Genomic DNA, 72,089 nt, shown 5'->3' with positions numbered 1-72,089 from the left:
CATTGCCTTCTTCTGGGCAGTGTTTTTCCAAAACAGGACACCCCCTCAGCCATTATTAATACTTTTCAGAGATTGCCTGCCTGGCATCAGTGGTCAGAGATCACCAGAGCAGGCGGTGGATAGTCATATGAGCTGCTGGTGCATATCACAAGTCCTGGTTATGTGACCACTGACATCGGAGAGACAATGTCTAAAGAGTATTGATAACGTTTGGGGTTACTAGTCTTAAAAGACACTGCCCAGAAGAAGGAAATAACAAACCACTTCTGTAGAAAAATCTGCCAGGAACAACCATGGTCATGGAAAGTCAATGATCGTCCACGTTATACATCAGGGCATATAGTGAATGAATGAATGAACTTCTGATCCAAGCAGCATCCTAGTAAACCTCTGCAAAGTATCCAAATCCTTCCTGAAATGAGATAACCGGAACCACATACAGAGCTAAGATGAAAGAGAAAATTAGAAAAGCAACTGATAATTGAAAATATAAATTGACACAAAAAAATGAAGAAACACTCTAGGTTAGGTAGCATCTGTGGAAGGAGAAACAGATCAAAGACCCTTTGTCATAACTGGGAAAGGGAGAAAGTAAGCTTGCTTTAAGATGCAAAGATCAGGAAGGGATGGCAGGATAAATGAAATATCTCTGTTAGATGGGTGCCAGGCTTTCAGTGGAGATTAGCTGTTTAGGAAGTTAATTTGATAGGTTAATGATGAGGGGTCTTGGACCAAACAACAACACTTTATTGCTTTCCACGGCTGCTGCCAGACCTGCCAAATTCCTCCAGCATTTTGTGTGTGTGTTACTCTAATAGGTTAAAGAGGCTGGCTAGTGAGGGTGCATAGGCAAATGAACATTATTTTGGAAGACCTGTCCTGAGCCCAGCTCGTAAGGGCAATTGCAAAGAAAGCACAGCAGCGCCTCTACTTCCTTAGGAGTTCGTGGAGATTTTACATGGCATCTAAAACTTTGACAAACTTCTATAGACGTGTAGTGGAGAGTATACTGACTGGTTGCATCGCAACTTGGTATGGAAACACCTATGCCCTTAAATGTAAAGTCCTACAAAAGGTAATGGATGTGGCTCAGTCTATCACAGGTAAAGCCCTCCCAACCATTAAGTACATCTACAGGAAACACTGTTGCAGGAAAGCAGCATCCATCATTAGGGACCCCCAGCACCCAGGACATGCTCTCTTCTCACTCCTGCCATCAGGAAGAAGGTACAGGGGCCTCCGGACCTGCACCACCAGGTTCAGGAACAGTTGTCACCCCCTCAACCATCAGGCTGTTGAACCAAAGGGGATAACTACGCTCAACTTCACTTGCTTTATCATTGAAATTTTCCCAGAACAAAGGGACTCGCTTTCAAGGACTCTTCATTTCAGATTCTTGATATTTATTGCTTACTTATTTATCAATATTATTTTTTCTTTTGTATATGCTCAGTGTTGATGTCTGCATTCCTGGCTGAATGTCCTAGTTAGGCGGTCTTTCATTGATTCGATTATAGATATTATTATATACATTTGTTGAGTATGCACACAAGAAAATTAATCTCAGGGTTGTATATAGGGAAATATATGTACTTTGATTGTAAATTTATTTTGATCTTTGATAAAACTGTGAAATGAGAGCAGTGACAGTGAGTGAGAGAGAGAGACAGACAGACAGCCAGGCAGAGACAGATATAGAGAGAAAGAGAGAGGGGGAGGAAGAGATGAATGTAATTTTTTTAACCCAACAGATGATGCGTTTAGAACCCATTGAAAAGGCGGTGAATGGAAAAATCCTCATCATAATGACAAAGTAGCATTATGAGCCCCTGTGCTGGATGAGCTCCACCAGAGCAGGAGAGAAAGGGCTTCCATCTAAAGTGACTGATAGATGGATCAGATAGAAAATTGACAAGAGAGTAGTGAGGACTGCAATATCACTCGCTGAAAGGGTAGTAAGATTCGAGATTCAAGATGCAAGTTTATTCATCATGTGTGCACAGAAACATACAGTGAATTGTGTCGTTTGCAATAACAACCAACCCACCTGAGGCTGTGCTGGCAAACTGCAAGCGTCACCACACCTTCCAGTGCCAACATAGCATGCCCACAAAGCTTGGCAGAACAACACAGAGCAGAGCAGAGCAGAACACAACACAGCAAGCAACAAAACAACAGCAGCAAAACAAGCCCCATCCTTCCCTCCCACCCATGTACATAGCCAGTTCTCTCAGCCCAGGACAGGCCATCTTCTTTGGCTTCCGGCCTCCAGCGGCTCAGACCAGACTCAGACATGCAGGAATCTTGCCTTCGACTACCCCAGTGGACTGGACAGAAATTCACAGACTTGGGCCTCCTGTCAATTGGCCTCGACTCCAGACTTCTGATTTGACCCTCGGGCCTCAGTCTTCAGCATCGACCATAGGACCAGCTGATAGCTTAACACCAGCCTTGATCTCCGGACTCTCTAAGGACAGGACCCCAAAAACTAAGCCTCGGGCCAATTCGCAGAATCAATCACAAGTCAGAAATAGTCTCCAGTTTCGTTATTGCATCTTAAAAGTATTAAAATATTGTGTGTCACACTGCGTTGATTTCAGCGCATGCTACTTGTTCTACTGAGAAGCCCCTCAGCAGCGTTCACGCCACCTCATTGCTGCCAGCACAGTCACCAACCATTTAAAGGAACTATACACATTATAGTCAGCACCCTCCCACTTACTGGGGAGTGATGGAGAATAAAGAATGGTTCAATAAAGAGAAAGAGTTTCCAGGGTTTCTGAGCGACGCAAAGAGGCAAGAGCCTGCAGGAAGCAAGTATTCTGCAGAGTACAGGCAGTCGTCCTTGCAGGAGGTTGCTATGAGTGTGGAGAATGGAATGCCTACACTTCAGGGAAAGTGCAATGGCAGCAAATCCCTACACCCATGCCTCTGTTCCTGCGAGATTAATAACAAGTAAATTAAGTCTTCCCTCCTTAAACATGGAGCTTGGAGGCAAAATGTGGGATAAGGTACTTAAGACCAGAAACAACCTGGACTGATGCCGAGGCTGGGAAGCTGAGAGCAAATAAGATCTTACAGACTAAATACTTAGAAAGATCTACTGTATGTTCAAGGTTGCAGGAGGTCAGAGATCCCAGAGGTGAGAAACAGGGTTAGGAAACCTTGGTTGTTCTGTGAGTACATAAAAAGGTATTATTTTTATTAGTCAATTGCCATTAGTAAAATTGAAAAAGCATGCTTAAGACCATTTTACTCTATTGTTTCTGCTTGCTAGGGTGGCACGGTACTTTACTTATTTCCCATTATGCTGGTGGCACTTAGGGCAGCAATGAAGGTCCACCATCTCTGGTGGTGTTCAAGACTTCCTTCATCATGTCAGTAGCTTCCTCTCGGTTTTTACGGCTGCCAGTCATGTAAGTCCCAGATGGAGTCTCAGGAATACCATCACACTCAGATGTAGAAGGACTTCACATTGCTGTTTCTCAAACAATTCTGTTTTACTAGTCAGAGCTGTTAGCCCTGAGCTGAACCCCTCAACCTGGAGCACTGGAGGACCACTCTGGCCTCTACCCTCTGACCTATTTGGTGTGGGTGACCCTGCCAAGAGCCAAAGCATGAAGCCTTGACTCCAGCCAGCATAGCTCTCTGGGTCACTGAGGCACGCAAGCCTACAAAACCTATGGCAAGGTTGTGGCAACATACACAAGATGCTGGAGGAACTCTCAGCAGGCCAGGCAGCACCTGGGAAAAAGTACAGTTGACGTTTTGGGCCGAGACTCTTCAACAGGATTCTTTTCCACAGATGTTGCCTGGCCTGCTAAGCTCCTCCAGCAATCTGTGATTTCCAGCATCTGCAGACGGCCTCTTGTTTGTGACAAGATTGCGATCTTCTTGGAGGCAGGATGGCACGGTAGTGCCGCGGTTAGCGCGTTCGCTTTACGGTGCCGACGATCTACAATTGAGTCTGAATCCTGCCACCGTCTGTAAGGAGTTTGTATGTTCCCTTCGCGGCCGTGTGGATTTCCTCCAGGCGCTCCTGCTTCCTCCCACATTCCAGAAGTGTGCGGGTTAAGTTAGTGAGCTGTGGGCAATGCCATGCTGGAGCCGGAAGCATTGAGACACTTGCCGGCTGCACCCAGCAAAATCCTTGGACTGTGTTAGTCATTGATATATCACAAAGCATTTCACTGCATGTTTCGATGTATACATGCCAAATAAAAATAATCTTTGCTGTTGATGTGATCTGAGGGAATATTACACAAGAAAAACAAATTGCTGCCGAAAGGCTGCACTGAAAATTCAAAAGCAGCTTTAATATCGCTGGCATATGTCACAGTCATTATTTCAAAGGAAGAACACATTGGGTTCAGTCTGTCCTTTAAACACTACTTTAGTCTGAGCTCTTTGTTGGCAAGTATTGACATTAGAGGCCAAATGGTTTCAGTTCAGTCAATGGATGTGATTCCTACCAGGCAGACAGATGTTTGATACTGATTTGCAATTGCCCTTATTAATATAATAAAGAGCTAGTTCTTCAAATAACTCTCTGAATGGTAAAGGTAGTATTTGAAGTGTGCTTGTATATTCCTATTTATTCTTGTGTCATAAATTTCAAGTGTTATATCATATTTTTGTAAAAATATGCCCTGCTTAAATGTCAAGAGCTTAACAGTTCTTCAGCACTGAGACAAAGTTCATTGTGCTGTGACAGGCCCAGGATTGGGAAAAAGGAATGATATGAAAGTTACAAGTTCGGAGCGTGACCAGGAACGTTTTCTGAAACTAGACAGTGGCTGGCATTATGCTGGGGGTTTAAGAAGGTGAGTAGATGTGAGAGTACAGAACATCTTGAACTAAATTTTCAGATCATGCAAAGGGCAGGATTGTGTCAATGGAAGTTAACCAGGGGTGACACCAACAGATTGCTTGCATGTTTTAGTATGGAAACAGAGGAGATTTCAGGTGAAGCAGACTGTATGGTGTCACAATGGGCTCTGGCAATGTCGGAAAACAAGTACAGAGAAAAGAGAGACTCCAGTGTTGAGGTGGTGACCAGACTTTATTCATAAGAATTCCAAAAGAGCATCGATGGCTCGGCCAAGCAGTAGTATGAGAAGTAACATTCTGAAAGGTAGGACCCATCGATTAGGGCTAATCAGGCGTCTGCTTAAACAATACATGAAACACAGAATCTTTAAGTCTATCAAAATATAATGAACAAGTTTGAACAGATAGCACTAGGAGACCGCATCACAAAATATTAGTCACTCAAGAAAAAAAGCAGAAGGAACACTCTTGTTAAAAAAAAACAATTAACCAATTCAGGTGCTCTAAAAACCAATACCCTCCACCTCCCCGAACATGCCCGAAGAGCTCATTACAGTATGGGATTAGGGAACGATCTGGTTAGAGGAGATGGACAGGAGGCTTCCCCGAGTATGGAGTCTGTGACAGTGTGGGAGTCAGAGACCTAATGCTCATCCAGGTGAGGGGGTCTCAACCCGAAACACCAACAATCCATTTTCCTCCACAGATTTTGCCCAACCTGAAAACCTCCAGCGTTTTGCTTGTTGCATATGTCTATAGCTGGCCACACGGAATCAGGACTTCAATACCGAGCAAAATGACTTAAGATAACCTCCACGGTACACTGGAAACTGCCTGAAAGCAGGAATATAATAGTCCAGCCTGTTTTAAATTGTTTAAAAGATTACCACCTACTTATGTCAGCAGCTGAATCCTCACGGGTACTCAAGGGTTAAGTCTCACAAGCTCAGCAATAATCGCCTTAAAAACTGCAGGATGCAATTTCATGCATCAATAATATGGGATAAGAAGATGACAAAATTCCAAACACAATGCAAATATGTCGAATCTCATGCAACACCCCTGATAGACCACAGTCTCTCTCATTATCCTTGATCATTTCATCCTGAGAGGCTGATGTTCTGAGCATGACTCAAGGTATTAGTGTGTACTAACACATGGGGTATAAGTGATTATTTTCCAAGCAGTCGTGTAGGCTAAATTGTTTTCAGCAACTTATGACAGTTTGAAAGTAGAGAGCACAAAAAAAGTACTCTCTTGACACAGGATAACACTCAACAAATAAAGTTCATTCATCACTTATGGGTCCTTAATCAACCAACATCTGGTGTGTTCTTCATGCACTCGAGATACCAGTCTTTTACTTAAGTAGATTTTAAACAGTAACAGCAATTAAGCTTCAGTGAAAATTACAGTGCAATTAAAGAAGCAGTCTTGATTGAAGTCCCAAAGCAATGAAGTGTGCTATGTATAGAAACAATGCAATAAAAGCTAGTGTCCCATCCAATCACCAGCATCCTGGAACAGTGGAAGATTTCACTTGTGTGGCTGTTCAAAATTATGAGGTTCAAAAATACATGGTTGCATCACTGTCTGGTATGGCTGGGGTCTATTGCACAGGTCAGCTGATGAGAGTTGTAAAATTAGTCAGCTCCATCATGGGCACTAGCCTACGTAGTATCCAGGACATCTTCAAGGAGTGGTGCCTCAAAATATTATTAAGGTCCATTATTAAGGTCCCCCGCCACCCAGGACATGTCCTCTTCTCATCGCTACCATCAGGAAGGAGGTATAGAAGCCTAAAGACACACACTCAGTGATTCAAGATCATCTTTCCCTCTGCCATCTGATTTCTGAATGGACATTGAACCCATGAACACTATATTCCTTTTTGCATTACTTATTTAATTTATCTATTTACTATATATACTTACTGTAATTCACAGTTTTTTCCCTATATTATCATGTATTGTACTGCTGCCACAAAGTTAACAAAGTCCACGACATATGCCGGTGATATTAAACCTGATTCTGATTCTGAAATCCAATAAGAAATTCAGAGAAATGCATATAAAATGCTGGAGGAACTCAGCAGGTCAGGCAGCATCTATAGAGGGGAATAAACTGTCAGCTTTTCAGGCCTGGAAAGTAAGTGTTGAGAGGGTGGGGGGAGGACAAAGTCAGTATAAGAGGATGGAGGGAGGGAAGAAGTACAAGCTGCAGGTGATAGGTGTTCAGGTGAGGGGGAAGGTGGGTGGATGAAGGCAGGAGGTGAAGTGAGAGGCTGGGAGGTGATAGGAGGGAAAGGTAAATGTCTGAAGAAGGAATCTGATAGGAGAGGTAAATAGACCATGAGAGAAAGGGATGAAATATAGGATGCACTCAAACCTGAACAGTTCATTCCCACACAGCAGGATCCCAGGATAATTTGGTAATGTTAATTGAAAGATAGACTTCAGGCTTCTGACACAAATAGCTCCTCTTCTCCTGTTTTCTATTGTCCTATGAGAGAACACATTCAATGCCTCGTCTAGGAGCCAGAACTTCTAGGGGTATAGCAATCATTAAAAGTCTAATTAACAAGGTATTTTCTCCCACAGAACTGCTGCTCCCTGGATGGCTTTTGTCTCTCCTACCATTCTCTGCTAACACTAGAAACTGATGAGCATGAAAATCCCAGGAGATCAGCAGTTTCTGAGATACTCAAACCACCCCATCTGGCACCAACAATCTGAACCTCTTGACCATGCCTGCATACTCTTATGCATTCTGTTCTTGCCACGTGATTGGCTGATTAAATATTTGCATGAGCGAGCAGGTTTACAGCTGCATCTAGTACAGTGGCCAGATTGTAGATAGTGTAAGTAACCCATTTATATAAAAAATTGTTAACAAGTTCATGCAATTTTTACCATGCTGTCTTCATTTCCACTGGTCATTTGATTTAAAAAAAAACTGCACCTCAATCTAAACAGAGATGGCAGCTATGAACAGGTACACTTTTCAAATATGTTTCAACTCATTTACAATGAGTAAGGCATGTTTAGTCTCTTTTGCACAGAAGCTTGGAAATTTTCTGTAGAAGCTGAACTACAATTAAAGAAATTAGTAACAAAGACCAATGTTCCCTCTAAGGTGTGCACATGTGCACGCACACATCTTTTGTTGCTAATGCATGAAGGAACTTAAACTGCACATGTTTTTATTGACAAAATTATTGTTTCACTATGTTGGATTCCAAAGAAGCAAAGGGTGCAAATTATTGTTTTTATTGACAAAATTATTGATTCACTATGTTGGATTCCAAAGAAGCAAAGGGTGCGAAGCACAAAAGAACTGCTGGTTCAGAATGGCTTAATGAAGAAGTAGAAACTCCTACACTGAAAGCTCTTGAGATCAGGAACGTGCAGCCATGAGAAATATTTATGTACAATTCAGAAACTGGTGTTGCCTGTGTGTATTGCCGCGATAGAAAAGTTGCCGGAGAATTTAAAAGTGCAAAGAAGTGGAGTGATATTTGGAAACTTGGATTTTTAAAGAGTCGTTTAGCAAGTAAATCGCATATAAACAGTGTGCAAATGTTCTGGCGGAAAAATCCTTCATTACCCATCACAGGCCTGCTGTGTATGTTTTGTGAGAGTGCAGATGAAAGAGAGTGAAAATGATCAGCCCAGGGGAGATCGAAGTTCTTATTGACAGTGCTTTGTGAGCTGTTAAAATGAATGCCTCTGTATATAACATTCAGTGCCCACAAGTTGTTGACACTGGGCAAAAAAATTACACAGCACAAGATTGTTGCATACACTGGTCAGTATGAATTAGAGGGAATATTGACAAGGACTATAACTTAGATAAAATGTTACACTTGTGGTACTTAAAATACAAATAATGACATCCAGTAACTAAAGACTAAAGTGTCCTTCGTTATTCATATTTACCATTAATTTTCTTTACAGGAAATAAAGGGGAGTAATTGAAAACTAGGAAGATTTCTTTCAGTGAAATATTTTTAATTTTTTTATGCATGCAGAAATGAAAGGCAAGAGAAAAGGGAGAAGGAACTAAAAAAACAGAAAAAGAAAATGGGAAAGGTGGACTTCATTCCTTCTTCAACAAAATGTAACCAACTAGTGATTTCTTTCCATTATTTGCACTTGGAAGATATATTTTCAGAAACTCTTAGCTATATCCACTTTGTATTTACGCACTACTCAACAGCATAGAAGAACACGCATGTTTCTTGCAGTTGTAAAAGTATTATCAGATTTTTGCCCACCTGGCATGAGATTTCTGTAATATTACTCCCTCTATGTGCTAAAAGATAAAATTTTCAGTTGTGTGTACTATCTTCCAGAAGAAAAATAGTTAATATTAAATTGAAATGATTGTAATTAAATACAATTTTTATATACATCAAATGAAGACACACTGCATTAAGAGAAAATTTAGAACAGTAATGTAAGTGAAAAAATATCCTTCCTTTCATGAGCCATTCTGGGTTTTTTTCTGTCCATCGCTATGTATTATTAATATATACCGTGCACTCTTTACAGGTTCAGGGATAGAAACAGAAGGTATGTGAAAGCATCTAATTGGGGAGGGGAGAATTATTTTATATTTTATCCATTTAGTAATTTAGTTAGATACAGCATGGAGTAGGCCCTCCAGCCCTTCAAGCCGTGCCCCCGATTTAACCCTAGCCTAGTCGTGGGAGAATTTACAATGACCAATTAATCTACCAACCAGCCTCTCAGGCTTGTAAGGCATGACCTACCCTTGACAAAGCCATGCTGACTATCCCTAATCAAATTATGTCACTCCAAATGCTCATAAATCCTGCCTCTCAGGATCTTCTCCAACAACTTGCCCATCACTGAAGTCAGATTCACAGGTCTATAATTTCCTGGGTTATCTCTATCACTTTCTTGAGTAAGGGAACAACATTTGTCACCCTCCAATCCTCCTTTACTTCTCCTGTCCCTATTGATGACGTGAAGATCATCGTAAGAGACTCAGCAATCTCCTCCCTCACTTCCTACAGTAGCCTGGGGTATATCTCATCTGGTCCTGGTGACTTATCTAACTTAATGCTTTTCAAAAGTTCCAGCACATCCTCTTTCTTAACATCTATGCAGTCAAGCATTTCAGTCTACTGTAAGTCATCCCTACAATTGTCAAGGTCTTCTTCCCTGGTGAATACTGAAGCAAAGTATTCATTAAGTACCTCCGCTACCTTCTCTGGCTCCATGCACATGTTTCCATTATCACACCTGATTGCTCCTATTCTTACACGGTTGATCCTCTTGCTCTTCACATACTTGTAGAATGCCTTGGGGTTTTCCTTACTCCTGCTCTCCAAGGCCCTCTCATGGCCCCTTCTGGCTCTCCTAATTTCATTCTTAAGCTCCTTCCTAGCAACCTTGCAATTTTCTAGAGCTCTAACAGAACCCAGTTACTTGAACCTTTTGTAAGCTTTTCTTTTCTTCTTAACTAGATTTTCTACATACTTTATACACCATGGTTATTTATGCAAATGTTCCCTGAACATTTACCACATTTCTGCTATGCATTTCCCTGAGAACATCTGCTCTCAATTTATGCTCCCAAGTTTCTGCCTAATAGCATCATATTTTCCCTTACCCTAATTAAAGGTTTTCCCAAATTATCTGTTCGTATTCCTCTCCAGTGCTATGGGGAAGGAGATAGAGTTGTGGTTACTACCTCCAAAATGCTCTCCAATTGAGAGATCTGACACCTGAAAAGGTTCATTTCCCAATACCAGATCAAGTACAGTCTCTCCTCTAGTTGGCTTATCTACATATTGTGTCAGGAAACCTTCCCGAACACTCCTAACAAACTCCACCCCATCTAAACCTCTTGCACTAAGGAGATGCCAATCAATATTATAAAAGTTAAAATCTCCCATCTCAACCACCTCATTCTTATTGCTCCATTCCAGAATCTGCCTCCCTATATGCTCCTCAATAACCCTGTTACTATTGGGGGTGGGGTGTCTATAAAATCACCCAGTAGAGTTATTGCCTCTTTCCTGTTTCTTTCTTCCACCCACACTGACTTAGTTGACCATCCCTCATGACTTCCTCCTTTTCTGCAGCTGTGACACTATCCCTAATTAGTAATGACACACCCCACTTCTTTTGCTTTCCTCTCTGCTCTTTTTGGAACATCTAAAACCTGACACACTCACCAGCCATTCCTGCTCCTGAGACATCCAAGTCTCTGTAATGGCCACAACGTCATAGTTCTATGTATTGATCCACACTCTGAGTTTATCCGCCTTGTTTATGATACTCCTTGCATTAACATAGACACATCTCAGGCTCATCAGGCTGAGTGATCTTTGCTCTGACATCTCCCTATCTTTCCTCACAAACTCCCCACAAGCTGTCTCTACTTTTGTTCCAACCTCCCCATCCTCTGCCTCTTCTCTTCGGTTTGCACCCCCCCCCCCAGCAAATCTAGTTTAAATCCTCCCCAATAGCATTACAAAACCTCCCCGCCAGGTTATTGGTCCCCCTCAGATTCAAGTGCAACTCGTCCCTTTTGTACAGGTCACTCATACCCCAGAAGAGATCCAAATGATCCAAAAATCTGAATCCCTGCCCCCTGCTCGAATCCTTCAGCCATGCATTTATCCTCCAACTCATTCTATTCCTCTACTCACTGTCGCATGGCACAGGCCGCAATCCTGAAATTACTATGTATGAGGCCCTGCTTCTCAGCTTCTTCCCTTACTCGCGGTATTCTGTTTTCAGGACCTCCACCCTTTTTCTACCTGTGTTGTTGGTACCGATATGTACCACGACCTCTGGCTGCTCACCCTCCCATTTTAGGATATTGTGGACGCGCTTAGAAACATCATGAACCCTGGCACCTGGGAAGCAAACTACCATCCTTGTTTCTCTTTCGCGCCCGCAGAATCATCTACCTGTCCCCTAACTATAGAGTCCCCTATTACCGCTGTCATCCTCTTCCGTTTCCTACCCTTCTGAGCCACAGGGTCAGACTCAGTGCAAGAGGCACGGCCACTTGCTTCCTCAAGGTAGGTCGTCACCCCCCACTCCCCCCAACATCACTCAAAATGGTTTACTTGTTGTTAACGGGGATAGCTAAAGTGGTGCTCTCCATTTTCTGATGGCCTCCCTTCCCTCTCCTGACGGTCACCCGCTTATCTGTCTCCTGTGGCCCTGGGGTGACTACCTCCCTGTAGCTCCTGTCTATCATCTCCTCACTCTTCCTAACAAGCTGAAGTTCATCCAGCTGCAGCTCTATTCCCCTAACTCAGTCTCTGAGGAACTGCAACTCCATGCACCTGGCACAGATGTGGCCATCAGAGAGGCTGAAAGTCTCCCAGACATCCTATATCTACCACCCAGAACAGAAAACCGGCCTCGCAGTCATACCCACTATTCTAATGCACTGAGCCCCACGAGGCGCTCCTTTTTTAAACTTATCTCCCCGACCTGTGCAAAACTCTCTCTCTCTTTGAATCAATTGGTCCACCACTAATGTGCCAAGCGCTGCAAAATGCTCCTTTTTTAAACTTATCTCCCCGACCCGTGTGAAGTTCTCGCTCTCTTCGAATTGATTGGTACACCGCTAAACTTATATTAAAATAAGTTATGCAACAAAATAAAATAAAATAAACATGATCACACACAGGAGAAACTGGAGATGCTGGAGATCCAGACCCACACACACACGTTGGAGAAACTCAGCAGGCCAGGCAGCATCTATGGAAAAGAATAAATGGTCGACATTTCAGGTTGAGATCCTTCCTCAGGACTGGAAAGGAAGGGGAGAAGTCAGAGTAAGAAGCTGGAGGGGAGGGGAGGAAGACATACAAGGTGGTAGGTGATAGGTGAAACTAGGAGAGGAGTAGGAGGTGGTGAAGTAAGGAGCTGGAAAGTTGATTGGTGATAGAGATAAAGGGATGGAGAAGAGGGAATCTGATGGAAGATTTCAATTTGACATTTTGTAAAGATGGCACCAGTGTACATTAGCAACTCTGTCCGGGCTGCAGGAATTTACAGCAGTTTTCCTTTTAAAAGTGCCCCTTTTGAACTACTATCACTGCAATCTGCAGCAGGTAAATTTCCTCTTGAAAACAGACTATGAAATCACATCAATGACCTTTAGATCTCATGTTCAACAGTTAAATGCAGAGTAGCTAAGCGCAGTGCCTTTAGGGGTCAGCACCAAGGCCAAAAATGCAGTAGGAAAGGCAGGATTCAAACCAGGTTGAAACACAGAGAAATGAGGCCTTGCCTCCCTACCACCTTGTTCATGAATGTACGGTCACTTGAAAATAAGATTCACGATTTCAGGGCAAGCCTGCTGTATCAGAGGCAGATGAGGCAGGTCTCAATAGTCTGTTGCATTGTGACTTGGTTAACAGCAAATGCGCCGGACGCAGCTACCTGACCAGAAGGTTTAATGATGCTCAGAATGGACTGAAACTCGAACTGTGGTAAGGAAAGAGGTGGCAATTATCATTGGTGCACAGACATTAGGGTTGTGTTGACTTCTTGTTCCCCGACTTAGAAAAACTAATGATTAAATGGAAACCATTCTATTTGCCTCGGGAGTTCTCATCCGTGATCCTGACTGCCGTTTACATATCATCAGTGGCCGATTATGAGCAAGCACTTGCGAAACTACATAATGCTGTCTGTCAACAAGAAACAGCTCATCCCAACACATCTCAAATTATAGTTGATGGCTTTAACCAGGCCTGTTTGAAAAAAAAAACCCTGCTCAATTATCACCAGCAGGTAACCTGTTGCACCAGAGGTCCCAACACACTAGACCACTGCTACACTACGATAAGGAATGCCTATCGTTCCTTCCCAAGACCACATTTTGGCAAGTCAGATCATTTGGCTGTACTCCTGTTACCTGCATACAGACAGAGCCTAAAGAGCAAGGCTCCAAAGATCAAGACAACTAGGAGTTGGTCACAGGAGGCTGAGGAACGGTTACAAGATTGCCTTGAGTCAGTGGACTGGGTCATGTTCAAGAACTCATCTGAGGACCTGAATGACAACACCAGGGTTGTTACAGACTTTATTAAAACAACTGTGGATGAGTGTGTGCCCCCGAAATTGTTCAGGGCTTTCCCCAATCAGAAGCCCTGGATGAACAATGAAATCCGGAATCTACTGAGAGTCAGATTAGAGACATTCAAGTCTGGAGATCAAGAATGCTTCAAGAGGTTCAGGTATGATCTCCAGAAAGCCATCTCTCAGGCAAAGAGGAGATTCGGAGGATCAGAGGTGGAGAGGGTCAGTAGCTTTAAATTCCTGGATGTTACTATCTCAGAGGACCTGTCCTGGACCCATCATATAAATATTATTGTGAAGAAAGCACATCTGCACCTCCGTTTCTTCAGGAGTCTGCGAAGGTCCAGCATGTCATCAAAAAGCTTGGCACTCATCTATAGATGTGTGGTAGCAATTGTGCTGACTGGCTGCATTACAGCCTGGCATGGGAACATCAATGTCTTTGAGTTGAAACTCCTATAAAAGGTAGTGGATTTTTGGCCCAATACATCACGGGTAGAACCCTCCAAACCATTAAACACATCCACAAGGAAATCTGAAGATGCTGGAAATTCAAGCAACGTACACAAAATGCTGGTGGAATGCAGCAGGCCAGGCAGCATCTATAGGAAGAAGTACAGTCGACGTTACGGGTCGAGACCCTTTGTCAGGACTAACACATTAAATTAAACACATCTATATGAAGTGTTGCTGTAAAAATACAGCATGTATCATCAAAGATCCTCACCACCCAGACCATGCTCTTTTCTCACTGCTGCCATCATGTAGAAGGTAAAGGAGCCTCAGGACTCACACCACCAAGTTCAAGAACAGTTAGTACCCCTCAACCATCAGGCTCTCAGACAAAGGGGGACAGCTACACTCATTTAAGGACTCTATTATATTGGTATTTCATGCTCATTTTTTATTGCTGTTTATATCTGCATTTGCAGTTTGTTTACAGTTAACAGTTACTGTTCTTTAGATTTGCTAAGTATGCCGACAGAAAGGGGACTGCAGGTTTGTATGTGGTGACATGTATGGACTCTGATAATAAATGTTACTTAGAACTTTGAGGACAGAAGACCATGGAAGAAAGGGAAGGGGAGGAGCACCAGAATGAAGTGTTGGGCAGGTGAGGAGATAAAGTGGGAGAGGGGGACAGGAATGGGGAATGGTGAAGGAGAGGTGGTGGTGGAGGGAGGGGCAATTACCGGAAGTTGAATAAATCACATTTTAACATAAATGCAAGTTGTGGGATCCCCAGGTAAAATTAGGAGTTCTCGAGTTGGTTCAAGAACCTGATGGCAGTAGGGAAGAAGCTGCTGTTGCATCTTAAGGGGTGGATCTTCTGGCTTCTGAACCTCCTGCCCGAGGGCATGACCTAGATGGTGGTGGTCCTTAAAGATGGATGCTGCCTTCCTAAGATGTTACCTCCCAAAGGATAAGCATAGAAGTCATAAACACAAGAGGCTCTGCAAATGCTGGAAATCCAGAATAACAAACACTAAATGCTGGATAAACTCAGCAAGCACAATCTATGGAGAGGAATGAAGAGTTGATATTTTGGGCCAAGACCCTTCATCAGGACTGGAAAAGAAGGGCTAGAATCCCAGAGTACAATCATGCAGGAGGGAAATGAGTACAAGCTGGAAGGTGGTAGATGAAACCACCTGAGGGGGAAAGTAGGTGGGTGGGGGAGGGGGAATGAAGTGAGAAGATGAGTGGTGATTGGTGGTAAAGGTAAAGGGCTGAAGAAGAAGGAATCTGATTGGAGAGGAGAGTGGACAATGGGAGAAAGGGAAGGAGGGGCAAAAGAGGCAGGTGAGAAGAAAGGGAGTGAGAAGATAATCCTGGTCCATTAACGATTTAAGCTCAATCACAAAGTGCTCAAAAATCCTGCAGTAAGCAACAGAATTTCTGGCCTTACTTACCACTGGTAGATCTTGTGGAAAGTCATTGGCTTGAAATATTAACAGTTTTTCATTCCACTGATGATGTCCAACCTGTTAAGTATTTCCAATGTTCTCTGTTTCCACCTCAACCCCACTTCACTTAACCGTGAACTGATACACTTTCATTCCTCTGTCATGGTGGGAGGGCAGTGGCAGCAGAAGGTTGATCTTCAGTGATTTATCATCAGCTTCACTGGTTATGCATTACTGCATCTGATTAAGTCTTCAATCATACAATGTATCTGGCTCTGTCGAGCGCTGATTGCAATGCCTCTGTGTTGAACAAAAAATGGGCTTTCCACCTGTAGGAACTTACTTCTATTGCCTTGAGGGCCCACCAGCCATTTTCACTCAATCTCCTTACCAAGCTGGAATGATCACTGAAGATGAAATGTTAAGTTTCTCTTCCTTTGGAAAATGAGTTACTGAAAGCCATTTCATTCTATTAAAAACAATAATTGCATTTGCACATTAAAGTTAATTAAGGCCACTTTAACTTGGATTGTGCAAACCAAAAGATGATATTGAATATAGCTTTGATCTGTTACGCAGTGGGAACGTTCAAACATATATTAACCAAGCCACAATCTCTGCTTATTTTGCACTTGTACTGAAAGAAAATCTTTGCTAATTGCGTTTGAGAGTACTAATTGATTCCATGAAAACAGGACAAATAGAGAAAAGAAATATCAAGGCTTGATCCTCAGGAACGATATGGTAAGAGCTTTGTGTTCGTATTAATTTAAGTGAGTGAGCTGTGGGTTCAATTACATTTCCATACTGCTGTTCTTATGGTTGGTATCAATACAACTACCTTGACTTGGACATATCAACCAATGGCAGTGCATATACATGTAGATACACACTTTAGATAAAACTGCTCATAAAAGACCTTGCCATTAAAACTGCACATAATTTTATATATATGTTGTTTTCCAAGATGAAATAAAAGCAGAATGACAGACTCAAGGGCTACAAATAATTGTGACACTATTCACCGGCAGTGGAGATGATGGGATGATTCCCCCATCAGTCAAGTCTGGTAACCACATTGCTGTAAATGAACGGGACTTATTCCTAGTTGCCACTTTATTAAGTACACCTATAACTCATGCTTGCTAATGCAAATATCTAATCAGCCAATCTTATGGCATCAATTCAGTGCATAAAATCATGTTGACATGGTCAAGAAGTTCAATTGTTGTTCAGGCCAAACATCCGAAAGGGAAAGAAATGTGAACTAAGTGATTTTGACCAGAGATTGACTGCTGCTGCCTGGCCATCTCAGAAACTGCTGATCCCCCGGGATTTTCATGCACAATAGTCTCTATAGTTTACGGTGAATGGTGTGAAAAGTAAAACAAAGCATGCAGTGTGTGGCAGTTCTGAAAGTGGAGGTGCACAGATTCTGGAAGGAAGAAAGGAGACCAGATAAAGCCAGTCACTCAATGGTCAGGGAGGAAAATCCACGTTGCTTATCTTATCATAGTGTGGGCAGAGCTAAAATGGCATCAGAGGGTTACTTTTCCCAGCTCATCAGCAAAACAGTGAAATCCTTCCTATTCTAATGTCTCTGTTTTTCTTTTCAGGGTGGCTGGTGTCCTATCGGGATCTTCATCTACAGCGACACTCAAAAACAGCAGTTCTGCATGATGGTGCGTTCCCTTTCTTGGAGTCTGCTGATCAACTGCGCTCTGGTATGTCCAGGTTCTGCCTGAAGTTGGCAACTTCAGGGCATGCGTGGCCCTGTGGACGCAAATTCTCACCGGTGTCACCGAATTCTTGAGATGAGGAACTTGAACTAAAAAAGCAATGCTTCAGTCTGACTGTAACATTGAAATAGTGACTGTTGGCTCCCCTGTCACTGTAGAAGGAGGGATATCTGTCTCTCCCTTGTTAGTGATAGAGAGAAAGCCTATGGGATGTCGAAATATTGGAGTGAGCAGTTAGCCTTTGATGGACTGCATAGACCATTATCTCTCTTTGGAGGCCTTGCTTTATTCTGATGCTTTATGCTAGAATAATTTGGGGGAGGGGAGGTTGGAGGGGGTAGAGTTGATGCTGCTTGCTGCTGCTCGTGCACGAGAAGGGAGCAGGGGACTTTGGGGTTCCAGCATCTTTTTTCTGGCGTTCATTCTTTGGGGTTTTTTCTTGCTGTTTTGTGGATGTCTGTGGACAGTAAGAATTTCAGGTTGTATACCGTATACATTGTCTGATATTAAACTGAACTGTCGAACTATAATGACTCTTATTCTTAGGCAGTCCCTCAGGATTGAGAATGACTTACAATACTTCCACACCAAAGTTGAGGGGTTCTGATGGGAAATATAGATTGTTCCTCCCATAGGGCCACTTAGGCAGGGTCTCTCAATATTACTTCAGGTACTCTACTGGATTGTGAGCAATTAGAGACATAGAGTCATACAACACAGAAGCAGACCCTTTGGCCCATTCACCCATGCTGACCAAGATTCTCTCTATGCTCCCATTTGCCTATGAGAGACCCATATCCCTTTAAACCTTTCCTATCCCAGTGCCAGTCCAACTGTCTTTATTTTATTTTTAATATTTACTTTAGAGATTCAGCAAAGTAACAGGCTTTCAACGAGCCTACACTGCCCAGTTATAAGCATGTGACTAATAAGTCTACTGACCTATACATCTTTGGAATGTGGGAGGGAACTGGTGCACCTGGAGAAAACTGATATGGACATAGGGAGAATGTACATACAAGCCCCTTACAGAGTTGAACTCAGGTGGAATTGAAATCGGGTCATTGCAGTTCTAATAGCATTACACAAACCACTACACTTCTGTGCCACTTATAAACAATCTTAACAAGATTTTTGAGAACATCCACAAATCTGCTCATTTGTCCACTCAATGACCTCTTTTCATAATGCCAGCAACATGATCTTCCCCACAGAGTTGAATGAGACTTAGTTTTACAGATTTTGGCCCGGGGAGAAGACACTGAATTTGCTTTGCTTATCCTTCCAGAGGAGCTTTTGGATTTTTGTAGGTTTCTCTGGTGCCTGGTGGACCTAAACATCTTGCTGGTTATGAAGCCTTGATTTTTAATCTGTCTTTTCCTCAGTTGGCTGATGGTTGTGCTGGATCACTGAAGGTAATGGTGAATTTCAATAGCAATATCTCCCTTGATTGTGGTGTTGCTCCCAAGATAGTGGAAGAGGTCCTCGTTGCTTCAGATCTTGCCAGGAACCTTTATTGTTGAAGGGTATCATTGCAAAGTAGAGGTAGGTTGGTTGTAGACTTTTATAAAGTAAGTGCTGAAGGAAAGACCAAATTCTCAACTGCTTTGATGGATAAGACTTGGGGATTGACTTTTGTATAATGCAGCTCAGTAATGGAGTTTGTTAAGAACTTGGTTCTGGAATGGAGACAACTTGAGCTGAACAGTTTACAATTAGTCCTATAGACTAGTTCCACTTCCATGGGAAGGATGGTGAAAGTGAGATGAAGTACTGTGATGAGAAAGATTGAAAAGAATCTTGGGCAATGGGGCAGCCTTGCTTATTGCCCATTTAATCTGTTGTAGGCCCTTTTGTAAATTTCTACATCTTGGCAGCAAGAATGAATGTGTCAATGTTTTATGTTGTAGAAAAAAGCAGGAGGAAGTTTGGCCTTTAAACCATTTCTCTTAAGATGTGTAATCACTTAAGGACAAGAAGCAACCCAAGCAATGGAACGGATAGGATAAACAGAACTTTATCATAAATTTAGCAGCTCATACAAAGGATCTTGGAAGCCTTCAGTCTCTTTTCTCCACAACTCTTTACTGACTAACAGCCAAACTCTAATTTGACAGGGACAAATTATAAAAGCTATATTGGTCCGCATGTTGACCTCAGAGTAAATACGAGATGCTCCTAGATGCTCAAGCCTTCCCTTCAACTGCCCAAACCACATCCACCCTACCATTGTACAGACTTCTGGAAATCAATTGCAAACTTTAAAATCAAGAAGGTCACTATATTAATGAATGAAAGACAAAATGGTAATGGAGTTTAGATGCAGAACAACTGCCTTTGTGTTTTAAGACCACTCAGAGTGAAACTTGAACCAATGGACTTACCAATAGTGTGTGTGCTATGAACTGATTTATGACACTGTGCTTGACTAAAAATGAGATGCCAAACCCTAATTTGACTCGGGACAAATTACAAATTACTACTTAGGTCTGCATGCTGAACTCAAGGTAAATAGATGCACAAAGATTAATGGGCTGTGTAATGCACTCTCCACCTATTTCAATGTGGCATTCATCAATAGCAATGTGTGCTTAGCTAGCTTGATAACAAGAATTCTCATAGACAACAAACTATATGCTTTAAAGTACTGCTTATCTTAACTTTTAAAGTATTTTACAGTGAGCTAAGTGTGATTAACTGGTAAAATTTCTAAAATAGCATTTTTTTAGAAAAAAATGCAATTTGCTCTTTTAATTATGCCATTTTCCCTAATAAGAATCAACATGTAAGTGTTTTGGTGAGAAGGAGTATGTGATTAGGAACTTAGGTGCACCTTGTTCAACAGTTTAATAGTCCATTTCTATAGCGAGAATAATACATAAAAAGGTGAAAGTTTAAAGTTCAAAGTAAATTTATTATCACAGTTCATTTCCTTGCAGACATTCACAGTAAAACAAAGAAGTGCAATAGAATCAATGAAAAACTACAATGAAAAAAGTTTGATAAGCAGCCAACATGTAAAAGATGACAAACTGTGCGAATACTGCTAATAATTATAATAAATAACTAAATAAATAATACTGAAAACACGATTTGAAGAGTCCTTGAAAGTGAGTCAATGGTGGGAGAGGTTTTCCTGTAATGAACTGGACTGTATCAACAACTTGTTGTTGGCTTTTCCATGATTGGACAATGGTGTTTCCAGACCAGGCCACGATGGAACATAGAATACTCTCCACACTGTGCACCTATAGAAGTTTGTCAAAGTTTTAGATGACATGATGAATCTGCACAAACTTCTGGTAAATCTGGTAAAATACACAGCACCCTCTCTGGACTCTGGATTGGGGATTGCCAAACGTTATGTGGATTTTCTGGTGTAGTCTGTTTTGTCATATGCTTTTGTGATATCATTCTGGAGGAACGTTGTCTCATTTTTTAACTGCATTGCATTTGTGGTTTCTAAATGACAATAAACTGAATCTGAATCTGAAAATGTCCTATCAAAGCAGAGATTCTCTGAGATAATGCAGCATAGTAACCTGCAGAAAATTCCTGACGGAAACTTCACGTTTGGTGTATTTACAACATGGTGGAAATGTTTAGGGTTTCTGTCGGGCTTACAGACTAATAACAACAAGCACTGTTGATTTCACTTTTACTGCAACAGTGAATTCCAGGTGACTGAGTCAGTTATTATAAAGTAGTATTTTACATCACACTGGACACTTGAGATGAGGATTAATTCTTGCCAAACTGAGCTACTGATTATCTTTGGCTGGGATTACACAGTGCTGCCAGTACAATGTCCTTTATACAAAATGTCTGTCCTTTAGTCAGAACCTTTGGAAGTTATGGACTTCAGAGTTTTGAATGTAATTATAATTTGCACAGCTAAGCTAGTGGAGGCCAATTTGGCAAAGCTATTTATTTTATTTTGGGTTCAGAGCAATTATTGACATTCTGTCCTGACCCATCCATTCTTTAACAAGGTGAAAGATATGAAATTTCTCCGTGCCCTGCAGCTGTGTTTTCAGAAATCAGAGGTTTAATTTAACTTATGTTTGCCTGCATTACAAGAGTACTTACAACAAAAGTGCCTCACAGGTCCTTTGGGATATCCAAAGGTTATAAGTGTTGCCGAAGTTATAAAAGGTTTTCTATCTCCTTTGGAAATATTTTATTGCAGTCTGATGATTAATTTAATTTTTCCTGAAAGTCTTTGAACATTTTTTTCCCTTCAAATTTTGAAAAAGGTGTAAGTCTATGGGACTGTTAGTGATTTTCAGCAATTTCAGGTGCTGGATTTGCTGATATTGATCCAGAAGTTCTTCGTAAGTCAAGAAAGAGGCATAAAACCTGGTGGTTACTACTATTTTATTATGCATTACAAGAATCAAGAATGAACAAAAAAAAACAGACAAGGAAGTTGTGATTGTCCCATACTAAAAATAGCTCAGACTGGAGAATTAATGAGGCATTCCATGGATGGAATAACCAATGAAATAATCAACTTCAGTGATGTGACCCAGATGGCAGAGAAACTTCTAGAAAAAGTACAGAATCAGCTAAAGCAAAACATAGAATTGTAACAGTGAGAATAAACATATAGAAACATAGAAAACCTACAGCACAATACAGGCCCTTCAGCCCACAAGGTTGTGCTGACCAAGTCCCTACCTTAGAAACTACTAGGCTTACCTATAGCCCTCTATTTTACTAAGCTCCACATACCTATCTAAAAGCCTCTTAAGAGATCCTATCACATCCGCCTCCACCATGATTGCTGGCAGCCCATTCCACGCACTCACCACGCTCCGAGTAAAAAACTTATCCCTGACATCTCCTCTGTACCTACTCCCCAGCACCTTAAACCTGTGTCCTCTTGTTGCTACCACTTCAGCACTGGGAAAAGGACTCTGACTATCCTCACGATATATAGGAATAGAATGAGGTGGAGGATAAATGCGTGGCTGAGGGATTGGAGCAGGGGGCAGGGATTCAGATTTCTGGATCATTAGGATGTCTTTTGGGGCAGGTGTGACCTGTACAAAAAGAACGGGTTGCACTTGAATCCCAGGGGGATCAATTTCCTGGCGGGGAGGTTTGCTGAGGCTACTGGGGAGAGTTTAAACTAGAATTGTTGGGGGGTGAGAACTGAACTGAAGAGACTGGGGAAGAAGCGGTTGGCTAACAAATAGAAAAAGCTTGGAGACAGTGTGTGAGGGAGGATAGGCAGGTGATAGAGAATGGATGCGCTTAGACCGAAGGTTTGAGATGCGTCTATTTTAATGCAAGGAGTGTTGTGAACAAAGTGAATGAGCTAAGAGCATGGATCAGTACTTGGAGATATGATGTGGTGGCCATTACAGAGACTTGGATGGCTCAAGGACAGGAATGGTTACTTCAATTGCCGGGTTTAAGATGTTTCAGAAAGGACAGGGAGGGAGGCAAAAGAGGTGGGGGCGTGGCACTGTTGATCAGAGATAGTGTCATGGCTGCAGAAAAGGAGGACGCCATGGAGGGATTGTCTACGGAGTCTCTGTGGGTGGAGGTTAGGAACAGGAAGTAGTCAATAACTCTACTGGGTGTTTTTTATAGGCCGCCTAATAGTAACAGGGATATCTAGGAGCAGGTAGGGAAACAGATCCTGGAAAGGTGTAATAATAACAGAGTTGTCGTGGTGGGAGATTTTAATTTCCCAAATATCGATTGGCATCTCCCTAGAGCAAGGGGTTTAGATGGAGTGGAGTTTGTTAGGTGTGTTCAGGAAGGTTTCTTGACACAATATGTAGATAAGCCAACAAGAGGAGAGACTGTACTTGATTAGGTATTGGAAATTGATCCTGGTCAGGTGTCAGATCTCCCAGTGGGAGAACATTTTGGAGATAGTGATCATAATTCTATCTCCTTTACAATAGCATTGGAGAGAGACAGGAACAGACAAGTTAATTGGAGTAAAGGGATTTATGAGGCTATCAGGCTGGAAATTAGAATCTTAAATTGGGAACAGATGTTCTCAGGGAAATGTATGGAAGAAATGTGACAAATGTTCAGGGGATATTTGTGTGGAGTCCTGTATAGGTATATTCCAATGAGGCAGGGAAGTTATGGTAGGGTACAGGAACCGTGGTGTACAAAGTCTGTAGTAAATCTAGTCAAGAAGACAAGAAAAGCTTAGGAAAGGTTTAGAGAGCTAGGTAATGTTAGAGTTCGAGAAGATTATAAGGCTAACAGGAAGGAGCTTAAGAAGGAAATTAGAAGAGCGAGAAAGGGCCATGAGAAGGCCCTGGTGGGCAGGATTAAGGCAAACCCCAAGGCATTCTACAAGTATGTGAAGAACAAGAGGATAAGATATGAAAGAATAGGACCTATCAAGTGTGACAGTGGGAAGGTGTGTATGGAACTGGAGGAAATAGTAGGGGTACTTAATCAATACTTTACTTCAGTATTTACCATGGAAAGGATCTTGGTTATTGTAGTGATGACTTGCAGTGGACTGAAAAGCTTCAGCAAGTAGATATTAAGAAAGAGGATGTGCTGGAGCTTTTGGAAAGCATCAAGTTGGATAAGTCACCGGGACCGAATGAGATTTACCCCAGGTTACTGTGGGAGGTGAGAGAGGAGATTGCTGAGCTTCTGGTGATGATATTTGCATCATCAGTGGGGACGAGAGAGGTTCCGGAGGATTGGAGGGTTGCGAATGTTGTTTCCTTATTAAGAAAGGAATTCGAGATAACCTGGGAAATTATAGACCAGTGAGTCTTACTTCAGTGTTTGGTAATTTGATGGAGAAGATCCTGAGAGCCATGATTTATGAACATTTGGAGAGGCATAATATGATTAGGGATAGTCAGCATGGATTTGTCAAGGGGGGGTCGTGCCTTATGAGCCTGATTGATTTTTTTTGAGGATGTGACTAAACACATTGATGAAGGAAGAACAGTGTATATGGATTTCAGCAAGGCATTTGATAAGGTACCCCATGCAAGGCTTATTGAGAAAGTAAGGGGCATGGGATCCAAGGGGACGTTGCTTTGTGGATCCAGAACTGGCTTGCCCACAGAAGGCAAAGAGTGATTGTAGATGGGTCATATTCTGCATGGATGTCAGTGACCAGTGGTGTGCCTCAGGTATCTGTTCTGGGACCCCTACGCTTCGTGATTTTTATAAATGACCTGGATGAGGAAGTGGAGGGACAGGTTAGTAAGTCTGCTGATGACACAAAGGTTGGGAGTGTTGTGGATAGTGTGGAGGGCTGTCAGAGGTGACAGCAGGACATTGACAGGATGCAGAACTGGGCTGAGAAGTGGCAGATGGAGTTGAACCCAGATGAACCCAGTGTGAGGTGGTTCATTTTGGTGGGTCAATTATGATGGCAGAATATAGTATTTATGGTAAGACTCTGGGCAGTGTGGAGGATAAAAGGGGCCTTGGGGTCCCAGTCCATAGGACGCTCAAAGCAACTGTGCAGGTTGGCTCTGTGGTTAAGAAGGCATATGCTGTATTGGCTTCATCAATTGTGGAATTGAATTTAGGAGCTGCGAGGTAATGTTGCAGCTATATAGGACCCTGGTCAGACCCCACTTGGAGTACTGTACTCAGTTCTGGTCGCCTCACTACAGGAAGAATGTGGAAACCATAGAAAGGGTACAGAGGAGATTCACAAGGATGTTGCCTGGATTGGGGCACATGCCTCATGAAAACAGGTTGAGTGCACTCAGCCTTTTCTCTTTGGAGCGAAGGAGGATGAGAGGTGACCTGATAGAGGTGTATAAGATGATGAGAGGCATTGATTGTGTGGACAGTCAGACACTTTTTCCCAGGGGCTGAAACGGCTGTCACAAGAGAGCACAGTTTTAAGGTGCTGGGGAGTAGGTACAGAAGAGATGTCAGGGGTATGATTTCTACACAGAGAGTGGTGAGTACGTGGAATGGGCTGCCGGCGATGGTGGTGGAGAAGGATATGATAGGGTCTTTTAACAGACTTTTGGATAGGTACATGGAGCTTAGAAAAATAAAAACCTATGGGTAACCCTAGTAAATTTCTAAGGTAGGAACATGTTTGGCACAAATTTCTGGGCCGAAGGGCCTGTATTGTGCTGTAGGTTTTCTATGTTTCTGTGTATCGTGGATGATGGACTACCTGACTGGCAGACCACAGTTTGTGTGGCTTCAGAGCTGTGTGTCAGACATGGCTATGAGCAGAACTGGGGACTGTATTGGTCCCTTTGCTGTTTCCCCTGTATATCTTAGACTTGAGATACAACACTGAGTTATGCCGCCAGCAGAAATTCTCTAATGACACAGCAATAGTCGGGTGTATAAAGAGAGAACAGGAACGTGAATACGGGGCCCTGGTGGAAGACTCTGTCAAATGGTGCAAGCTGAATCACTTACAGCTCAGCATCAGAAAGACAAAGGAGACGGTGATGGACTTTAGGAAGGCTAAGCCTGCACTGCTCCTATTTACTATTGATGGTGAGGACATAGAAATGGTGAGGGCCTACAAGTACCTGGGGTGCACCTGGATGACAGACTTGGGTGGAACACCAACACAAAGGCTGTGTACAAGAAGGGCCAGAGTCACCTCTACTTCCAGAGGAGACCAAGGTCCTTTGGAGTATGCAGTCCTCTCCTTCATATGTTCTACCATTCTGTTGCTGCCAGTACAATCTTCTATGCGGTAGTATGCTGTGTAGACCAATGGCAACAACACCAGTGATGCCAACAGGCTCAATAAACTAATTAGAAAGGATGACGGTTATAGGAGTCAAATTGGACATACTGGAGGCTATGGTAGAACAAAGGACCCTACGGAAAATGCTGGAAATTCTGGACAATGTTTCTCACCCTCCACATGCCATCTTGGCAGAACAGAAGAGCTCTTTCAGTAATAGACTAAGACAACTGTGCTGCTCTGCAGAGCACCACAAAAGGTCATTCTTACTCTCGGCCATTAGGCTCTATAATCAATCAACCTATAGCCCCTCCTAATAGACTGTTTGAAGTAACTTATTTTTTATTTTTTTCTTAATCCTCTTCTAATATTTGTATATTTGTATATCTGGTATATCTGTGCACTTATAATGCTACTGTGACACTGTAATTTCTTTCAGGATCAATAAAGTATCTATCTATCTAGAACATAGAACATTACAGCAAAGTACAGGCCCTTTGGTCCATGATGGTGTGCTGAACTTTAAATGCACTCTAAGATCAATATCAAAGTTCAAAGGTCAAAATTTCAACATTTAAAGTAAGTTTACTATCAAAGTACTTGTATGTCACCATACACACCCTGAGATTCATTTTCCTGTGGCCATACTCAGCAAATCCATAGAATGGTAACCATAAAGGATCAATGAAAGACCAACCAGAGTTACAGATGACAGCAAGCTGTGCAAATGCAAATATAAATAAATAGCAATAATAGCATGAGATTATGAGATAAAGAGTCCTTGAAAGAGTCATTGTTTGTGGGAACATTTCAATGATGGGGCAAGGGAGGTTGAGTGTGGTTATCCCCTTTTGTTCAAAAGCTTAATGGTTGAGGGGTAGTAACTGTTCTTGAACCTGGTGGTGTGAGTCCTGAGGCTCTTGTACCTTCTAGGTGATGGCAGCAGTGAGAAAAGAGCATGGTCTTTTTGGTGGGAATCTCTGATGATGGATGCTGTTTCATGTATAATAGATGTGCTCAGTGGCTGGGAGGGCTTTACCTGTGATACCTATGAGTCCACTACTGTTTGTAGGATTTTTCATTCAAAGGCATTGGTGTTTCCATACCAGACTGTGTTGCAGCCAGTTAAAATACTCTCCAATACCAACCTATAACAGTTTGTCAAAGTTTTATATATGCCAAATCTCCATAAACTCCAAAGGAAATAATCTTTCCCTCCTAAATGATCGTCCATTTTTTTTTACAATCTATGTGTCTTGCTAAGGGTTTCTTAAATGCCTCTGATGTCTCTGCCTCTGCCACCTCCCCTGGTAGGGCACTTCCCTCACTCACCAATCTGTGTAAAGAGCTTATCTCTGACATCTCCCCCATACTTTTCTCCAAATAAAATTATGACCCCTTGTATAGATTAGAACTAGGGGACATTGCCTCAAGATTCAGGGGAGAAGATTTAGGATGGAGATGAGGAGAAACTGTTTTTCCCAGAGAGTGGTGAATCTGTGGAGTTCTCTGCCCAGGGAAGCAGTTGAGGTTTCTTCACTAATTATATTTAAGATACAGTTAGATTTTTACATACTGTAGTAGGGGAATTAAGAGTTAATGGGGAAAAGGCAGGTAGATGAAGCTGAGTTTACGGACAGATCAACCATGATCTTATTAAATGGTGGGGCAGGCTTGATGGGCTGGATGGCCTACTCCTGCTCCTATTTCTTATGTTCTTAACCATATAACCATATAACAATTACAGCACGGAAACAGGTCATCTTGGCCCTTCTAGTCCTTGTCGAACGCTTACTCTCACCTAGTCCCACCTACCTGCACTCAGCCCATAACCCTCCATTCCTTTCCTGTCTATATACCTATCCGATTTATTTTTAAATAACAAAATTGAATCTGCCTCTACCACTTTTACTGGAAGCTCGTTCCACACAGCTACCACTCTCTGAATAAAGAAGTTCTCCCTCATAATACCCCTAAACTTTTGCCCCTTAACTCTCAACTCATATCCTCTCGTTTGAATCTCCCCTACTCTCAATGGAAAAAGCCTATCCACGTCAACTCTATCTATCCCCCCATAATTTTAAGTACCTCTATCAAGTCCCCCCTCAACCTTCTACGCTCCAAAGAATAAAGACCTAACTTGTTCAACCTTTTTCTGTAACTTAGGTGCTGAAATTCAGGTAAAATTCTAATAAATCTCCTCTGTAATCTCTCTATTTTGTTGACATCTTTCCTATAATTCAGTGACCAGAACTGTACACGATATTCCAAATTTGGCCTTACCAATGCCTTGTACAATTTTAACATTACATCCCAACTCCTATACTCAATGCTCTGCTTTATAAAGGCCAACATACCAAAAGCTTTCTTCACCACCCTATCCACATGAGATTCCACCTTCAGGGAACTAAGCACCATTATTCCTAGATCACTCTGTTCTACTGCATTCCTCAATGCCCTACCATTTACCATGTATGTCTTATTTTAATTAGTCCTACCAAAATATAGCTCCCCACACTTATCAGCATTAAACTCCATCTGCCATTTTTCAGCCCACTCTTCTAACTGGAAGGAATCTGTTCTTATGTTCTTATTAGTCAGTTCTGCATTCAGAAAATGTCTAGCTGTGCCTCTTAACATCTTGTACACCTCTAACAAGTTACCTCTCATCCTTCTTTGCTCTAGCTCACTCAACCCATCTTCATATAAAATTACTGAAGATTCACATTACAATTCATACAGGTGACTATATGAAAACTATAAGAAAGCATAGGAATGTTAAACCACAAGAAAAATATCAATTCTACACCTTAATGCAAAACAGGTTATATTTTTAGCAGCCAATTCGATCTCAAGTATTTCGTTACATTTTGGGAGGACTCTGATGATTAGATAGGTGATCATAACCACAAGAGATTCTGCAGGTGTTGTAAGTCCAGACCAACACACAAAATGCTGGAGGAACTCAAGCAGGGTCAGGAAACATCTATTGAGAGGAATAAATAGCCGATATTTTTGGCCGAGACCGTTCATTGGGATTGGAAAGGAAGGGGAAGGAAATCAGAATAAAAAGGTGTGGGTGTAGGGAAGGAACACAGTCTGGCAGGTGATAGGTGAAGCCAGGTGAGGAGGAGTGGGTGTGTGGGGGAAAGGGAGGCGTTAGGTGGAAAAATTGGAAAAGAGCACAATGGACACAGCTCCACAGCGCTGTAACCTACTTGGAGGACAGAACAAGCAAATGGGGGATGTTTTGCAAGCTGAAAATTTGTAGAAAGAAGAATCTGATAATGGCGACATTGTGGTTAGCGTAACACTATTACGGCATCTAAAACAGGGGTTCATTTCCAATGCTGTCTGTAAGGAGCCAGTACATTGTCCCTGTGAATATGTGGGTTTGCTCTGAGTGCTCTGGTTTCTTCCTACATTCCAAACACATACAAGATTAGTAGATTATTTACTCACATACAGTAAGTGTAATTAGGTAGTGCGGGCTTGTGACCAAAAGGGCCCATTACAGAGCTATCTCTAAATTTAAAAAAAAATTGGAAAGTGTAAACAGACAGCCTGATACGTAAGGAACCAGGTGGTTGAGGTAATTGTGGAATATAATCAGCAGGAATTTGAAGGGGTTAAAAGAAACACAAACTGGTATGGATAAGAGAGTGGATAGGAGATGAATGAACCTCTAGGATTTATGGGAGCATGAGCAATTAACTTTTATCAGAAGAAAACATACGTGAAGGAACTAGAAGCAAAGATAATAGGGCAGGATGGAAGAATAAAGAAAGCCTTTTGAAGATTGGAAGAAAATCATATGAAAGGATTGTAAAGACATTGGTAGTCATGACTCCAGAGACCAGTCATTGATGAAGAAGGGACTTAAGGTCTTCTTTGCAAGAGAACTGAGATGTCGAGTTAAAACAAAAGGCAGAAAATGGAACAAATTCAGGGGTTCCTTAACAGTGAGTACTGCATGATAATATTTATAAATTTAAAGAAAGTAATGTCTGGCCATATCAGAAAGATAGACACATTTGATTGAACAAGTGATAACTGGACAGTATACTGAGCAAATTGAACAGTATTTTAAAGCAAATGGAATAGCCAATAAGAAACAAGTACCAATTCTGCAGAGTGTAATGGGTAAAAAAACATACTGCTCCAACCAAACCAGCCAAATGAGCTTTGCAGATATTGTGAAAAAAATGCAGGAACATTTAGAAACAAAACTATTGTTGATTGAAGAATGCTTTAGGTTTTGTAAGTGGATCAAAAGGAAGAGGAGTCAATTTCAGCGTGTGGCTGAATTGAAGAGATTGTCTGAGCTTTGTTAGTTCAGTGATGGCCTTAATGATGCACTGAGAGATTGGTTAATTCGTGGAACCTTACTAGAAAGCACTTATAAATAGTTCCTAAGTGAAGCACAACTTACATTTAATAGGCCAAGTGAAACTGCTGTATTAATGGAAACAATAGTCAGAGACACATCTGAGTAGCAGTCGGGAATGAAAATGAGTGTGAACAAAATTGCAACTTTTAAACAGAAGCCTGCCTGGCTAAATAAATTGTGTTACCGTTGTGGCAGTGGCTCACATACACCAGACCAATGCAGGTTTAAAGGTCAAACCTGCAGAAAATGCCACAAATTAAGGCGCATACAGAGATCACATTGGGCAGACAAAATAAATGGACTGCACAGGGAAGACATAAAGATATAAAGTCAAGTTGTAGTTTCAAGAAGAGCACTAATCTGCATGCTGTTGATGAAAAATCCAATAACAATGAAAGTGACACAGGGCTAAGTAGCCTTGAGATTTACTGTGAAAACTAACAATAGAAAAGCAATATAGCTTACCCGAGAAGTGAACAACAGATTCATCAAAATGGAATTGGACACTAGCTCAGCTGTTTCAGTTATTCCACAAAATGAGTTTCAGCAGCATTTCAAAGATACTGAACTGAAGCCTGCAGTTATCCAGCTAAGAACTTAAACTGGAGAAAAGCCAACTCCTGTGAGAATGTCATTTGTAATAGTGAAATACTGTAACTAACAAGCCCACACTGGGCTTGTTTGTGGTAAAAACAGAAGGACCAGCATTGTAGGAGCAGGATTTGGCTGAGAGAACTACAAGTTGGAGATCCATCCACCATTTGCATTCCACATCCCTGGCAATAGAGTCAACTGAAAGTGAATTAAGAAAGGTAATGGATGATGCCACAACAGTATTCAAGGATGGCACTGGAAAACTCAAACATATTGAGGCAAAAATAGTGTTAAATTGAAATACAACACCCAAGTATTACAAAAACCATTTGGTTCACTGTGCTCTCTGTGATAAAGTAGCCAGTGAGCTAAATCACATTTAGAGTGAAGGAATTCTTGTCACCATGGTTCGGATATGGCCCAAGTTCAGAGTGAGAGACACTGAAGGAGGTTGATAGTACATAGGTGATACGAACAGTGTTAAAGGGAAAATAAAACATTAAGCGCTAGGCCAAACAGGGCTGTCAACTAAAGCTCTCAAAGGAAAACAAAACCTACGCTTCGGCTGAGAAGTACATCTGAACATTAAATGAACACCGCTGGGCTTCAGAGTCAGTTGATTTGAAAGTCCAATATCTCAGAGAAGGCCGAATGCGAAACAGCAGCGAAGCGTTGCTATGCTCTGTCCAAGACTTAACAAATGCTACGACAACAAGAGTGGAGTTAAATACTATCAGAGTTAAAGAATGATTACCTGACACGTGCAAATTCACAAGTGCGATTGCCGTAACTACTGCGCTGCTGAATCCGTGGTCGTGGCAATTCTTTCCAAAGTTGCATGGAACCCATGAACAATGCCAGTAGTCCTAATAGACACGAAGAATGGGTCTCTCAGGATCTGTGGTGATTTTAATGCCACCTTCAGCCCAATATTGAAAGTAGATGTAATGTCGAGGCTTATGAAGCACTAGTAAGGCCTTGCTTCATATTATGAGCAGTTCTTGGAAAGGATTACTTTATTACTTTACTTTTTTTGTCACCAAACAATTGATACTAGAGCGTACAATCATCACAGTGATATTTGATTCTGCGCTACGCGCTCCCTGGAGTACGAATCAGTAGTAAATATAATAAAAAATTGAATTATAAATCATGATAATAAAAATGTGCTGACACTGGAGAGGGTTCAAAAGAGGTTCAAAAATCTGACTCCAGGATTGACTGGCTTGTTATATAAAGAACGTTTGATGGCTTTGGGCCTGTATTCACAAGAATTCAGAAGAATGAGGGGTGACTTCATTGAAACTAATCGAACAGTGAAAGGCCTTGATTGAGTGGATATGGGGAAAATGTTTCCTTTTAGAACAGAGGTGAGGAGGAACTTCTTTAGCCAGAGAACGGTGAATCTGTGGAATTTGTTGCCACAGGTAGTGGTGAAGACCAAGTCTTTATGTATATTTAAAGCAGAGGTTGATAGATTCTTGATTGGTCAGGGCATTAAGGGATATGGGGAGAGGACAGGAGATTGGGCCTGAGAGGAAAAATGGATCAGCCATGATGAAATGACGGAGCAGACTCAATGGATCAAATGGCCTAATTCTGCTCCTATATCTTGTGGTCTTTCAATATCCTTTGCCCAGGATAGAGGTTATCTTTGCAAACCTTTCTGGAGGAAAACACTTCAGCCAAGAGGACTTAGCTGAGGCCTACCTACAGATGGAGATGGACAAAGAGTCCAAAGTATTTCTCAGCATAAACACAAAAGGCTTTATTGCTATAATTGGCTTATATTTGATGTCACATCTACACCTGCCCTCTGGCAGAAAGCTATGAGCCAGGTGCTACAAGGCTGCCCAGGCACTTAGGGTTACCAGGATGACATCATTATTTCCAGTAAGGATGACAAGGAAAATCTCCAAAATCTCAAGACAGTATTAAAAAGATTAGAAGATTATGGGTTCGGAGCACAACGCGCAAGTGTGAGTTCTTTAAACCAATCATCACTACTGTAGTCACACCATCAATGCGCAAGGATTACTCAGGTGTGATGAGAAAAGACAAGCAGTGGAGGATGCTACAAGCCCAAAGGACATGTCGTAGTTGTTCTACAACTTCTGATAATTCCCTCACTCTCCCTTCCCCCGTCCCACTGACACTCTGCCTCCTCTTCTAGCTGCCTATCACCTGTCTCATGATTCTGCCTTCTTCTACTACCCATAGTGCTTTCCCCTTACGTTCCTTCTTCACCCCTCCGGCCTATCCCCTCCCTGCTTCCCCTCCCCCACCCCTCGATCTTTTCTCTGATTGGTTTTTCACCTGGCACCTTCCACCCTCCCCCCACCTTCTTTATAGGGCCCCTGCCCCCTCCTTCTTCAGTCCTGACGAAGGATCTCGGCCCAAAACGTTGACTGTTTGTTTCAACGGATGCTGCCTGACCTGCTGAGTTCATCCAGCTTGTTTGTACATGTCGTAGTTGTGATCTGTTTTGGATTGATCAATTACTATAACAGGTGTAACAGTAACTTGTCAATTATTATATTCCACCCCTTGAACTCATTACTACAGATTGGGAAGAAATGGCAATGGACAAAGCAATCTGATGTGGTTTTCAAAAAGGCAAAGGAAACGTTGACTGAAGACAATCTACTAGCACATTCTGATCCACATGGTCCAGTGAAGCTCGCCTGTGACGCCTCACCTTATGGGCTAGGTGCAGTCATGTCACATGCTATGAATGATAGAAGTGACACCCCATTGAATTTGCACCATGTCCTTACTGCTGCAGGGCAAAATGACATACAGATTGACAGAGAGGCCTTGAGTCTCGTTTGGGCTGTAAAATGTTTCAACCAGTACTTGGATGTGATAGAGTGTACCCTCATAACTGATTATCAACACTTACATCCATTTTCAATCCACAGAAGGGTGTTCCACTACTAGCAGCAGTACAAAAGCAGAGATGGGCTCTGTTTCTTGGAGGACACGGTTAAAAGATCAAATTCAAGAGGACAACCTATCACGGAAACGCTGATGGATCATCTCAGCGAAGGGTGAAGAAAGGTGTCCAAAGCTGTCAGAACCACTTCCTGCCGTCTCAGAGTCAACTCCTACAACCACCACGGAGGAGGCCTCAGAACCTGAGATTGTTTCACAGACACAAGTCTCACCTGCCAAGCAGGGGACCACTTCCACCCCCCACTTGTTAGGAAAGACATTATCCCACGAGAGTAAGAAATCCTCCACAGTGATTAAATCTTTAGGCTTGAATGGGACAAATCGTATATATGTCTACGAGGGGTAATTGATAAGTTCGTGGCCTCGGGTAGAAGAAGATGAGTTATACCGCTCTCGTTACGTGCACATGCCGGTCAACTCTTTGAGTGATTATGCAGAAAGTTTGAAGTTAATAACTCATCTCCTTCTACCTTAGGTCACAAACTGATGAGTTATTAACTTCAAACTTTCTGCATAATCACTCAAAGAGTTGAGCTGCATGTGCACGTAACAAGAGTTGTATAACTCATCTCCTTCCACCCGAGGCCACGAACTTATCAATCACACCTCGTATATAGTAGTTGTATTATATTGTATACTTTGTATATAGTTGAGATGCATTCTATATTCAGTTACAGTTTATAGCTAAGCAGGGGACGAATGCTGTGTATTTAATATTTCAGTAATAGTTGAATGATATTGGAAATATATTGTTTAATTAAACATTCTTTATTTTTTTTATTAAGTAATTATGGGTTATATTGTATATATGTAACCCTTAGGCTCGGCCAGCACGTGGTTGTCTAGGGGAAGACAGCCTCTGGCACAGCCAAAAAGAGAAATCACATTTGTGTGGAAGCTGCATAATGTGTTGCCCTGTTACAAATCCGAACCACAAAATATCAGACAGCACACTATATGCAATTAAACGAGTGAACTTTATAGATCTTAATCTGACTATAGGGTTAGTTAAGAAAATAAAAAGAAACAGTTATCTATTTTAATGAAACAGTCTAAGCTGCTCATGATTGGAGCTCATGATTTTGTCCAGTTGTTTCCCATCAACCTCTGAGCGTCGCTGACCTTTGGACCCTCGCTCCTAGTCCACTCCATTTGGCGGTCTACCAACTCTCTCCACTCACATCTTCTCTCTTCATCTCTCACCGACAAAAGGCCATGAAATCCCTGCTTCCAGACCCACAAGGAAGAACAACGTGCCTCTCATGGGATAACATACATTCTAAAGGCCCCGTTATCTCTAGTCATAACCCAAACATTGCTGCTACAGAGAAACCATTACCTTAGCAGTGAAACATTACAGAGAGGCCATTACATTAGCAGTGAAACCTTAACAGAGTGTTACATATAAAAATAAATAGATGACATACGTTATCACGCCACCATGTCGTACGTGTATGCATCGCTTAAAGTAAAAACAAAATTTGACTCATATTCCTGGCTCCCTTGTTTTCCTTTCAATTAGTTTTTTAAAATGTTTTGCTAAACATAAAAGAAACCATGATCAGCTTTATTTCTACATCTGTTCTGGGTGCGATAGCTAGTTCAGACTTGGGAAAAAATATAGAGCAGATATTCCCCTGGACTAACCCATTAGCTATCCGAGCACCTGACCTCAATTCACAATACAATCATCTCTTGTTGATCAGTCCTGACTTAACCTTATGGCTTTACTGTAAGAGGCACCATACAGATAGTTTCAAAAACTAAACATCAAATAGAGCCAACAAATGAGCGGTGTAGTATTTGGATGCCAGCTCACAAAGATACATAGAAACATAGAAAACCTACAGCACAATATAGGCCCTTTGGCCCATAAAGCTGTGCCAATCATGTCCTTACCTGAGAAATTACCTAGGGTTACCCATAGCTCTTTATTTTTCTGAGCTCCATATTCCTGTCCAGGATTCTCTTAAAAAACCCTATCAAGTCAAGTCAAGTCAAGTCACTTTTATTGTCGTTTTGACCATAACTGCTGGTACATTACATAGTAAAAATGAGACAATGTTTTTTCAGGACCATGTTGTTATATGACACAGTACAAAAACTAGACTGAACTACGTAAAAAACAACACAGAAAAGAAAACTACACTAGACTACAGACCTACCCAGGACTGAATAAAGTGTACAAAACAGTGCAGGCATTACAATAAATAATAAACAAGGCAATAAGGCAGTAAGGTGTCAGTCCAGGCTCTGGGTATTGAGGAGTCTGATAGTTTCGGGGAAGAAACTGTTACATAGTCTGGTCATGAGAGTCCAAATGCTTCGGTGTCTATTCCCAGACAGCAGGAGGGAGAAGAGTTTGTATGAGGGGTGCGTGGGGTCCTTCATAATGCTGTTTGCTTTGTGGATGCACCGTGTAGTGTAAATGTCTGTGATGGTGGGAAGAGAGACCCCGATGATCTTCTCAGCTGACCTCACTATCCGCTGCAGGGTCTTGCGATCTGAGATGGTGCAATTTCCGAACCAGGCAGTGATGCAGCTGCTCAGAATGCACTCAATACAACCCCTGTAGAATGTGATGAGGATGGGGGAGTGGGAGATATGGACTTTTCTCAGCCTTCGCAGAAAGTCGAGATGCTGCTGGGCTTTCTTTGCCATGGAGCTGGTGTTGAGGGACCAGGCGTGATTCTCCGCCAGGTGAACACCAAGAAATTTGGTGCTCTTAATGATCTCTACCAAGAAGCCGTTGATGTTCAGCGGGGAGTGGTCGCTCCGTGCTCTCCAGAAGTCAACAACCATCTCTTTTGTTTTGTTCACATTCAGAGACAGGTTGTTGACTCTGCACCAGTCTGTTAGCCGCTGCACCTCCTCTCTGTAAGCTGACTCGTCGTTCTTGCTGATGAGACCCACCACGGTTGTGTCATCGGCGAACTTAATGATGTGGTTTGAGCTGTCTGCTGCAGCACAGTCGTGGGTCAGTCTAGATACAACTGTGGCAGCTTGAGATTCAAATCAGTTTGAACTGTGAGAAGTAGCAGAGAGAGGTGATGGAGATTTCATTAAGTGGGCAACTTGTATCCCAGATTCCACCAACAATGTTTAATGTCCATTGTGTTTTCCAGTCTCGTTACTGGATGTAGCCTAAGGTTTTATAAATACAAGATGCATTGGTGCCTTGAGATTTATTTAATTGCTTGGATATTTCTCTTTGCTATTCCATTCCTAATCCAGTTGAATTTTTTCTTGCTTTTTCCTGGTTACTCTCCGTCTCTTCCTAAAAATTATAAAGAGGTTACTGTTTAATAAATGTATGTAAAATTGCTCTGTACTGTAATTTATTAATTTATTTTAAACTCATTATCCATGTGTATGTACCAATTGACCTGATTGTGCATAGAATTAGACATTTCAATATCATTAGCATAGGAGATTATGCGAATTCTGGAAATCTTCATCAACACACAGAAATTGCTGGATGAACTCAGCAGGGTAGGCAGCATCTATAGAGTGGAATAAGCAGTTGCTGTTTCGGGTTGAGATCCTTCATCAGGACTGGAGAGGCAGGGGTAACAAGTCTGAATAATAAGAAGGGGGCGAGGATAGGGAAAAGAGTGCAAGTTGGCAGGTGGTAGCTGCTGAGAGGGAAGGTTGACGGGTGGGGTTGGGGGGAAGGGATGAAGTAGGCAGCGTGGAGGTAAAAGGTGGAAGATGTATTCAGTGTGACACCAGATTTTCCGAAATTGGGTTGGCATGGCAGTGCAGTGGTTAGCACAACGCATTAAAGAGCAGGCGACCTGGGTTCAATTCTTGCCGCTGCCTGCAATGAGGTTGTACGTTTTCCCGGTAACTACGCGGGTTTCCTCCGGGTGCTCTGGTTTCCTACCACATCCCAAAGATGTACCGATGGTAGTTTAATTAGTCATTGTGAACTGCCCTGTGATTAGACTAGGGTTAAATCGGAGGATTGTGGGTGGCAAGGCTCAAATGGCCTATTAGAACACTAGAACACTAGAATACTACAGCACAGTACAGGCCCTTCAGCCCTCCACGTTGTGCTGACCCATATATTCCTTAAAAAAAGGAAGTACTAAACCCACACTACCCCGTAACACTCTATTTTTCTTTCATTCATGTGCCTGTCCAAGAGGCTCTTAAATACCCCTAATGTTTTAGCCTCCACCATCATCCCTGGCAAGTCATTCCAGGCACCCACAACCCTCTGTGTAAAAAAATTTACCCCTGATGTCTCCCCTAAACTTCCCTCCCTTAACTTTGTACTTATGCCCTCTGGTGTTTGCTATTCGTGCCCTGGGAAACAGGTACTGACTATCCATCCTATCTATGCCTCACATAATCTTGTTGACATCTATCAAGTCCCCTCTCATTCTTCTACGTTCCAAAGAAAAAAGTCCCAGCTCTGCTAACCTTGCTTCATAAGACTTATTTTCCAATATAGGCAACATCCTGGTAAATCTCCTCTGCACCCTCTCCATAGCTTCCACATCCTTCCTATAATGAAGTGACCAGAACTGAACACAATACTCTGAGTGTGGTCTTACCAGAGATTTGTAGAGCTGCAACATGACCTCTCTACTCTTGAACTCAATCTCCCTATTAATGAAGCCGAGCATCCCATAGGCCTTCCTAACTATCCTATCAACCTGTGCAACCTATTTCTTGCTGTATATCAATTAATAAAACAATTCCAAGCTTGGCCGTGAGAAGAGGTAACGAGGTGGATGAAGAAGATCTGAGAATGTGCTTTAAGAGGTACCTTTTAAGATATGCAACATCCAGCTGACTTCTGGGAATCTCTAACCTATGGCTGTTCTGTGTGGAAAAATACTGGGAATGGTATTAAGAACTTTGAAACTTTACATTGGAAATGCACAGAAGCCCCACATAAGCAGTAAAGAAGCAGACAGCATATTAAGGCACCCCCTCTCAGCCCCTCTGCCCCAACTATAGAAGAGTCGGCAGTCCCCATACTGGTGTCTTTAGCTACCTCAGACTCAGAAATCCAGCCATACTCATTCCTGCGGGACTGCCAAAAAGGACAATGAGTTTGCTTGCATGTTATAATGTCCCCTTGAAAAGCAATTAGAGTCAAGAATTATTTAATCCTTTTATCATCGTGTCAGATATCGGTTCCAGTCCTATGGTATGGACATAAGTTGATGGCTCTGGGTCTTTTCTTGCTGGAATTAAGAAGAATGAAGAGAGATCTCATTGAAACCTCTCAAATGCTGAAAGGCCTAGACAGAGTGGATGTGGAGAGGATATTTCCTACAGTGGGGGAGTTGAGGACCAGAATGGACAGTCACAGAAAAGAGAGATGTCCATTTAGAAAAGGGGGGAGAGGAGCCAGTCCCATCCCCTTTTCCCTCTCTCACCTTATCTCTTACCTGCCCATCTCCTCCCTCTGGTGCTCCTCCCCCCATTTTCTTTCTTCAATGGCCTTCTATCCTCTCCTATCAGACTCCCCCTTCTCCAGCCCTGTCTCTTTTTCACCAAGCAACCTCTCAACTCTTTACTTCACCCTTCCCCCTCCCAGATTCACCTATCACCTTGCTTTTTTCCCTCCCTCCCCCCATCTTTTAACACTGACTCCTCAGCTTTTTTTCTCCAGTCCTGTTGAAGGGTCTCGGCCCAGAATGTCAACTGTTTACCTTTTTCCATAGAGAGAGAGAGAGAGAGAGAGAGAGAGAGAGAGAGAGAGAGAGTGTGTGTGTGTGTGTGTGTGTGTGTGTGTGTGTGTGTGTGTGTGTGTGTGTGTGTGTGTGTGTGTGTGTGTGTGGGGCTTGGATTTCCAGCATCTGCAGATTTCCTGTTGTTTGAGAGGAAGGTGAAATGGCGGAGTAGACTCGATAGGCCAAATGACTTAATTCTGCTCCTGCTGTCTTATGGCTTTATGACTATTTAACAGCAAACAGAGCAGGAAAATAGCGATGGGATAATAAGTGTCATTGACTGGGTGGGCAACTCCATTGAAGTTGAAATCAGCCACTGCCCCACAATGTCAGTCAAGGTTATGGGATAGATTTGCAGCTTGGAATGGATCAAACCTCACCAGAAGTTGCTGACAGAAACTGGAGTCCATCCTGAGTGTAATTTAACATCACAAAAGATGCTGGAGGAACTCAAAGGGTCAAGCAATATCTAGACAGGGAAATAGACAGTTGACAATTTGGGTCGTGACAATTTATCTGGACTCTGATCCAGATCTAATTGAGTCAAGGCCTTTCAATTCCATGTTGATTGTTCATTTCCATGCATAGGTGCTGCCTGGTGAGTTCCTTCAGCACTTTCTGAGTTGCTCCACGTTCCAGCAACCTCTCCGGTCTTTATGTAACACCCTTCTGCTATTTATGAAAAAAAAAAGAAAATCATTTCTTAGTTCCTTGCATTCAGAGGGACAAACTGGAGTGAGTGAATCACAATTTGTTGACACTGAAAGAGAGCTGTCAACCAAGGTGACATATAACTTAAAATTATACAGTTCACACCAAACATAACATTTATATATTGTAAAGAGCAAAAAGAAAAACAAGATCAACACAACAGTGTAATGTGGAAGCATTGGGGATATGTAAAATCTGATCTTCACAGCACAGAAGGTCAGACCTACAGGGGAGTCAGAGATGACAATATTACTATTATTGTAAATATCAATAAATGTCAATAAGAAACAGAAAGCCTAAACAAAATTGCTGGGTGCAATAGGTACATTTTATTAGAACTGTCATCATGATATAATTGGTATTCAGGCCATTATACACGTCCAGGAGATTTGTGGTAACTAAATAGTATTGCTGACTTCCCTTCACCACACATTGATCATCAGTGATGGGAACAATTGCAACTGCACTACATCATATTAGAGTTTTAAATTATTACCTTCCTATTGTCCTTCTGGAAATTGGATTTTGCTTGCATTTCATTGACCATTTTAATTTCTCATGTCCCCACCTTATGTAAAACCCAAAGTAACCCTATAATGGGAATATGTAACCCTCTCATTGCTGCTTCTTGCTTAAAAATATCTTTTGTCTTGGAGTATTTATTTCCATCCTCCCCTGAAGCTCCTCCTACCGTGTTGTGGTTTGGAGGCTTGTGTCCCTCAATGTCCTGGACAGCTATGTTGGTTGAAAGCAGGGCTTTATGCTTTGGCTCTTGGTAGGATCACCCATGCCAAACATGTCAAAGGGCAAAGGCCAGACTATGAGCGGTCCACTGGTCCTCTGGGTTCAGAGATTCAGCTCAGGCCTAACACCCCTGAATGGCCAAGCAAAATTTGTTGTGGAAGCAGCAATGAAGAATCCTTCTGTATTTGTGTGCAACAGTATTCCATGAACCATACTTGGGCACATTGGAGTAGGTGGCCAAGAACAGAGATGGACGATGTTTATTACTGCCAGTGGCGTAACAGTCAGTAAGTAAGTCCCTTGAAGCTGAGTGTTGTTAGGGACACACTTAAGGGCAAGTGCAGCTTCCTAGCGTGGCTAAACTGTAACATGAGCTCAGTTAGTTGGATCCAAGTTACAAATGATGTGCTGCTATAACTCCCCTTTTCTCTAGGTTGAGTGAAGGAAAATTAGGCTTACATTTATCAAGCCTCTTCACTACCTCAGGACGAATCAGAGGGTTTCAGAGGCAATGAAATACATTCAAAATCAAATCATTGTTTAGTATATGAGGTTGCTTTCTTCTGTGGAAGACAGTTGCAAGTAAATGCGTCCATTTAAGATACAGTTCTGACACCCCTTTCAGGATGACCCAAAGGACTTCAGAGCCAGTGGAATATTTTTCCAAGTGCGGCCATTGTCTGAAACATAGCAGCTAAATTGCACAAAGCAAGATTCCACACAGAGCATAATGGTCAGATAATAATGAACATTGAAAGGCCTACATCAGGTGGATGTGAAGAGGATGTTTTGAATAGTGGGCGTGTCTTGGACCAGAGGGCACAGCTTCAGAATAGAGGTACTGTACAAACAAGCTGGAGGAACTCAGCAGGTCGGGCAGCATCCGTGGAAATGAGCAGTCAACGTTTCGGGCCGAGGCCCTTCGTCAGGACTGAAGAGGGAGGGGGCAGGGGCCCTATAAAGAAGGTGGGGGGAGGGGAAGGTGCCAGGTGGAAAGCCAATCAGAGGAAAGATCAAGGGGTGGGGGTGGGGATAGGCCGGAAAGGTGAAGAAGGAATGTAAGGGGAAAGCACTATGTGTAGAAGAAGGCAGAATCATGAGAGAGGTGAAAGGCAGCTAGAAGAGGAGGCAGAGTGAAAGTGGGATGGAGGAAGGGAGAGGGAGGGAATTACCAGAAGTTGGAGAATTCGATGTTCATACCAAGGGGCTGGAGACTATCCAGACAGTGTATGAAGTGTTGCTCCTCCAACCTGAGTTTGGCCTCATTATGGCAATAGAGGAGGCCACGTATGGACATATCCGAATGGGAATGTGAAGCAGAGTTGAAGTGGGTGGCAACCGGGAGATCCTGTCTGTTGTGGCGGACGGAGTGGAGGTGCTCGACGAAGCGGTCCCCCAATCTGCGTCAGGTCTCGCCGATGTAGAGGAGGCCGCACCGGGAGCACCGGATGCAATAGATGACCCCTACAGACTCACAAGTGAAGTGTTGCCTCACCTGGAAGGACTGTTTGGGGCCCTGAATGGTGGTAAGAGAGGAGGTGTAGGGACAGTGCTGCACTAGTGCTTCACCTGGCACCTTCCAACCCTCCCGCCACCTTCTTTATAGGGCCCCTGCCCCCTCCTTCTTCAGTCCTGACGAAGGGTCTCGGTCCAAAACATTGACTGCTCGTTTCCACGGATGCTGCCCGACCTGCTGAGTTCCTCCAGCTTGTTTGTACATGTTGATTTGACTACAGCATCTGCAGTGTACTTTGTGTTCAGAACAGACAGATGTCCATCTAGAATGGAGATGAGGATGAACTTCTTCAGCTAGGGGATGGTGAATCTGTGGAATTTGTTGCCACGGATGGCTGTGGAGGCCAGGACACTGGGTGTACTTAGGGTGGAGGTTGATAAGTTCTTGGTTAGTCTGGGTGTGAAAGGTTTTGGGGAGCAGGCAGGAGAATCGGGTTGGGAGGGAAAATAAATCAAAATTGATCGAAAGGTGGAGCAGACTCAATGTTCCTATGTCTTATGGTTTTATAATCTGCTAAAAAGCCATTGATGGGGGTTAAACTTCAGGGGCAGAATCCTGGCAATAAACTCTGCTCTCTTTTTTGAGATAATGTGATTTTTTTTTAACAAGAAAATAAAACGAACCAGATTTTTACCTTTCTGTCTGAAAGGGGGCACTTCAGACAATGTGGTTTGCTTGTGGTCATATCCTTTGGTGTCAGATTAGAACAAGATGCTAGAGCTTTTAGTGCAGGCTTGAATTCAGGGCCTCCTGGTTCAGAAACAAATAAATGGTAGTTGACGCACAATTCAATAATCAACAAATAATTAGAGAAGGAAATGGAATGCTGTTCTGAATTACAAAGGCAATGGGGTATAAAGGCAGAGACGTCTTGTTCCAACTGTGCTGGAGAGTTCAGTACACCTTTGATCTCTTTAATTGGAGGTGGGATATACTTGCTCTGGAAACAGCTTGGAAAACGATTGCTAGGTTGAATCCAGTGATGAAGGGGTTGCCATGGTGATAGGTTGAGCAGATTGGGGTATGCTCATTAGAGTTTAGAAGAATGAATGGTGATTTGAATGGAATGTACAAGAATCTGATAAGAGACGCAGGTTGCTGGAACCTGGAGCAGGGGGAGAAAAAAAAACGAGCTGTTGGAGGAACTCAGCAGGTCAGGCAGCACTTGTAGAGAGAAACGGACAGTCAATATTTTGGGTTGAGAACTCCATCTGGATTGAAAGAGTAGAGGGGGTTGGAAAAGATAAAGAGGTGAGGGGGAAGGATGAGGCAGGAACTGTGAAGGGAAAGGTGGACCCGGGTGAGGAGGATTCAGAAGGCAGATGAAACAGGAAGAGATGGTGAGTAGATGGAACAGCAGGGGAAAGGGATAGACCCAGTGGGAGGAGGGTGATGGTGAAGGCAGATGGATTTAATAGGGAAGGGAAAATAAAGGATGATAAGGACTGGGGGTTTTAGGGCATTTGGAAAGAAGAGTGTGCAAGAGAGCGCTTAGACAGTTCAGTAGGAGAGAGAAAGGAACTAAGAGAATTAGAGAATTTGTTGCCCAGGCTTTTGGAATGTGAATTATCCGGGTAGATCATGAGGTCTGTTCCTCTAGTTTCACTTGGCCGCAGCCTGCGGTGGAACAGCCCAAGAACACACAAGTCAATGTGGGAAAGGGACGGAGAATGGAAATGATTTGCAGCGGGGAGTTCTGAATGGCGAGTGTTGACAGCACGCAGGTATTCAGGAAAGCTGTCAGCCAGACTGAACTCTTTTATTTTCTGCCCAAGATTCTGAGTGGACTTGCTGGACTGGATGTTGAGGGGATGTGCCCTTCACTGTGGAATCAACAATTGCTGCCAGAACTTGAGGGAATCAGGAGTTACACATGCAAGAAGGAGAAAAGGAGGAATGTCTCCTCTCAGAGGCTTGTGGACTTAGAACATAGAAGACAGAACAGGACCTTCAGCCCACAATGTTGTGCTGAACCAGCTAAGAAGTAAATTTAAAAAAAAACAAAAACTAATCCCTTCTACCTACCAATATTCATCTCCCTCCAGCTTCCACATATTCATGTGCCTATCTTTGAAACCCAAAGAATCTGTCTCATTTCCATCACAACACCTACCTAACATCTCTTAAAAGCCTCCAAAGTATTTGCCTCTACCACCACACCAGGCAGTGCATTCCAGACATCTGCCACTCTCAAACTTACCCCTCACATCCCCTTTGAACCTACCCCCTCTCACATTCAATGCATGCCTTCTGGTATTAGACATTTCAACCCGGGTAACAGTTACTCCCTGCCTACTCTAGCTATACCTCTCATTATCTTATAATCCTCGATCAGATCTCCCCTCGACCCTCCAGAGAAAACAACCCAAGATTATACAACCTCTCATGATAGCACACACCCTCTAAACAAGGCAGCATTCTAGAATTTGGAGATGAGTTTTATTTAAAGCATGATATACATACTTTTGGGTCACGGAGGGCTGAAGGGTGAAAGAGACACTCATAAAAGTGGAAGCATGACATTGGCCATGACCTACTTGGATGACAGAACAGGATTGAGAAGGTGTGGGAGCTGCTATATCTTGTGTTCTTGGATTCTAATCCTTCTCTGACCTTAGTTACAGTTATTTCAAGAGAACAGGTGGTGGATCCCACCTGCATCTGTACATTTCTGACCAGGTGTACGGGGCACAATATGTTGCTCCAAAACACCACGGACTCCAATGGAGTGGCTTAGACCTCCAGCAGTAAAGTCAAGCCCTGAAACACTGCTGAAAGCTTTGACAAACTACCAAGCTCTGCCCATAACTGCAGAATCTTTAACTGTTTTTTAAATGTCTCTCAAAAGCCATTAAAGCTAAAGTGCAAATTTTTTAAAAACCTTTATTCAAATAAATTTAATTCTAACATTTAAGAATATAGAAATAATTAGAAGCATTAAAGTGAAATAATTTCACAATTGGAACGTTCATCATCCCCTTTCCATTGTAATTAACAGGCTTGAAATTTAACGCTGTAGGTTGTGAAAGGTGTCCCCACTCTGATGTCTGGGATCCATCATTGCAGCCTACCTAAAGGCTAGTCACTGAGACAAAATTGCCACATTTAGCACTCTTGAGCCATTTGTACTGCTGAGACTTCCAGATCAGACAGTGTGTGCAGACTCCTAAATGACTGCAAATGGATAAATGTCAGACGTTCAGAATCAACACCAGGGGCCATCCGGGTCTAGTCCAACATTTAAAATCTGCCATTTTTCTCACAAAAATGTGATGATGTTGTAGATAATGACAAAGGTTGTTTAAAGCTACAGCTGGAGATAGATGAAATGGAGAGTTGAACGGAGCATTTGTAAAAGGCTCTTTGGGCTTGTATGAGGGGTCAGAGAACATTGGGCTCAAAGGTTTATAGAGCACCTGTATTGGTTAATTGTTGTTTAACAAGAGTTATTAATCATTGAGTGTTACTTCTATTATTTCCTCAAGTGACTTACTCTTTGTAATGCTGTCTCATGCTGCTTTCTGTTTAAATTTGTTTATTTTGATAGGCTTAGGGATTCTGTGTTACTTGCGTTATTTAAGCAGATGCCCAATTAGTACAAATCACGGGGTCCTACTTTTGAGAATGCTAAGTCTTGCGATGTTGCTTGGCCAAGCCACCGATGTCCTGTTGGGATTCTTATGAGTAAGCTCTAGTTAACGCCTGTACATTGGAGTCTCTCTTTCCTCTACAGTTGGGTTCCAACTTTGCCAGAGCATGTTGTGACAGCAGATGGAACTGAATGTCAACAAATGTGAAGTGATGCATTTTAGGAAGTCAGATAAAGGTATGACAAATACGGTAATGCGAGGAGGCACTAAGGAATGTCAGTGGACAGCAAGGTCTTGGGATTCAAGTCCATAGTCCTCTGAAAGTGGCAACCTAGTCAGATGGGATGGTGAAGAAGGTGTATGGAATGTGTGCTTTTATAGGTTGGGATACAGAGTATAAGATTAAGATGTTATGTTGCACATTTATGAAACACTGGGTAGACTTAGATTGTTTTGTGTAGTTCTAGTCTCCAAACACTGGGAAAGATGTGAATATGTAAGAGAAGCTGCAGATTTTACCTGGATTGAATGACTTTGTTTAAGGGAAGTGATTGGATAGGCTGGGCTTGTTTTCCCTGGAATGATGGAGACTGAGGGATGACCAGAAAGAGGTATATAAAATTATGATATGGTAGATAGTCAGAATCCTTTCTGCCCATGCTAGGGATGTCAAAGATGTTGCTGTTTTATGGCGAGAAGTTGCTTTCAAGGGATGCTAAGGGAAGATTTTTTTAACAGAGGATTGATATCTGGATTCCACTCTCTTGATAGTGGAGTCAGATGCAATTACTACATTGAAGAGGCATTTAGGCAAGCACTGGCATTAGCAAGGCACAGAGGGCATAGCAGATATGGATTTAATGAAGCAAGTGAGTTAATGGTACATGAACGAAAGATTTGGCATTATATAAGTGTGCGGTGCTACATTTTGGTAGGACTAATCAAAATAGGACATACATGGTAAATGGTAGGGCATTGAGGAATGTGATAGAACAGAGTGATCTAGGAATAATGGTGCATAGTTCCCTGAAGGTGGAATCGCATGTGGATAGGGTGGTGAAGAAAGCTTTTGGTATGTTGGCCTTTATAAATCAGAGCATTGAGTATAGGAGTTGGGATGTAATGTTAAAAATGTACAAGGCATTGGTGAGGCCAAATTTGGAGTATTGTGTACAGTCCTGTTCACCGAATTATAGGAAAGATGTCAACAAAATAGAGAGAGTACAGAGGAGATTTACTAGAACGTTACCTGGGTTTCAGACCTAAGTTACAGAGAAAGGTTGAACAAGTTAGGTCTTTATTCTTTGGAGCGTAGAAGGTTGAAGGGGGACTTGATAGAGGTATTTAAAATTATGAAGGGATAGATGCTTGTAACTTTTTCCTGAAGCAGACACTCTATTCCAAGCACAAACAAGAGAAAATCTGCAGGTTCTGGAAATCTGAGCAACACACAGAAAGTTCTGGAGGAACTCAGCAGGCCAGACAGCATCTAGGAAAAGAGTACAGTCGATGTTTCGGGCCAAAACCTCAACTGTGCTCTTTTCCTACATGCTGCCTGGTCTGCTGATTTCCTCCAGCACTTTGTGTGTGTTACTCTATTCCAAGCCCTGGCATGGAAAGAGATTACCAGGTGGACCAAGAAAAAGGACTGAAGGGTATACCCAATGTTTCCTTGAACAAACACAGCTTCTCCACTGGCCCCTGGGAGCACATCAAAACTCTCTAAAGTAACTGAAAGTGTATACAACCTCACAAAGACCCTTCTGCCTATCTCTGTCTGCCCCGTCTGTGGAAGAGTCTGTGGTCCACAGTCCCTTTATTACTTGTCTCAGAATCCACAAAGCCACAGTGTAAGCAAGTTACCCTCAATCTAGAGGGATGTCCAAGGAAGAGAAGAAGATGTGACTCCGGAATACAAGCTGGAATCCAGGTTTGTATTTTTACCATTTTTTAATATGTTTGGACTCCTGAGTTCAAATGAAATATATGTCAGGTAGCTCTGTACAATCTGCAATTATACTGCAATCTGCAAATATTATTCTGTAGCTTCTGAGAGGCCTTCATGATTCATTAAAGGGGCAGCACCTTAACCCACTCAACAATCCCCCAGTGCTGCACAGGAGTGTCTGAATATTTTCTGCCGTGTTTGTTTGAAGGCTTCAATCCAAAACCTGACTCATAGATAGGATTGTATTCTCGACTTAGCTGAGGTGGCACCGGGACTATTGACTTGCAGAGAATTAGTTTACTGTTGCTTTGCTTTTGCTATTAACCAAGGAGAAAATACTGAGCCAATAGTTAAAGAAGGAACTCTTTCCAACGTGTGAGAGCAAATCCGCAAGAACACATGAGAATAGGATCAAGGCAGGACATTTGGCTCTCAGCTTTGTGCCACTCATAACTGAACCGCCCCAGGTTCAGGTGCAGATTTTGATTCAGATTTATTATCACGAGTGCGTGGAAATATACAGTGAAATGTATAAGTTGTGTGAACAGCCAAACACCTAAAGGTGTTCTGGGGGCAGCCCGCAAGTGTCACCTCACATTCCAACACCAAAGTGGCATGCCCACGATGCTCGGCAGAACAACACTGAACACAACAAAGCAGAATGCAACAAACAACAGAAGTGCCAACAACAAGACACCTCCCATCCACGCACTCATGCAGAATGTCTCAACTCCTCTTCCACGCCAATTCTGCACACCCTCAAATCCCTGATTTGTCAAAAAAATTACCTATCTCACTTAAGTAATTTCAAAGATGCAGAGCCCACAATCTTCTGGGATGAAGGGATCAAATTCACCTCCATCTATGGGAAGAAATTCCCATCACCACAGTTTTGAATAACTGCCTTCTTAACTTGTACCTATGGCCCCTTGTTTATGACTCTCTAACTAGCAATAAATAGCCTGATATCAATCCTATCATGTCGCTTGGGCTTTTAGATAGATAGATAGATAGATAGATAGATACTTTATTCATCCCCATGGGGAAATTCAACTTTTTTCCAATGTCCCATACACTTGTTGTAGCAAAACTAATTACATACATTATTAATGTTGCAATTAACATTACCCCTTCTAAACTCCAAAGAACAGAGATCTAAATTCTTTACTTATTCATGATAGGTCAATTCTCTCATAACAGTAATCAGACAAGTGAATAAAGCTATATGTAGCATAGGAACAGTCCCTTCGGCCCATCTAGTCCACACTGACCTCACCTGCCTAGTTCCATCTGCCTGCAGCTGGACCATTTCCCTCCAAACTAAGTGAAGGAGGATGAGCTGTGACCTGATAGAGGCGTACAAGATGATAAGAGGCATAAATCAAGTGGATAGCCAGAGACTTCTCCCAGGGACATAATTTTAAGGTGATTAGAGGAAAAAATAGGGAGAATATCAGGAGTAAGTGCTTTGCGGAAAGAGTGGTGGTAGAGGCAGATATATTAGAGGAATTTAAAATACTCTTAGATAGGTAGAGAAACAACAGAACAATAGAGGGTTATGAAAGAGGGAAGGGTAGATTGATCTTAGAGTAGATTAAAACGTTGGCAGAGCATTGTGGGCCAGAGGGCCCGTACTGTGCTGTAATGTTCCATGTTCTATGGTTTATGTTTCAAACCCCTCCCATTCATGTAGCCATCCAAATTAACATAATATCTTTTGGACTGTCACCAATGGTTGTACTAAGTGAACCAAAATGTGGGCTAAGAAAGGGACGGAGAAGAGAGTAAAGCAGAGATCCTCTACAGTAGGAACTGAGTTTGAGCATTTCCTTACCTGCACTGTGGATACTGGCAATACCGAGGCAGTCTTCAAAGCTGTTACACTGCACAGTATGTTACAATAGCTTATACTGACTCTACCAAAGTGAATTCACTGAGAAAAAATAGGTTTAATTTACCACTACCATCCAATGACTGTTTAAAATTGGATTCTCCAGTGCACTGCTTGTTGAGATTATAAAATGCTCAATTTTTATCCCTGGTTGATGAAAATATTCCTGAGCAGACGTATCAGGCAGTTACAGAAGTCAACTAGCTTGTCAGATGGGATTATGAGAAATTATACACTGCAGAGGAGATTTTGGGAAAAGAAAGGAAAAGGGCAATGGGAACTTCATAGAATTCTCCTGGGTTTTTATTTTCTCATTTATTTTACAATATTGTGCAGTTAAAGAAAGTACCTTTGTTATGTCTTGATGAGCCTGGTAATCTTTTCTCATACTCAACATCTCAGAGGATCTAGTTTGGGCCCAACACATTAATACGATCATGAAGAAGGCAAGCTATCAGCTAGACTTCATTAGGAGTTTAAAGATATGTGGTATGTCACTGAAGGCTCTAGCAAAATTCTACTGATGTACGGCAGCGAGCATTCTGATTGGTCGCACCACCGACTGGAATGGAAGCTCCGAAGCGCAGGATTGAAAGCGGCCGCAGAGGGATGTAAACTCAGCCCGCACCATCACAGGCACAAGCACCCCTGCGATCAAGGTCATCTTCAAAAGGAAGTGCCGCAGGGAGGTGGCAGTCTTCATGAAGGACCCTCACCACTCGGGATATGCCCTCTTCTCATCAATGAGGAGTTACTCAGGTGGCAGAGAAGGATTACCAGGTGAGGGTGGGGGGTGGGGAGGTGGCGCAGGTGCAGACACACCCAGCCCTGAGATACCAGGCAAGGTCATTTGAGTCCAAACAATTGGTTTATTGATCATTACGGAATGTCTCTCTGGTGCTTCCCTTCTCCTTTCCCCAACCATGATTCCCCTCTCCCTGCCTCCTTCCCACTCTCAGTCTGCAACAGAGACCCATGTCAGAATCAGGGTTACCATCACTCACAAATGTCATGACTTTTTTTGCGGCAGTAGTACAGCGCAATTCATAAAATTATTACACAGTACTATGCAAAGCTCTGAGGCACCCTAGCTGTATAGATATGTGCCCAAGACTTTTGCACAGAACTGCATGTTGGTGATAATGAACTTGATTCTGTTTCTGAGTTATGTAAACAACCTTTGTGAAGCAGCAACCGATCCGATGAACAGATTGGTGCTGCTGTTGGCAACAGCCAGGGCGTCACGGTAGTGTAGTGGCTGGCGAAATGCTATTTCATCATGGGGCGTCAGGGTTCAGGATTTAATTCCGGCGACGCCTGTAGGTAGTTCGTATGTCCTCCTCATGGAACCTGGGGTTTCCTCCTCATGCTCCGGTTTTCTCCCATATTCCAGACATGCACCAGTTTGTAAGTCAACTGGTCATTATAAATTGTCCCGTGACTAAGCCGGGGTTAAGTTGGTGGGTTGCTGGGTGGTGGGGCTCGTTGGGTGGGGAGAGCCTCTTTTATCTCAAAATAAAATAAGGCTGGGCTCTCTGTCCAAGTGAAGCTTTTTAATCGTATCCCTGGGAAACGGATGTGGATTCCAGAAGAGGACAGGATTACTCCAGGATTCATTGTAGAACAGGCTTTGCTGTTTTACCGTTTAAGCACCTGTAGTGAGCTAACAGAAGACTTTCTGCTCCAATGAAACACGAGCCTAATCAGAGTGACCTCTGCTGGGAGAGACAGGTTAAAAAAACGTAGCACGAAACATATATCCAATGAAGAAAGATATCATCCTGTTTAAAGTTATAATAACAATGAGACCCGAATTAACTTTGGCACAACAGGACATTTAATTTCCTGTACCAGGTCGAAGTACTCAATTGATACTTGACCTTTAGGGCAAAAGAAGTAAGGGATTTCACATTACCATGGCCAATTGCATCTTCTTTGAAGCACAAAGTGATTGTGTCCCCAAACAGCCATCAAATCAGTACACGGTCTTCACTGTCACAGCAAGGTGCAGAGTTAGTGTCATGGATCTGTATGAGCTGACTGAACAAAGGGAGCAGGTGGAATGATGTGAGGAAACGCAAGCTAAAATTTTGCAATTCCAAGCTTTGCAGGGCTTTTCTCAAACCGCCAGTCACAGAACCAAAGAAACACAATGTACATGAATCCTGAATCAAATTAACAGACTTCATGAAGAGATAAAAATGAAGGGAGGAAGGTTTATAACCCACATAAATGCTGGAGGAACTCAGCAGGTCAGGCAGCATCGATGGAAATGAATAAACCATCAACGTTTCAGGCTGAGACCTTCTTCAGGATTGGAAAGAAACGGGGAAGACACCAGAATAAAAAGGTGGTGTGGGTGAAGAAGAACAGCCAGAAGGCATTAGGTGGGTGGGAAAGATAAAAGGCTGGAGAGGGAGGAATCTGATAGGCAAGGTGGGTGGACCACAGGAGGAAGGGAAGGAGGAGGGGACCCAGGGACAGTTGATAGGTAGGTGAGAAGAGATAAGAGGTCAGAGTGGGGAATGCAAGAAGAGGGGACGGGGAGGGATATTTTTTTACCAGAAGGAGAAATTCTTGCCATCAAGTTGGAGGCAACCCAGACAGAGTATAAGATGGTGCTTCTACATAGTGGCACAAGAGATCAAGGAAACTTCCTGTGTTTGTTTTTACTAAAATTGTAAATTCCAGAATGACAGATGAGAACAACGGATGCTCAGGAGTTAGGTTTCCAAGTAATGAAGTCTTCTGCAAACAGTAGAACTCTTGAAACCAGCATTCTGCCAACAACCTATGGGAGCCAGAGCCTCGGTGACCATGTTCAAGGGTGAAGGGTCTTTGACAAACGTCAAGTATCATAGGGTTTGGCCCTGCTGGATTCTAACATTTTCACAGATTACAGAGTGGGAGGTATGCCCAGAGAAAGAATCAGGTTACAAGTGAAGAAAAGGAAACCACGTTAATTATTGAATGACACACACAAGATGTTGGTGGAACACAGCAGGCCAGGCAGCATCTATAGGGAGAAGCACTGTTGACGTTTCAGGCCGAGACCCTTCGTCAGGACTAACTGAAAGAAAATGTAGTAAGAGATTTGAAAGTAAGAGGGGGAGGGGGAAATGCGAAATGATAGGAGAAGACCAGAGGGGGTGGGGTGAAGCTAAGAGCTGGAAAGGTGATTGGCAAAATGGATACAGAGCTAGAGAAGGGAAAGGATCATGGGACAGAAGGCCTAGGGAGAAAGAAAGGGGGAGGGGAGCACCAGAAGGAGATGGAGAACAGGCAGAGTGAAGGGCAGAGAGAGAATAAAAAGGGGAGGCGGGGAAAAATAAATAAATTAGGGATGGGGTAAGAAGGGGAGGAGGGGCATTAATGGAAGTTAGGGAAGCCAATGTTCATACCATCAGGTTGGAGGCTACCCAGATGGTATATAAGTTGTTGTTCCTCCAACCTGAGTGTGGCTTCATCTTGACAGTAGAGGAGGCTATGGATAGACATATCAGAATGGGAATGGGACGTGGAATTAAAATGTGTGGCCACTGGGAGATACTGCTTTTTCTGGCGGACCGAGCGTAGGTGTTCAGTGAAACGGTCTCCCAGTCTGCGTCGGGTCTCACCAATATATAAAAGGCCACACCGGGAGCACCGGACGCAGTATACCACACCGGCCGACTCACAGGTGAAGTGTCGCCTCACCTGGAAGGACTGTCTGGGGCCCTGAATGGTGGTGAGGGAGGAAGTGTAAGGGCAGGTGTAGTATTTGTTCCGCTTACAAGGATAAGTGCCAGGAGGGAGATCGGTGAGAAGGGATGGAGGGGACGAATGGACAAGGGAGTCACTTATCTCTTACTACCTTTTCTTCTTTCAGTTAGTCCTGACAAAGGGTCTCGGCCCGAAACATCGACAGTGCTTCTTCCTATAGATGCTGCCTGGCCTGCTGTGTTCCACCAGCATTTTGTGTGTGTTGTTTGAATTTCCAGCATCTGCAGATTTCCTCGTGTTTAATTATTGAGTGTCATGGTGGCACAGTAGCTAGAGCTGCTGCCTCTTACCTCTAGGGTCTGGTTTCAGTCCTGACCCTGTCTGCTATCTTCATTAAGCTTGCAGTTTCTCTCTGCCACTGTGTGAGTTTTCTCTGGGTGACCTGGTTTCTTCCTATATACAAAAAATATATACTTCTGATTAATTGGCTTCTTGGATACAGTAAGTTTCAACAAAAATATAATGATCTAAAAGAATATTTTGGGATGTGAAAGAATAAATGCAAAGATTTATGGAGAAATAAGGAGAAGGGGATGGAGCAGATGGGCCTAGTATACCGTCACCTTCTCCCTCATAATATGTAAGTTGATTAACTGAATGTTTCATGAAATTAAAAATAGTCCCTTTCAACTTAAGTTGCCTTTTTTCTGGAGATATTATTTTAAGACAACATCTGTGATGTTGCCCACAGCCAGCATGTGACAGATAAATAATGGGCATCTACTGTGTCCATAAGCTGATTCATGTGCACACTTCAACCATCTAAGTGTCAGTAAACTCCTGTTAGTGCTGCATACCAGTTTCTTCTCCTTGAGAGAATGAATGTTGATAATGAAAACTTCACCAGTAAAATAACAGATTTTCCCCTCAGTATCTACATTTTTCTCCTTGGAATGGTGGAGCAAACTCGATGAATCGAACGGCCAAATTCTGTTCCTGTGTCATGTGTGTGTGTGTGTGTGTGTGTGTGTGTGTGTGTGTGTGTGTGTGTGTGTGTGTGTGTGTGTGTGTGTGTGTGTGTGTGTGTGTGTGTGTGTGTGTGTGTGTGTGTGTGTGTGTGTGTGTGTGTGTGTGCAATTGTCCCTTGATTAGGCTAGAGTTGAGGGTTGCTGGACAGCGCTGTTTGAAGGGCCGGAATGGCTTATTCCGTGCTGTGTGTCAATAAATAAATAAATTTTAAAAAATCTGGACTGGGAATTTATGTAACTAAAAAGTGCAATACAAAACCACTTAGAGTATGTAATCAAGAGATTGAAAATATAATGACTCTAGACTGACATCTAAGTAATCCAAGACAAAGAAAAGAGAAAAGAGTTCATATGCAAATAATACCTGTATTTGTAGAGTTGTCAACAAACACAAGCAGTTTTATAATGTCAACAAACACAGAAGCTCTTAAACATGAGAGAGTTTGCGGATGATGGAAATCCAAAGCAATATACGTACATAAAAGGCTGAAGGAACTCAGCAGGTCAGGCAGCATCTACGGAAGTGAATGAGCAGCTGACTTTTCAGTCCAAGATCCCTCTTCAGGTCTGGGAAGGAAGGGGGAAGGTGGCTCAATAAAAGGGTGGGGAGGGAAAAGAGGATTGGAGCTAGAAGGGCTGGAGGGTGATAGGTGAAGCCAAGCTAACAGCACAGGAGCGCCAAGTTATACAAGCTGCAAGTGAAAACTATTTCAGTTAACTTGACCTCAGTATATGCTTGAGGGATTTGTAATTTGTCAGACACCTGGTCAATTCCTTGATCTTTTTTAAATGATGTCTAGAATCCTTTATATCAACACACACACACACACAACAACAACAACAACAACAACAACAGGTAAGGGGAGGAATCACTGGTTAAGATCTTTGACAGAAAGTGGACGCCTGAAAAGGAGCAGGAACCCCTCAGGACTGCACTGAAGTGTCAGTCTAGATTATGTGCTTGCACTTGTAGAGCATTTTGAATTCAGAATTCTGATCTGCATCAAATGTTTCTACTGATGAGCAAGTGGTTTAAAAGTTAGTGCGTGGGCATTATTCCTAGGACCATACCATCAACCATCGGAGGAGTTTCTGCAAGGAAAGGATTAAAGCAAGCAGATGAGAGAAGGAATACTTCTCTGTCATGGGACGTGGATGTGTCTGGCAAAGCCAAAACTTGTGGTCCGTACCTAATTGCTCCAGAACTGAGGAGGCTGTTGAGAGTTAATGACATGAGCGCATTTGGACTCACATCTCGGCCAGGCTAGGTAAGGATGATAGATTTCCTTCCCTGAAGGACAGTAATGAACCAGATGGGTTTCTTATGACAATCCGGTGGTTTTGTGGATGCCGATGCAGAGGACAGCATGTTTTTTTTTCAAGAATTCCAGATGTATTTAATTACCTGAATTTAAATTCCCCAGGTGCTGTGCTGGGATTCAACCTCCTAGTTCTGGATCAATGGTCCAGAACCTTGGCTGCTAGTGCAGTAATATATGCTAATTACACAACCATTAATAACAAAATTCATGACCTCAAAGTGCCCCAAAGCATTTCTAGTTCATGTTGAACAGTTACTGTTGTTTTGTAGGCAACACAATATTCAATTGAAGCACAGTTATGTTCCACAGATGTAATAACCATTGAAATGAATCAGTCAATACTGAAGTAAGAACTTAATGGTTATAATATGCAGCAAATAGCAGGACCGACAGGATGTGACAAATAGGCTACTTGTATCCCAAATGCCTGTGATTCCTTGATAAATTCCTTTGTATGGTTGTCACTGCCGTTTGATTTAACCCTGTAATAAGTGGAATTTACCACTCTGAACAATTCTCAGTAAAGCCCAGTGTCAAATAAATTTGCACCATTGCATGAACACTCTACTCAATCTATCTTATTTCAACATTGCCTCTCACCTTCAGTAGATTTCTCTCAGGGAGCGAACGTGCATCTGTTCAGGTTTTGGTGGCAACACTTCAGTGCCAAGGTTACCTAATCCTCCTCTCTGCACAGTGCGCTCACTTGTATGAGGAATTGCAGAGAGTTGTGTTCTATGAGGAAAATCAGCCTGCCATCCATGCATTCCCTTTCTCCTACTGGACACTCTCCTCTCCTATCAGATTCTTTCTTCTCCAGCCCTTGACCTTTCCCACCCATCTGGCTTCACCTATCACCTTTCAGCTGGCGTTTTTCCCCTTCCCCTTCCCCTACCCTTTTATTCTGGCATCTTTCCTCTTCCTTCTCAGTCCTGAAGAAGAAAGGTGTTGGCCCAAATCGTCAAACATTTACTCTTTTCCATAGCTGTAATGAAACCTGCTGGGTTCCTCCAGCATTTTGTGTGTATTGATTCTGTCTGCAGTTCCCACTGCCTCAAGAAAATGGCCGATGCAATCAAAGGCCCCTCCCATCATAGTCATTCCCTCTCTCCCCTCTTCCACTGGGCAGAAGATACAATGGCTTGAAAACTTGCAGCACCAGGCTCAGGCATAACTTTATCCTACTGTTATATAACTCTTGAATTATACAATAGCCTTGTATGATGGAGATTTCTCAGTCTATCTTGTCATGGCCCCTGGACTTTATTGCCTACCTGCACTGCACTTTCTCTGTAACTGTAACATTATATTCTGCATTCTGCTTTTTGTGTTTCCTATCTCAATGTACTTAAGGAATTATTTTCCTTGATTGCATGCAAGACAAGATTTTCAGTGTATCTTGGTACATGCAATGATGGTAAACCAGTCACCAATCACCAATCCTCAGATGCTGATCTCAGAGCCACTTAGATCCTTTCACTGACACATATCAGAATATGGGTCTTACAATGAACATACACATGACAAGGCAGTTCTAGAAACCTGCCTCCTTTGTCCCACACTTACCTTCAATAATAAAGGCTTAAGAAAAGACCCTAGAAAATATGGACCACCTCCCAGGTCCCAAGAGCCATCGCTAAGCAAAGATCTACTTAGTGACCGCATGGGTTTCTTCTGGGTACGCCGGTCGATTGGTAGGTTATTGGGTCATTGTAAATTGTCCCGAGTTTAAGCTAGGTTTAAATTGAGAGTTCTGGGCAGCATGGCTTGAAAGGGCAGAAGGGTCTATTCCACACTGTATACCAATAAATCAATAAAGTGATTCCCAGCTCTCCCATTTACTGGACTACCTGTAGGATCAGAATCAGATTATTATCACTGATGTATAGTGCAATTTGTTCCTTTGTGGCAGCAGTACAGTGTAAGGCAAAAACAAATTGTAATGAATTTAAATAAACAAACAAACAAAAAAATAAGTAAGTAGTGCGGAAGAGGAATGGTGAGGTAGTAGTCATCATGGGTTCATGGACCGTTCAGTAATCTGATAGCAGAGGTGAGAAGCTGTCCCTAAAAGTGGCAATTCAGGACTCTGTTAAAATATAACCAATTATGGTTCTGTAAATTCACTTAAGGACAAGTGTGGTTCCCCCACTAAACCATCCCCAATACTGGGGCAATATTACACTCCATTGGTTATGATGGGTGGACCATGACATGTGCATTCCCAACTCATGATATGGATACTCTGCTGCAAGATCTACCATGGAAGGTCATTACCAGATGGATAGGGGAAAAACTTCCTTGAAGAAGTGCAACATCCCATGGCCAACAACTGGAAATCTCTGGCCCATGACCATCCAAAATAGAGAAGCACTTGGGCTGGCACTGAGAACCGTGAGGTCCTTGTATATGCTAGAGGGAGAGGACCATCTCACAAACTACCTACCACTCAACCCATAAAGCACTGCCGGCCCCTTCTGTGGGTTTGTTATTGGTCTGATCAGACATGGAAACTGGCATCACATTATCCTTGAACCTGAAGGACAGTTTAAAAAAAGGAAGAAAAAAAATACTTTACAATCTGTGCGTACAAATTCAATACGACAGCCATGATCACCTTTCAGGGCTATTCCCATTCTCTTCTCCCCATCTGCCTATCACTCCCATAAACACAAGAGATTCTGTGGATGCTGGAAATCCAGAGTAATACACACAAGGTGCTGGAGGAACGCTGGTCTGCTAGCATCTATGGAGAGGAATAAACAGTCAATGGCACAGGCCAAGACCCTTCATCAGGACCATAGATGCTCTCTGACCTGCAGAGTCCCTCCAGAATTTTGTGTGTGCCTATCACTCTCACCACTAGGATCCACCTGTCACCTGATAACTCTTGTTTCACACTATCCCTCCACTTTTATTGACTATTTTTCTTCTACCTTTCAGTCCAGGTGAAGGATTTGGGGCTGGAAATGTCAACACCCTATTGCTCTCTATAGATGCTGCCTGACCTACTGAGTTCTTCCAGCTTTTTATCTGTCCAGCATCACCAGTCCCTTCCATTGTGTCTCCAGTGTAACTTCGTAGTCTGGTTTAGGAGCTCATGTTATATTAATTTTTGACCAGCCTAGTGGAGTTTCACCTGCTGGGAACATGTAATAGAAAAATACTGTGGTGATACTTAATTCAAAGCTTAATTAGGTATAAAAATTTAAAGTCTACAGCTGCATAATGTTCACTCCTGGCTTCCCAACAAGTGAGTTTTCACACTGTGAACATAGAAAAGGAATTCCTCACTCCTGGGACAGATCTCAACACAATTCTGAGCTACTGAGGAAGTCATGGAGGGATTGTCTACACAGTCTCTGTGGGTGGAAGTTAGGAACAGCAGGGGGTCAATAACTCTACTGGGTGTTTTTTATAGACCACCCAATAGTAGCAGGGACATTGAGGAGCAGATAGGGAGACAGGTTCTGGAAAGGTGTAATAATAACAGGGTTGTCGTGGTGGGAGATTTTAATTTCCCAAATATTGATTGCCGTGACCCTAGAGTGAGAGGTTTAGATGGGGTGGAGTTTGTTAATTGTGTTCAGGAAGATTTCTTGACACAATATGTAGATAAGCCTACAAGAGGAGAGGCTGTACTTGATCTGGTATTGGGAAATGAACTTAGTCAGGTGTCAGATCTCTCAGTGGGAGAGCATTTTAGAGACAGTGATCATAATTCTATCTCCTTTAGAATAACATTGAAGAGAGATAATGAATACTTTACTTCAGTATTCACCATGGAAAAGGACCTTGGCGATTGTAGGGATGACTTGCAGTGGACTGAAAAGCTTGAGCATGTAGATATTAAGGAAGAGGATGTGTTGGAGCTTTTGGAAACCATCAAGTTGGATAAGTCACTGGGACTCTACAAGATGTACCTCAGGCTACTGTGGGAGGTGAGGGAGGAGATTGCTGATCCTCCGGTGATGACCTTTGCATCATCACTGGGGATGGGAGAGGTTCTGGAGGATTGGAGGGTTGCGGATGTTGTTTCCTTATTCAAGAAGTGGAGTAGAGATAGCCCAGAAAATTATAGACCAGTGAGTCTTACTTCAGTGGTTGGTAAGTTGCCAGAGAAGATCCTGAGAGGCAGGATTTATGAACATTTGGAGAGGCATAATATGATTAGGAATAGTCAGCATGGCTTTGTGAAAGGCAGGTCATGCCTTATGAGCCTGATTGAATTTTTTGAGGATGTGACTAAACACATTGATGAAGGTACAGCAGTAGATGTAGTGTATATGGATTTCAGCAAGGCATTTGATGAGGTACCCCATGCAACACTTATTGAGAAAGTAAGGAGGCGTGGGATCCAAAGGGACATTGCTTTGTGGATCCAGAATTGGCTTGCCCATAGAAGGCAAAGGGTGGTTGTAGATGGGTCATATTCTGCATGGAGGTTGGTGACTAGTGGAGTGCCTCAGGGATCTGTTCTGGAACCCCTACTCTTTGTGATTTTTACAAATGACCTGGATGAGGAAGTGGAGGGATGGGTTAGTAAATTTGCAGAGGACACAAAGGTTGGGAGTGTTGTGGACAGTGTGGAGTGCTGTCAGAGGTTACAATGGGACATTGATAGGATGCAAAACTGGGCTGAGAAGTGACAGATGGAGTTCAACCCAGATAAGTGTGAAGTGGTTCATTTTAGTAGGTCAAGTATGATGGCAGAATATAGTATTAATGGTAAGGCTCTTGGCAGTGTGGAGGAACAGAGGGATCTTGGGGTCCAAGTCCATAGGACACTCAAAGCTGCTGTGAAGGTTGACTCTGTGGTTAAGAAGGCATACTGTGCATTGGCCTTCATCAATCATGGAATTGAATTTAGGAGCTGAGAGGTAATGTTGCAGCTATGTAGCACCCTGGTCAGACCCCACTTGGAGTACTGTGCTCAGATCTAGTCGCCTCACTACAGGAAGGATGTGGAAACCATAGAAAAAGTGCAGAGGAGATTTATAAAGATGTTTTGCTGGATTGGGTAGCACACCTTATGAGAATAGGTTGAGTGAACTCGGCTTTTTCTCCTTGGAGTGACGCAGTATGAGAGGTGACCTGATGGAGGTGTACAAGATGATGAGAAGCATTGATCATGTGGACAGCTGTTTCCCAGGGCTGAAATGGCTGCCACAAGAGGGCACAGTTTTAAGATGCTTGGAAGTAGGTACAAGGAGTGTCAGGAGCAAGTTTTTTATGCAGAGAGTGGTGAGTGCGTGGAATGGGCTGCCGGTGACAGTGGTGGAGGTGGATACAATAGGATATTTTAAGAGACTCCTTCATAGGTGCATGGAGCTTAGAAAAATAGAGTGCTTATGGGTAACCACAGGTAATTCCTAAGGTATGGACATGTTCGGCACAGCTTTGTGATACGAATGTCCTGTATTGTGCTGTAGGTTTTCTATGTTTCTAAATCAAACCCAGCGCATAATCAGCCTTTGGGCATTTTTTTCTATGGAGTTAACTATCAAGAATTTGTATTTAAATAAAAAGTTTGCTTTTTGCAAAGGCAGGCTCTGAGTGAGAAGAAAGGTTAAGGTTATCAAAGTGCTCAAAGCTTATTTGAGAAATAAATGGCAGATGAACTTAATGGGTACTTTGCATCAGCCTTCACTGTGGAAGGCACTAGCAGTGTGCCAGAGGTCTGTGAGTGTCAGGAAAATATGTGAGGGAAGCTCAAAGGTATTAAGGTGGATATGTCACCTGGGCCAGATGGACTACATCCCAGAGTCCTGAGAGAAGATGCTGAAGAGATAACAGATGCATTGCTCACGATCATCCAAGAATTACTTGATTCTGGCTTGTTCCCATTGGACTGGAAAATTGCAAATGTCACTCCACTCTTTAAGAAGGGAGGAAAGCAAAAGAAACAAAATTATGGACCAGTTCGCCTAACCACGGTGGCTGGGAAAGTGTTGGAGTCTATTATTAAGGCTTCGGGGTATTTTGAGGCTAATTCTAAAATAAGTCAAAGTCAGCATGGTTTCTGACCAGGGAAATCTTGCCTGACAGATCTGGTAGAGTTCTTCGAGGAAGTAACAAGTAGAGTGCACAAAGGAGAGGCAGTGGATGTCATTTACTTCCTTCAGAACACATTTGATAAGGTGCCTCTATAAGGCTGCTAAACAGATAAAATCCTATGGCATTGCAGGGGAGGTACTGGCATGGTCAGAGGAATGGCTGACAGACAGGACACAGCAATTGGGAATAAAGGGGGCCTTTTCTGTTTGGCTGCCAGTGACTAATGGTGTTCCTCAGGGATCAGCATTGGGACCGCTACTTTTCACATTATTTGTCAATGATGTGGATAATGGAATTGATGGCTTTGTGGCAAAGTTTGCGGAGATAGGTGGAGGAGTAGGAAGTGCTGAGGAAGCAATGCAATTACAGCAGGACTTAGACATATTGGAAGAATGGGCAAAAAAGTGGCAGATGGAATACAATGTTTGGAAATGTATGATAATGCATTTTGGTAAAAGGAACAATAGTACAGACTATTATCTAAATGGGGAGAAAATTCAAGCATCAGGGGTGCATATGGACTTAGGAGTCCTCGTGCAAGACTCCAAGAAGATTAATTTACAGGTTGAGTCTATGGTAAAGAAGGCAAAAGCAATGTTAACATTTATTTCAAGGGGAATACAATATAGAAGCAAGGAGATAGTGCTGAGACATTATAAGACACTAGTCAGGCTACACTTAGAGTATTGTCAACGGTTTTGTGCCCCATATTTCAGAAAGGATGCATTGTCATTGGCGAGAGTCCAGAGTCCAGAGAAGGTTCACGAGGATGACTCCAAGAATGAAGAGGTTAACATATGAAGAGCATTTGGTAGCGTTGGGACTGTACTCATTAGAATTTAGAAGAATGCAGGGTGATCTAATTGACACCTACCGAATGTTGAAAGGAGCAGATAAGGTGAATATGGAAAAGATGTATCCTATGGTGGCGGTATCCAGAAGTAGAGGGCACAGCCTCAAAATTGAGGGGCAACCTTTCGAACAGAGGTAAGGAGGAATTTGTTTTAGCCAGTGAGCAGTGAATCTGTGGAATCTGTGGAATCTCTGCCACAGACTGCGGTGGAGGCCAAGTCTGCGGATATATTTAAAGCGAAAGTTGATGGCTTCCCGATTGCCTGATTGGTCAGAGCATCATAGGATATGGTGAGAAAGCAGATGTATGGGGCTGTGTGGGATCTGGGATAAAACATGATGGAATGGTGGAGCAGAATCAATGGGCTGAATGAGCTTAATTCTGCTCCTATGCCTTATGGTCTTAAAATCTTATTGTCTTGTTTTGAGCATAGAAGTTGAGGAAGGGAATTTTTCAGAACTGAGGCACAAGAGACTGTGGGTGCTGGCATATGGAGCAACAAAGTAAAAGATGGGTTTATTGTTATTAGTGCAAGTGTATGGATGCACAGGTGCAACAAAAGTCGTACTTTCAGCAGCAACACAGGCACATGCACTCTGCGGCCACATTACTTGGTACCTCTTATACCTGATAAAGTGGCCACTGAGTGAATTTCTGTATGTTCATGTCTTCCGCTGTTGTCATCCAGCTACTTCAGGTTCAACATTTTATCCATTTGGAGATGCTCTTCTGCACATCACTGTCATAACGTGTGGTTATTTGAGTTACAGTCACTTTCCTGTAGGCTTGAACAAGTCTGGACTCTTTGAACTCTTTCATTAACAAGGCATTTTCGCCCACTCTTTGGATGCTTTTTATTGTCCATTCTCTGTAAACTCTACAGACTTGTGCACTGAGAGACTGCTTCGGTACTACTAACTGGGATGTACTGCAAGGGGGGCTCTGTGGGGGCGTTGAGGAGGTCACTGAATGCACAACGGACTATATTAACTTTTGTGTGGATGCAGTTGTCCCTGTTAGAACTGTTCGCTGCTATCCCAATAATAAGCCCTGGATCACTAGTCACATCAAAGGCCTCCTAAACCAGAAGAAGAGGGCCTTTAAAGATGGTGATCGGTTGGAGCTTAAAAGAGTTCAGAAGGAACTCAGAGTACAGATAAGGGGGGCAAAGGAGCAGTATAGGAGGAAGCTAGAACAAAAGCTGCAGAAAAAAAGCATGAAGGAGGTGTGGGATGGGATGAAGATCATCACCGGATGCGGTGCAAAGTGGAGGGCGAACATAAGTGGAGATGTGGAGAAAGCGAACCAGCTGAACAACTTCTTCAACAGGTTCGACAGCTCAATCTCATCCTCACCGCAGAAATCCACACCAGGCTTACTTCCCTCACAGGAAAATAGCCACTCACAGGAGACCTTGCCCACGCCCAGGATTACGGCTGCACAGGTGGAAGGTCAACTGAGGAAGATCTGTACCAGCAAGGCGGCTGGACCGGATGGAGTTTCCCCACGATTACTGAGGGCCTGTGCGACTGAGCTCGGAGAACCACTACAGCGCATCTTCAACATGAGCCTGGAGCAGAGAAGAGTACCCAGACAGTGGAAAACATCCTGTATTGTCCCGGTACCGAAGAAACCACAACCAAAGGAGTTGAATGACTTCAGACCTGTTGCCTTGACGTCGCACGTGATGAAGACCATGGAGCGGCTGATAATACAGAATCTGAGGCCACAAACCAGGCACGCCCAGGATCCTCTTCAGTTTGCGTATAAGGAGAAGGTGGGAGTGGAGGATGCTATCACGTATTTGCTGCACAAATCACTCTCTCACCTAGAGGGGGTCAGTTGTGCTGTGAGGATTACATTCCTTGACTTCTCTAGTGCCTTTAACACCATCCAGCCCAAGATCTTAAGGCACAAACTAACGGAGATGGGAGTAGACTCTCACATGGTGGATTGGATAGTGGACTACTTGACAGATAGACCTCAGTATGTGTGGTTGGGAGACTGTAGGTCTGACACGGTGGTCAGCAGCACAGGGGCGCCGCAGGGAACCGTACTCTCTCCGGTCCTGTTCACCCTGTACACATCAGACTTCCAATATAACTCAGAGTCCTGCCATGTGCAGAAGTTCGCTGATGACACGGCCATAGTGGGGTGTGTCAGGAATGGACAGGAGGAGGAGTATAGGAAACTGATACAGGACTTTGTGATATGGTGCAACTCAAACTACCTGCGTCTCAATATCACCAAGACCAAGGAGATGGTGGTGGACTTTAGGATATCTAGGCCTCATATGGAGCCAGTGATCATTAATGGAGAATGTGTGGAGCAGGTTAAGACCTACAAGTATCTGGGAGTACAGTTAGACGAGAAGCTAGACTGGACTGCCAACACAGATGCCTTGTGCAGGAAGGCACAGAGTCGAATGTACTTCCTAAGAAGGTTGGCGTCATTCAATGTCTGTAGTGAGATGCTGAAGATGTTCTATAGGTCAGTTGTGGAGAGCGCCCTCTTCTTTGTGGTGGCGTGTTGGGGAGGAAGCATTAAGAAGAGGGACGCCTCACGTCTTAATAAGCTGGTAAGGAAGGCGGGCTCTGTCGTGGGTAAAGTACTGGAGAGTTTAACATCGGTAGCTGAGTGAAGGGCGCTGAGTAGGCTACGGTCAATTATGGATAACTCTGAACATCCTCTACATAGCACCATCCAGAGACAGAGAAGCAGTTTCAGCGACAGGTTACTATCGATGCAATGCTCCTCAGACAGGATGAAGAGGTCAATACTCCCCAATGCCATTAGGCTTTACAATTCTACCGCCAGGACTTAAGAACTTTTTAAAGCTATTATTAATGCTTTTTGAGATGGTGATTTAGATGCATATCATATTTTTTTTACTGAGTTAAGTATTGTATGTAATTAGTTTTGCTACAACAAGTGTATGGGACATTGGAAAAAAGTTGAATTTCCCCATGGGGATGAATAAAGTATCTATCTATCTATCTATCTATCTACTCTTCTCCTGCTTCTTTTAAATATACTTCTACTACTAAACTGTGTGTGACTGGAGCCCATGACTTACATTTTGATAATGTGTTTTTGGGCCCACTGAGTGATCTGGTGCTTCTGCTGTCTCTGAGGGACTTCAGCGTGGTTGAGAATGGAGTATGTGGTCTCATGGTGGAGCGTGAACCCATTGCTCGCCAATCCTACCAATTCAGCCAAGATTGAAACCAACGAGGATGAGAGCAGAAGATGAGCAGGTGTTCAGTGCCATATGCCAGCATTTGAATGGTGTCCCTGTCCTTCTTGCTTGCTGCCGCCGGAGCATGGTGCAGGAGCCCTGGGTCTTAGGCCAAGCTTGATCTGCATGGTATGTGTTTCTGGTTTCAACTTTCTTTTATTGCTATTTTGTGAGATTTTGATCAGAGCACTTTGATGCGGACTAGCTCTGCAGCCTGCAGGCAACGACTAGCACAGCATTGGATCAAACTGAGCTGATCTACACCGAACAACAAGGAATGTATGTAATTTTATTTACAAGAGATGCTGCAGGCACTCAGCAGGTCAGGCAGTATCTGTGGAGGAAAAAGGATAGTCAATACTTTGGATCAAGATACTTCCTCTGAATCAAAAGATAGAGGGGAGGTAACCAGTATAAAGAGATGGAGGGAGGGAGTGAAGCAAGAGCTTGCACGTGATACCTGGATCCCGAGCATATCATGTGTTGCTTCATTTCTTCAAAAGTTAATATGAGAATGGGTTATGAGGGAATGAACTCCATACTGTGAGTAGATGAGTGCTTGGTCAGCGAATACAGTGATTTGCTTGTATAGGAGCCAATTATTTTTTGTATTCCTTCATGGGTTGAGCTCAGTACTGACATAGTCATTATTTAATTACTCAATTCTAAACAATCAAGTGAAGTTTATGAAGTCAAGTCAAGGTTATTGTCACTTAACTACATACATATATATAACATACATAACCATATAACGTATTTAGAAACGAGACAACATTTCTTCAAACTTAGGTGTAAAGCACAGTACACATAACACACGTAACACATGATAACTTATGAAGGTCAGGATAAAATCTACAGATGAATCACACATAAATAACAAACTAAAGTGCATTACTATTAAATATTGTAAGGCACAGAACAGATTAACCAGTGACACTTCGAATACGATGCACCCTGTAGTTCAGAAGCCTAATGGTCTGTGTGAATAAACTGTTTCTCATCCTGACCATTCTTGCTTTTATGCATCATACTCTCCTGCCTAATGGTAGAAAGTCAAACAGGATGCTGGACGGATCCTTAATAATACCAAGGGCCCTGCATATGCAGTGTTCCTGATAAATGTCCCCAATAGATAGTATTATCCTTTTCGTTGTTCGCACAGTTCTTGTAGGGACTTCTGGTCTGATGCTCAACTGCTCCCATACCAGATGGAGATGCAGTTTGTTAGGATGCTCTTAATGGTGTTCCTGTAAAACGCAGTTAAGATGGGGTGGGAGCCTTGATTGTCTCAATCTTCTTAGGAAGTGGAGGCCCTACTGTACCTTCTTGTTCAAGGAATTGGTATTAAGGTACCAGGTGAGGTCATCTGTGATGTGAACTCCTAGGAACTTGGTGCACTTAATTCTCTCTATGAAGGAGCCATGTATTTTCAAAGGGGAATGGTTCACCTGCACCTTCCCAAAGTCCACAATAGTTTCCTTTGTCTTTTCCACGTTTAAGCTTGGGTTATTCTTCTCACACCAATCCACCAGCCACTCCACTTCCTCTGTATACTCTGTATCGTCATCATTCTTGTTAGGCCAACCACCGTTGTGTCATCGCAAACTTGATGACATGGTTTGAGTTGGATCCTGTGACACAGTCATGCGTCAACAGTGTGAAGAGCAGTGGGCTGAGCTCACAGCCTTGGAGAACGCCAGTACCCAGCGTAATGGGACGAGAGACATTGCTGCCCACACGGACTGACTGTTGCCTTTTAATTAAGAAGAATGAATGGAAGAGCTTGTTTGGGTCCATTCAGAGGACACTTCAGAGTTTGTCACATTGCAGTCAGTCTGAGACAGAAGGTATTCTGCAAATATTGGAAATCTTGAGCAATACACACAAATGCTGGAGGAATTCAGCAAGTCAGGCAGCATTTATGAAAGGAAACGAACAGTCAGCATTTCGGGCAGTGACCCTTCACCTGTGTGTTGCCATAGAGCTGTGGTCACATATACACCAAACTCAGATTCAGATTAATTTACCACCTGTACATCAAATCATAGAGTGAAATGTGCTGCTTGTGTTAACAACCGACATAACATAAGGATATGATGGGGGCCGCCCGCAAGTGTTACAGCACATTCTGGCACCGACATAGCATGCCCACAGTGTTCAGCAGAACAACATAAACAGCAGCAACACCAACAAAACTGCAGAACAGCAAGCCCTTTTCCCAGGCGTGCAACCCCAGGACAGGCCACTGCAAGGCCTCCAGCTTCCAGACCTTGGCCCAAGACTCTCAGATAAAATGTGGGAATGAAGCTGTTCTCAGTTAAATCTGTAGAGTGTGGTTGGGAACCAACTAGTTGAAGATTATGAGAAAATGTAATGATACCAAAAAAAATGTAAAACAAAATGTTTCTGAGATACTGGGCATGATAAACAGGGGCAGGGATACAGGGTTTTAGCATAACTCAATCATCCAGCACGCTGACTCATCTCCAACTCAAGTGCTGATCCAATGCTGGCCACTGGGCATTGAAAGCAATTCCAAGGATTTGGCAGGAATGGATCAGACTAGTTCCAATTATGGAAGGTTACAGCCAAAAGGATTGTGTAGTGTCATCCTTAATGTAGAGAGGAAGTTTAATAGAAGCATGTCAAATCATGAAGAATAAAGGATAAATTACTGAGGAATTAGAGAAAAGAGGACTCATTTAAAGTGAATGGTAAAAGAATTAGATGCAACTTAAGAGCTCTAGTGGTGTAATTGACTGGCATGCATTGCGTGGTGGAGTATTACCAAGTCAATGAGTTATTCCCTTAGCTAGATCACACGTCCTTTTGGTGGCATGGTAGCGTAGTGGTTAGCACAACACTATTACAGCGCCAGTAACTAGGGTTCAGTTCCTGCCACTGCCTGTAAAGAGTTTGAACGTTCTCCCCGCATCCACATTGGTTTCCTCCTGGTGCTCTGGTTTCCTCCCACATTCCAAAGGCATATGGGTTACTGGGTTAATTGGTCACATGGGTGCAATAGGGTGGCATGGGCTCATTTGGGCCAGAGGGGCTGGTTACTGTGCTATGCCTCTAAATAAATAAAAACAAAATCTGCTTATGGTTTAACCCAGGCAACCTGTTCATATTCTATACCTTCACAGAATGATCCGGGTCAATTTTGACCCGGCCTAAGAATCCCATCATAACAAGTGTCTATACCAAATTTTGAACCACAGATCTATTTAGGATGCATAAATAGCCTATCTGACATTAATAAATAGGTGATTAATCCTTAATTAATGTTTCAGAGATCTAAAATCCATTTCAATCGATACAGGTCAAATTTGACCCGGAACAGCCTCAAAGTGCAAAGATTTGTCGCACCTGTACAAAAGTATAACATTTTTAAAATATTTTAATTTTTGCATATTTTGGGTCACTTTAGGAAAAGTCATCAAATTTCAGCTAAAAAGATGGCATTTAGGGTGTTTTTACTGCTGGCAAATGTCAAAATGGGTCAAATTTGACCTGAACAGTATGTAAGGGTTAATTTGAAACTCACTTCCTTCCAGGGTGACGGAAAGATTCAATAATGGTCTTCAAAGGGGAGACACGATGCAGCAGTATGGGCAAAGAAAAGAACATGGAAATATTTGGAATATTTGGAATACTCAAGGAAGGCGATACAGATTAAATGTCCTGAGGGACCTCTGTCGATGCTGTTCCGTTCCGTTATTCAAAGCACAGTATTCCAGCCAATCAGCCCTGATTTCTTCATCAGTAACTAAGAGACATGGATTCTGTAAAATGCTTTGCAATGTCATGAGTTATGAGAGTGAAACTCACACAGAACATGTATTCTCATAACAAAAATTACATTTAAGAACTTTTTGCTTCATAATTATGCATTATTTCATTTTCATTCCATGTTATGGTTTCAATAAAATTGCAATCATGCCTCTGATTAATCAAAATGCTAGCTCAAATGAGATTAATTGAAAACAAGCAATACCATCATCAGTACAAAATAACATGATCCCCTGATTCTCTAGAGTGAACAAAACAGACACCGCTTTTCTGACATCAGAAAAAGCTGGGGGCCAGGCAGAGGAAGGGGGAAAAAAATTGATGAACATCGAACATTTATATTTTTTAATGCTTTCCATCTGACCTGCTGAATGTTTTCGGTGTGTTCAACTTTTATTTCACACCAAGGGGGTTATTTGGCAGCTAAGTATCAGAATTTCAATAGACCACACATGAAAAGACTGTGCTGTATATGAATACTGTACAAACCTTGTGAAACTAGGGGATCTAACTATTCCTGAGCCTTGTAGTGTGAATCCTGAGGCTCCTTTACCTTTTTCCTAATGGTTGTAGTGAGATGAGAGCATGACCTAGGTGTTGGGAAACCTTGATGATGGATGCTGCTTTTCTGCAACAACACTCAGTATGAATACACTCAATAGTGGAAAGGGCTTTACCCATGATGTTCAGGACCATACCCACTATTTTTTGTAGGATTTTCCATTCAAGGACATTGTGTTCCCATTCCAGGCTGTGATGCAACCAGTCACATACTCTCCACCATGTTTGTCAAAGGTTTTGGATGTCATGGCTCTGAAATTCAAAAATTTCTAAGGAAGTATCTTCTTATTTTCTTAATAATCGCACTTACATGCTGGACTCAGGGCAGGTCCTCTGAAATAATAATGAGGAATTTAAAGTTGCTGACCCTCTCTACCTCTGATCCTCCAATGAGGACTGGCTCACGGACCTCTGGTTTCCTCCTCCTGAAGTCTACCATCAGTTCCTTGGTCTTGCTGATGTTGAGTGAGAGGTTGTTGTTATGGTACCACTCAGCCAGATTTTCAACCTCCCTCTTATTGATCACCACCTTTGATTTAGTCTACAAAGTGATGTTGTCAGCAAATTTAAAAATGGCATTGAGGCTGTACTTAGCCACATGGTCATAAGTATAAGGTGAGTAGAGCAGGGGGCTAAGCACACAGCCTTGCGGTTAACCTATGCTGATGGAGATCGTGGAGGAGATCTTGTTGCCAATCTGAGCTGACTGGGGTCAGCAAGTGAAAACATTGAGGGTCCAGTTGCACAGGAGTTATTGAGGCCAAGGTCTAGGAGCATATTGATTAGTTTTGAGGGGACGATGGTATTGAATGCTGAGCTGTAGTCGATAACAAGAATTCTAATGTATGCAACTTTGCTGTCCAGACATTCCAGAATTAAGTGAAGAGCCAGTGAAATGGCATCAGCTGTGGTCCTGTTGCTCTGGCAGGCAAACTGGAGCAGATCCAAGTTGCCTCTCAGGCAGAGGCTGATATGTTTCATCATCAACCTCTCAAAGCACTTCATCACCATGGATGTAAATGCGACTGGACGATAGTCACTGAGGAAGGTCACCACGTTCTTCTCACGCACAGGTATAATTGAAGCCTGCTTGAAGCAGAAAGGTACCTCAGACTACTGAAGCAAGAGGTTAAGGATATCAGAGAACACTCCCGCCAGTTGATCAGGGCAAGTGTTTAGTATTTGGCCAGATACCTATCTGGGCCTGGATGCTTTTTGTGAGTTCACCCTCCTGAAAGCTGCTCGCATTGTCAGCCTTAAAGCCT

At 42.8% G+C, this 72,089-nt stretch overlaps 1 long non-coding RNA gene across 1 annotated transcript; it reads right to left on the bottom strand.

Annotated features, from left to right (window-relative positions):
- Positions 1 to 37,307: 37,307 nt before the first annotated feature.
- Positions 37,308 to 54,420, bottom strand: LOC140739412 (uncharacterized). The gene is made up of 3 exons (XR_012101633.1): positions 54,324 to 54,420; positions 43,477 to 43,592; positions 37,308 to 37,455 (listed from the first exon to the last, which is right to left on the bottom strand). It is a non-coding gene; the product is annotated as an uncharacterized lncRNA (long non-coding RNA).
- Positions 54,421 to 72,089: the final 17,669 nt, after the last annotated feature.

Source organism: Hemitrygon akajei, chromosome 1 (assembly GCF_048418815.1).
Source record: "Hemitrygon akajei chromosome 1, sHemAka1.3, whole genome shotgun sequence".
Lineage (NCBI taxonomy): Eukaryota > Metazoa > Chordata > Chondrichthyes > Myliobatiformes > Dasyatidae > Hemitrygon > Hemitrygon akajei.
Note: the sequence above shows the minus strand (reverse complement) of the source record. Positions and strands in the feature narration are given on the sequence as shown.